The 70,220-nt window shown below is 49.2% G+C and overlaps 3 protein-coding genes and 1 long non-coding RNA gene across 15 annotated transcripts in view; all 4 read left to right on the top strand.

Annotated features, from left to right (window-relative positions):
• The first annotated feature begins 18,338 nt into the window (after positions 1-18,338).
• LOC120684040 (probable RNA-dependent RNA polymerase 3) lies at positions 18,339-55,793 on the top strand. 9 transcript variants are annotated; one of them, XM_039966134.1, is made up of 7 exons: positions 18,340-18,853; positions 19,725-20,250; positions 20,513-20,645; positions 21,395-21,478; positions 22,408-22,597; positions 37,522-37,738; positions 45,656-45,803. In XM_039966134.1, the coding sequence occupies exons 1-7, from the start codon at positions 18,547-18,549 to the stop codon at positions 45,681-45,683; spliced, it is 1,485 nt and encodes a 494-aa protein (XP_039822068.1). In that variant the 5' UTR covers positions 18,340-18,546; the 3' UTR covers positions 45,684-45,803. The 9 variants fall into 9 exon arrangements, 7 of the variants coding, with proteins under 7 accessions (XP_039822067.1, XP_039822070.1, XP_039822066.1 ...); XM_039966137.1 differs by lacking the exons at positions 37,522-37,738; positions 45,656-45,803 and adding exons at positions 55,575-55,600; positions 55,686-55,793 and having other exon boundaries at positions 18,341-18,853; positions 22,408-22,561; XM_039966133.1 differs by lacking the exon at positions 45,656-45,803 and having other exon boundaries at positions 18,339-18,853; positions 19,740-20,250; positions 37,522-37,888.
• On the top strand, positions 45,912-53,317 carry LOC120684039 (probable RNA-dependent RNA polymerase 3). Of its 4 annotated transcripts, none has more exons than XM_039966130.1 (11): positions 45,912-45,959; positions 46,056-46,126; positions 46,490-46,596; positions 47,001-47,078; positions 47,239-47,464; positions 49,357-49,582; positions 50,955-51,100; positions 51,815-51,971; positions 52,190-52,325; positions 52,428-52,597; positions 52,689-53,317. In XM_039966130.1, exons 5-11 carry the CDS (start codon positions 47,271-47,273, stop codon positions 52,938-52,940), a joined length of 1,281 nt encoding a protein of 426 aa, XP_039822064.1. In that variant the 5' UTR covers positions 45,912-45,959; positions 46,056-46,126; positions 46,490-46,596; positions 47,001-47,078; positions 47,239-47,270; the 3' UTR covers positions 52,941-53,317. The 4 variants fall into 4 exon arrangements, with proteins under 4 accessions (XP_039822064.1, XP_039822062.1, XP_039822063.1 ...); XM_039966128.1 differs by having other exon boundaries at positions 46,930-47,078; XM_039966129.1 differs by having other exon boundaries at positions 46,930-47,078; positions 52,679-52,939.
• Positions 55,794-57,763: 1,970 nt separating the features above from the next.
• Positions 57,764-59,404, top strand: LOC120682681. Its single transcript, XR_005678540.1, has 2 exons — positions 57,764-58,032; positions 58,126-59,404. It is a non-coding gene; the product is annotated as an uncharacterized LOC120682681 (long non-coding RNA).
• Positions 59,405-67,763: 8,359 nt separating this feature from the next.
• The window catches only part of LOC120680960 (dynamin-related protein 5A-like), a 2,512-nt gene continuing 55 nt past the window's right edge, over positions 67,764-70,220 (top strand). The window contains exons 1-4 of the mRNA XM_039962523.1: positions 67,764-67,778; positions 69,242-69,529; positions 69,620-69,847; positions 69,933-70,220. The exon at positions 69,933-70,220 is cut by the window's right edge and continues 55 nt beyond it. Of these exons, the coding sequence (XP_039818457.1) occupies positions 67,764-67,778; positions 69,242-69,529; positions 69,620-69,847; positions 69,933-70,178 (777 nt within the window). The 3' untranslated portion in view covers positions 70,179-70,220. The remainder of the gene's footprint in view (positions 67,779-69,241; positions 69,530-69,619; positions 69,848-69,932) is intronic.

Below are 70,220 nucleotides of genomic sequence, written 5' to 3'. Positions count from 1 at the left end.
GCAAAAGATGCCCTCGGTTATCGTGCGCGAGACATGACCGAACAAAATAAAGCCGAGTCCCTTGACGCTAAGCGGCACAGTATCGGCCCAGACCGACCGCCCTCGAACGGCACGTCGCAAGACGACCAGGGAAAGTGGGGCCGAGGCCCTGAGCGCGAGACAGCGCGACGAAAGCACCAGCTGCTGAGCAGCAGGCGCCATCGTCGCCCTGGCCCACTCAGCACGCGGATGCGTCTCGTCCCCGGAACAAACCAAAAAAGGCACGCACCTCGAAGTACTCACCCCGCAGGCGCACTACCCCGACCGACGAGTTGTCACATTCGCTGGGCTGGCACCCAGGTGCGCCTGGCGGGTGCACAGTATCAATCATGTCAAGGGGGGAAATCGCCGAAATACCCTTTGGCAGAATCCCTTGACTCGACCAAAGCCTCGGGGGCTACTGTCGGGTACCACGATTAGGGACACCCTAATCGGGGTACTAAGATCACTCTAAAATATGCAAACACATGTTAGGCGACTGAGCCCACGAAGGCCCACGGCCTCCTTCCAATCTGGAAGAAAGGAAAGGACTCAAAGAAGCCCAGCATGTGGCCCATTCACACCCCCCTCGGACCCGCGGGGCGATCTCCGCCTCACTCGAGAGCTCCAACGGGACCCTCGACTGCGCCCCGCATCTCCGCCTCGCTCGAGGGTAGCGAATCTACCCTCGAGCGGGCAAATCATCTCCGCCTCGCTCGAGGGTAGCGGACCTACCCTCCAGCAGGCAACTCACCTCCGCCTCACTCGAGGCCACCCCTCGGCGTAAGGGACAAACGGCCCTGCCGCTCACCCGCCCGTCGTACGAAGGCATTAAGTGCCAACCACTCCTCCACAGTGCCCAGGACAGACGGCGTTAGGCCGCCATTCCCCACAGTGGCTGTGACAGGAGTCCCATCTGCCAACTCTGGTCACTGCTCCGCCATCCCGGACGTTGTGGCAGCACTGTGGGACCTGCGACGCGGGACGAGATGGGCTCGGCATTGTTCCCATTACTATTCTGCCAACTCCGTTCATCCGGACTCCACCTCATCATATGTATCGTCCCAGACCCGCCCCCTGATCGGGAAGGGGTCCGGTGTCGCCACGAGCCCCTCGGAGAGGGACCCCCAACACTAGCAGCCGGAGGCCCGGACCTCCCCCCTCGAGGGGTCCGGGACCTCCACGCGACCTTCGGACCTCCTTAGTGCGCACGCCGGCACTTTGTCCAGGGGGTCCGGGATCGCCACGTGCCCCGTTACCGCTGGAGCACGCAAGACCCTAACCTGCAGGGCCCACGGAACGCCACCACGCCACATCTGGAGGACTGTACACCCTACAGTGATGAGCACGCCGCCTGCTGGGGTTGGCAGGACGCCGGCGCGATCTCCGCGAGGTCAAGGATGATGCCCAGGACGACCACCACGCCCGACGCCATACCCCACAGTGTACTTCCCACAGTACTCGACTGTTTATCCCCACAGCTCGGGGAGAAACGACGACTTCCGCGATCCCCTGTACATGTACCCGTCCCTCCTTGTGTCTATAAAAGGAGGAGCCGGGTTTCCCTTAAGGGGGTCGGTCGGCTCTCTAGGTATTACACCTCACACGGAACACATACTCACTTCTAGCCCCAACATCGCTACTCGCCACGCTCAACTCCTCTTCTAGCGGAGACTTGGGAGCCTCCCTCCCTCTCTCGCCTCGCTTGTACCCCCTACTACAAGCACTCCGGGTGCAAGATAATACAGTGCCCTCGCACCCAGGATAAACCCGTGCGTTACTGTGTTGCCTCTTGCATCAACATCTGGGACGAGGAAACACGCAGCATTTACTAGTTGGGATCCGGATCCCCGGGTCGGGACACCGACAGATAGTGTCTCCAAATCTTGAGTGCATGAATAACCGCTGCAATCTCAAGATCATGAGTTGGGTAATTAACTTCATGAGGTCTAAGAGCTCGGGAAGCATATGCAATAACCCGATTTTCTTGCATAAGAACACAGCCAAGACCAGTAACTGATGCATCACAATAAACATCGTACGGCTTACTGTTGTCTGGTTGAGCCAAGACAGGTGCTGTGGTCAAATTTCCTCTCAGAGTGCAGAAAGCTTTTTCACAATTCTCATCCCATCTTTAACAGTTCCGTCATTGGCTTAGCTATTCTGGAGAAATCCGGAATAAAACGACAATAATATCTGGCTAAGCCAAGGAAACTTCGTATTTGATGAACGGAAGTAGGAGGTTTCCAGTCCATCACTTCTTGAACTTTACTGGGATCTACTGATATGCCAGCACTAGAGATGGTGTGACCCAAAAATTTGACACTAGTCAGCCAGAATTCACATTTGGAGAATTTGGCATATAACTGATGATCTCTGAGACGTTGAAGCACCACACGCAAATGTTGCTCGTGGTCAGTCTCATCTTTGGAATAGATCAATATATCGTCGATGAAAACCATGACAAATTTGTCAAGTTCCGGCATGAATACTGAGTTCATCAAGTACATGAAGTAAGCAGGGGCATTTGTGAGACCGAAAGACATGACTAGATATTCGTATAGTCCATATCTTGTCGAGAAAGTAGTTTTCGGAATATCACATGGTCGGATCTTTATTTGGTGATACCCAGAACGAAGATCAATCTTTGAAAAGACTTTGGCTCCGGATAACTGATCAAAAAGTACGTCAATGCGGGGCAGTGGGTATTTATTCTTGATGGTAACTGCATTGAGGGGTCGATAGTCGACACATAGTCTCAAGCTGCCATCTTTCTTTTTTCACGAATAGGGTCGGGCAACCCCATGGTGAAGTGCTTGGGCGAATATAACCCTTGTCTAAGAGTTCTTGCAGCTGGATTTTCAATTCAGCCAACTCCTTGGGTGGCATTCGATACGGCCTTTTGGAGATAGGGGCGGTACCGGGTTGAAGTTCAATCGCAAACTCGACATCCCGATCTAGCGGCATTCTAGGCAAGTTATCCGAAAAAACATCCGCATACTCGCATACCACAAGAATATTTTTATGTTGAGGTCTTTCATGGCGAATGCACAAGAGTTTATGCAATCTCGGAATGGCAAGTAGAGAATAGTGGTTCCATATTTTGGCGAATTTATTTTCACAGTTCTTGATGAAATATCAAGTATGACCTGATGTTGAGTCATCCAATCTATTCCCAGAATAATATCCATGCCTTCAAGTGGTAAAATAATAAGGTCGGTTTTGATGATTATGTTACCCAATCTAATTGGTACAAGCCGTATGATTTGATTGGAAGCAATTTTACCACCCGGTGTTGATATCATATATGATCTTTTAGTGTGACTGAAATCCAATCCCAGTCTTGCACCAAATTTTGCACAAATAAAACTGTGTGATGCACCGGAATCAAATAGTATACCTGCAGATTTGTGATGAATCGAGAATATTCCCGTCATAACGGATGCACCCTCAGGGAGATCAGCAAGTGAAGTGGAGTTAACTTCCCCCTGCCTTACTTGAACAGTCGGCTTTTTGCCCTTGTTCCTTTTGTTCTGTCCAGAGCTTTGGTTCCGACTAGGATGCCTGACAGGAGGGCATTTACGAGTAAAATGGTTCGGATCCCCATAATTAGAGTCATTGTTGGTGCTATTCGGACAAATGGGGGATGAAGCACTCGGCCTTGGGCCATTTTGCTGAGGAATAGGGGGTATAATACGTTCCTGCTGCAGTGGAGGCTTGAAAACCCATCGCCCTTGTTGAGGGGCCTTCTGAGGAATTTGAGGTGTAGCAGTTTGCACTAAATGATACCTCTGTGGCGAAGCAATAGAGGGTATAGTGGGCACTTTCCTCTTTTTCTCAGCACGATGAGCCATGATACAATCTTCCTGAGTAATAGCCAAGTTCACCAGCTCATAATAAGTGTCTACCTTGATAGGGTTCAGACGTTCTTTGAGCTTGGTATTTAGGCCACGACGAAAGCAATCACGCTTCTTTCTGTTAGTGTCAACTTGATAACCTGCATACTGACATAAATTATTGAATTTCTGGGCATATTGGAGAACAGTGTCAGTCCCCTGAGTAAGATCCAGAAACTCGTTAAATTTTCTTTCCATAAGCCCTTGCGGAATATGATGAGCTCGGAATGCATTTTTTGAACTCGTCCTAGGTGACAATATGATCAGTTGGGAGCATAGCAGTGTACTGATTCCACCAAAGGCAAGCAGTACCACGAAGTTGTTGCGCGGCAAAACGTGCCTTGTTTGCATCAGAACATGGCACCACCAGTAGAGAAAATTTGGATTCGATGGTGCGAATCCAAGCGTCTACATCCAAGGGTTACTCCGTAACGTTGAACAGAGGGGGTTGAGTTCCCAAGAAATTGAAGTAACTCGCAGCTTGAGGCTGGGAAGCATTGTACCCATCTTGTTGCTGCTGGAACTGCCCTTGAACAATTTGGCGAAACAACACGGTTTGGGTTGCAATTATTTCCGCCAGATCGATTGGTGGCTGAGATCCACTATGGCTCGGTTGCCCAAAGTCATCAGGGTTACCACGGGTGGTTCCAACCATCTGAAATGTGGAATTTAGCATCAGCAATCGGATACATAACACCTTTGATGCTAATGGGGCAAGTACAAGGCAGTTTTATTCCAATGACTCGATAAAACAGTATACACAGAAAACCATTTAATACGGAAAAACGTATAACCGGAACTCTGTATATTCAATTGCCTTGAGATTTTTATAGGAGTTAGATAATTTCATGTGTGACAACTTTGGTAGTCAACACAGAGGCCAGTTTGATGATTAGGATGGTCGAAAAATTCCATCTCTGAGTTTTGGGTTCGGCTGATAAACAGATTCTGGATACAGGAAGAAAAATGTGTATCTTCTGGATTTGTGATCAAAAAAATTCTCAAAATTTTCCAGGATGTTCCTCAGATAATTGTGCACCACTTTCCTAGTCAAGCCCAAGTCTAAAACAGATTCTAAGGTGATCATAACCTTAAGTTTTTGGATACTGGTTGAAACAGGAAATAGATTATCCAGAGAGCTATTGTTTTGAACACCAGGAAAAATCTACTTGGCCAAAAATTCTGAAATTTTAACAGAAGATTCCTGGTTAAGTTGTCTACAACTTTCATGTTGAACTTTTCTTCAGAAGGTGCCCCTAAGTTGGTTGAAAATTTTAAATGGCCAGACTGCTACAACTAGGCAGAAACGCCAGTAGTTGAAAATTCCTTAGGTTCCTTACTGTGAATTGCTCTAAAAACTTTCAAATTTTCACAGCATGTAGTGAACTTATGTTGTGACATTTCCTCCCACAGATTTATCTCAAGATAAAGTTAATTACCAGCCCTAAAAATTTGAGTTATACAGTTTTAAGAAGAACTAGGTTTTCGTATCTAGAGAATTCTTATGATCTTTTCAATTTTAAATCTTTTGGCTTTCCGTTTATGATTTAATTTGAAATGAAATGCATGCACGTCTTATTCGTCCTTACAAAAGAAAAGAATTACCAAATAACTTTGGTCTTACATGGTTAGCTTCGGTGGCATACATAATACGTCTCTCGCTATATAACTAGCCGATTAACTAGTCGTCCTAGGTTTATCGGTTCGTGGTTAGCGTACCTGCAGAAGATTGACAATATAAAATGAATCTTTCGTGCCAGCACTCACGAAAGCATTCCCATTCATTACCGATCACTATAGAACCGGCATCCATACAATTCCCGCCGTATCGACAACGTTAAACATACGCTTTTGAGATAGCGTATTGACTGTGTACCGTTATGGATGGGGAATTGAATTCCAATTTCGAATTTTTACTCCCCAAATAATCAACTGATGGTTGGTATATGGGCAGCAGCTCAAGTAGGCCACTGCTTGAGCGCAGTGTTCGGCTCGCATCACCGACTGGAAGGTCAGGCTCTCTCAGCTGACTGAGCATCATACCTTCGCGGCGACGTGTCGATACAGTATTTAAATGCAAAATTTAAATACGGAAAAGTAATGTGCTGGAAAGTTAGTCATACTTTATAAGCCACCTTAATCATACCCTTATTTTCCCTAGGGCTTTACGTCCTATAATCTTTCCTTAGTCATCCAACGTGTTTTTGAAAACTTACTCATTTTGAAGTCATGTTTTAAGTCAAGTTTTAAGAGTTTCTTGTTAGAAAACCTTGGTGCACTCTCTGGATTGCTTTGCTTAGCTCTGATACCAGCTGTGGCGGAACCGCTCAAATTAACATGGGTCAAATGCGCTAATCATCGGTGCATGGCAACTTTGATTCAACTCGCATAAAACACCGCAGTCCCTCGAGTAAATTCTCGATTAAAGCCACGAACAACAGGATCTCGCAAGCAATTTCTCACAAGAAGGTGAGCTCTAGAGAATACATCAACACACATTTCATACATTCAGATCAGCAGCGGAAATTTAAATTATTACAAAACCATTAAGAAAATGAAACAAGTTACAGAAGTTCTTCAATTATTACAGTTCATTTTGTATTCATTGTTTAGCGGAAGCAGAAATACATAAACTAGCGATAACTAGACATCTCGATAAGCCCATACGAGACATCACTCTGGAGGAGCGGAGTCAGCACCAGCTGAAAGTCCATCCCACACCACGGACCAACTAGAAGGCAAAGAACACGGCCAAGCTCTACCAATGAACATAGCTTCAAAAGCCCCACCTGAAAACAATGCCACAAGCAAGGCTGAGTATACTAATACTCAGCATGGCTTACCCGTAAATGGATATACCTTAGTCCACTTTAACTAAACATGCAAGGCTTTTGGCTGAGGGGTTTGTTTTGCCGAAAAGCAGCTAATATTAAATCCTTACTTTCAGCTTTTAGCTTTCATAATTCTAGTTCAATTAATCATTCTACATGAGCATCTATCTCTAATCATCCATGTTGAAGAATTAATCAAACATCCATCAGTATTCATCATCATCATGTTCCACTTGTTACTCGATGTGGCAGACATGTTAAGCAGTCTCATTAACCGTGAGCGGCGGTTGCAAGGTAAACCTAACACACACGCATGGGGAGTGAAGTCACCCACGCACCAGTTCCCCTTTCTTCCCGTGTCAAGGGACAGGCCCACCGCCCTCGACTACAGAGTACCAAGACTCTGCACCCGCGCAATAGCTAGCTGGAACTGAAGTAAAGACGGTGGGAAGGTATGTCCCAGCCACGGTCCAATCAGATATTTAAGCTTACTGATTACCATATTTCACGGCATGAGGTTAGTACGTTCAAACGCTTAACAGATGTACCACACATTTCGACCTTAGCATCTTTTGCATTACACCGACGGGGTCTAAATCCACTATAACAGCCCATGACCCCGCCCGTCATCCTTATAGTTTGTAGTGGGTGGTAACCAAATCAATTCCTATATCGCGCGAGTAGCAGGAAACTACTCGACTTTTACCGGTCCTATTTAGCAGAGCATCTAGTCGAGTTTTACTCAAGGTAATCAACACGATGGGTACCTAGGATCATGCAACTATGGTGACAAACAACTCCTAGGAACGTAAATGCACACATAACTATATTACAACATAAATTGAATAGATATGCGAAAATAATAGGGATTAGATGCACCGGAGCTTGCCTTCTTGGGCACTGTTAGCCTTGGGCTCTTCCGAACTTTGGTTCGGGTCTTCGATCAGTTCACTTGAGTTCAGCTGCACTTCCGCGTACTCGTTCCCGCTTGTCGGCACTAGCTCGTCCGCTTGTCGGCAAGAGATGGTTGTTACTCAACTTGGAATTTTGAGTGATGAACTTCTTTAACTTAGGTTTATTGGGCAATCATTTATAGAGTACAGCTAATTCTGATTTAACTCACAAAAACAGTTGGGTTGGCCTTCTATAAATCCTTAATTATATATAAAGGTTATTATTCGATTTCCTATTGCACTAACATGGTTAATTTTATAAATAGAGTTCTGCACTTCCTCTAGTCATGAAAACTTTACACAAGGTGTAAAACTCAGATATAGATTTACAGTAAAATTTTCAGCATTTTTCATTAAGTGGATTAATTATTATAAATAAAACAAACTCTAGCCATTAAATGTATCCACAATTTATATAGAGAGCATTTCATCATCAATGGCTTTGGAAATTTTACTGGAGGTGTCAATTTACGTGATTAAGGTACTGTAAATTTCTTAGATGTAAAAGACATTCCTACTGGGCATGAAAAATAACACAAGTTACATAAGCATAAAGAGAAACTAAATACTACAGGTTGTTCTGTTGGGTTTCAGAGGCTCAAGTTTTTCTAACATGGATATAACATTATATAGAGGTTCCAAAAATAAATTCAGATTTTTCTAAGGTTAGAAACTATTTTCCTTGATTTTGTGTGATTGTCCAAGCACTAAATTAGTTTGGTCAGTTTTACTTAACCATAAATAGTCAAACTTTTTATGAAGCATCTATGAGATAAAGTAGGGTTTCCGTAAAATTTCTAGCCCTTAAAACATAAAATAGCTACTGGAATAAATAGTTCACCTATTTTAAGCATATTTGGAAATCTATTTATTAACCCATGCTATCAATCAGTTCTGGATCTATAAATTTTACATATGACTAATTATACTGGATGTAACACACTGGTGAAAAATGGTATGCCTAAGGTGAAAGAAACTTGAGATACATTTAAGGGTGTGTTTATCTTGTATTTTGAATAACTTAAAATCCAGTGTTCAAATAGAAAACTTCATGTAACAAAAAGTGTAGAGCTATTCTCAAGGAACTCAGATAATTTGGATTTGCATTTTAATGATTTTTATACGATTTTATTTTGATTTTACAAGTTCACTAATTTAATTCAAAAACTTGAATTAAAGATTTGCATATAGGTCCCTGCATTTTACACAAAACCCCCTGAAAAGAACTCAATCGATGCAATCGGGTCCTCGGGACAGGAACAGAGGAAGAGGGCTAGGGGGTGGAAGAGGATGAGGGAGTCGAGAGCAACCTCTAGGTGGTCTTGGATGAGCCTGAGACGACCGGAGGAGGTGGCGCCGCGGTGGAGCAGGGGCGGCGGCGGTGGCGCACGCCGGCGAGGATGCTCCGGCGAGCGAGGAGCGGTGAGGCCGGGCGTGGAAGCTTCACTGAGGGGTGGGGAAGCTCGTTGTGCGCTCGGATTGGGGAGGAAGCGGCCGTAGGGAGGGGATCCGCGGAGCAGTGCGGCGGCGATGGCGCGTTCCGGCGGCGTCGTGCTTGTTCCGGCGAGCTCAGTGGCGAATGTGCGTGGCAAGGGGGCGCTCAACTAACTAGGGGCTCTGAGCAACCGAATTGGGTTCTTGGGAGAGGAAGATGGGGGCCGGAGGGTGGTCGTCCACGGCGATGTGCTCGCGGCGGCAATGGCGGCCGCTGCGGGGCTCTGCACAGCGCGCGCGCAAGTCAGAGGTTCGGGCTAGCTTTATAGGCGCGAGGGAGGGCTTGCTTCGTGGCTAAGGTTCGCGTCTGGGGAAGGGTTGAGCGAGGGGAGGCACTGCCAGGGTGGCTCGACGGCGCGGCGGCCAGCGCGTGCAACGGCGTGTCGCACAGGGGAAATGGGGGCGCGTGGCGAGCTCAAATGGCGCCAGGGAGGAGTGGTTTGGCTCAGTCCGTGGGCGCACGGCGGTTTTGGACTGGGGACACGGCGCGTGGTGGTCCAGGTGGCCGGCGCCGGCGTACGGCTACGCCGGTAGGCACAGCACAGGGAGGCGGGAGGAGGAAGATGCAGGTAGGGGCATTTCTGTGATTAGAGAAATTTCCATGGACCTGAATGTAAATTAAAAAATTTCTCCTTGTTCCTGGCCTCAATTGAAAAACTTTTGAATACCAAACTTGTTCAAAATTTCGAGATCTACAAGTTTTGTTTCAGGCACTTTTTCATTTGAGTTACGGCTTGAAAGTTATTTGAAAACCCTGAGATGACTTAATGATTAAGGAACTCGTCATTTCATGTGTAAAATTTCAGAATCTCTCTTAGGCTTCAACTAGACTTTTGTTATTCATGTCATTATTGATATGCCTATAGGATTTCAGAGACATTTGTGGATCCATTTGAAAGTTATTTTAAAACCAGGACAAAATGGTTTGAATTAGTTATTGAGTCACGTGACAATGTTTGAAATTTAAATTCGATTGATATAGAAAGTTTATAAGGCAGTGTTACCTTTCAGGCCAACTCACGTTTTAAAATTTTCAAGGTATGGTATTTCAAGTATGATGCACCTAAACACATACACACAATTATGTACACCTAGATTTGCAAAAGCAAAAATATAAAGTTCTTAATTAAGTTTTTTGGGCTCAATTATGTATAATGTTATGCTAAGTGTCTTACTTAGGCTAATCTGACACCCGAGGTGTCACAGTGCTTGGCCATTGTTGCCTTGGTGGCGGGCCAACGTGGACTAGGGGTGGCTTTTGGCCTACCGATACCACGGGATAAATCCACGTGTCTTCTCGGTAGTTTGCATCCCTCTTGCCCTCACCTCTTTACTTACCGTATTTACGTTTCCGTATTGCTTGTGTGCCTTTACCTTTCCTAGTTAGTTTGGTTAGGATTGGAACTATGTTGCAAGCCTCCTTTTGGGTAAGTAGAGGATCACATAGATAAACCTTAGTGTGAACTAGCTTGTGTAGGACATGATAGGTTTATCTTATGCACTAGTTTGAGCCATAGTTTTTAGAAGGCGAGTAGTGACCCAATTCACCCCCTCCCCCTCTTGGGTCACTCGGACACACCCTCGATCCCTTACAATTGGTATCAGAGCCTCGTTGCTCATTGGATCAATAGGCTTCACCGCCTAGTGAGCTTGTGTGTCCGACAAAAGGGATGAATACCGATAGGGCTCCGTTTTTCGATGGCACGGGTTTTCCACGATGGAAAGTGCTTATGCAAGCACACCTTCAAGCCCGGGGGCTTGATGTTTGGCGTGTCACCGAGTTGGGCAAAAAGAATGAGACTAAGGCCTAGCGGCAATATGATGCAATTGCTAAATCTACTCTCTTGTCTGCTTTATGTGATAATGTTTTTAATCATGTTTTTTCTTGTGAAGATGCTCATAAGCTATGGACGCAAATCATCAAGAATCATGAGGGCACGAAGGATGTTGCCAATCAAAAATATCATATTCTCGGCGAGGAGCTTAGTAGCTTTAAGCAACTTCCCAATGAAAATGCTAATGACATGTACTCATGATTAAATATTCTTGTCAATGAAATTAATGCCTTAGGTCTCAATCAAGTTGAAGATAGGGAGATTAATCGGAAGATCCTCCGAAGCCTTCGTAAGCCCGACTACGACATCATCAACGCACTCTTGCAAAAGGAAGACTTGGTCAAGCATACACCAGACCAAGTCATTAATCAAATCATCGCCTATGAATATAGTATGGGGATGAAAAAGAAGAAGGAGCAAGAGTCCACCTCTTCTTCAAGCCGCAAGAGTCTTGCCACCAAGCACTCATGCAAGCACCAACCAAGGCGACAAAACTCATGAAGCTCAAGTGAACAAGAAGAAGAGAATGAAAGTGATGATGAATCAAGTTCAAGTGAGGATGAAGAATACCCAAGCGCCGTGTTATATCACCACCGCAAGATAGCCAAGCATGTACATGAGCTCTATGAGCTTGGGTACAAAACTCTCATTAGAAAGAATGCGGTAGGGATGGAGAAGACGGCAAAAAAAAAGAGCAAGTCAAGATCTCAAGCTCTCTCTGCCATCCACAAGCCCAAGAAAGGTGGTGAAAGCTCAAGTAGCAAGAACATCAAAGATTCCAAGAGCTCCACCACTCGTCGCCCTCGGAGATTATCACCACCTCCCATGTGTCTTATGGCACAAGGTAATAACTATGTAAGTGATGACTCCTCCTCAAATGATGAATCCGATGTTGAAACCGATGAAACTAGTGAGATGATGACACTCCCCCATAATCAACAAGAACATCTCACTAAACAAAATAAAGAAATCAAAGCCCTCAAAGCTAAAGAAAAGCTTCATGCCTCATTTGTCTCAAGATATGAGAACTTATTAAACAAATTCAATTTGTTAGACAATGAGTATGAAGAGCTTAAAAAGAAATATGAGAGCCTTGAATCTAGAAGTGAATTATCTTCGGATAAATCATTTTCTCGCAATATTCCTTGTGCAATACATATCATCAAGGTAGATGCGTCTACCTCTTGTGATCTAACCTCTTTCAATGAGAATGTGATCTTAGAAACAAATAATGATCTCATTGTCAAAGAGAATGAAAAGGTCAAGGAAGAAGTAGAAAAGCTTCGGCAAGACTTGAGACGGCTCAAAGGAAAGTACACTCAAGAGCAAGCCCAACCTTCTCAAGATAATCCCCTCAAGGGCATGAACAAGCTTGAGAAGGGAGAAACCGTGACTTGCTTCAAGTGTCACAAAGAAGGCCACAAGTCCTACCAATGCAAGAAGAAAGAAGGCCAAACAAAGGGCAAAGAAAACGGCAAACCCAAGAACTTGAACAAGAACAAGAAGGGCCACAAGAAGGCCAAGGAGATCAAGAAAAACACATCTCCATACTTGAAGGCTTCATTGGTGTACACCAAGCCCACCCACAAATTCAAGCAAAAGAGCAACCGCTACATTCTCAAGAAGAAGGAAAATGGCAAGGTGGTTGCTCATGCTATGGGGTGGAGACATCAAGGATGGAACCGACCTATTTGGGTGCCAAAGGAAGTGCTCACAACCATGGAAAGCACTCAAAAGGTTTGGATTCCAAAGACTTAGGATCCAAGAAGGCCTCGGGGAATTTGGAGACTTGGCAAGTTATACGATGCATAAAGTGGGATGCATCATGTTTTTTATTGGAGTCAAGTTGGGTATCATGGATCAATTACCCAAATTCCCCTTCACCCACTTACAAAGGTATGAGCAAGCTATTACAAAGTAACAATGCAATTGGTAAGGTGCATCAAACTTCTTTAGTACTTTTGGTGCTTCTTTCTATGCAACTAAATTTGCTCATATCTCACTAGGATTGCATGCTTATATGATTCTTTTTCATCATTATGTGCTTTCCTAGACTTTCATATGGTAGGTTGTCTTTTTCTCGCTAGTCTTTTTGCAACCTACATGAGCTAAAATGAGTGGAAACCTTCATGGCACATGTTTTATGTATATCATCTTTTGGTCCCATGTTCTTCAAGCTATAGAGCTAGGACCCCCAAGTTAGCTTTTATTACACACATTTACGGGGAGCTTGCTCTATATCTTGTCTTATTTGTGACTAACATGCTTTTAAAGTAATATTTGTTGTAGTCACACTCCCTTAGTCCAAATGGTAATACACTCAATCCTTCGATATCAAGATGATGCACATTGCAATTAGCCTTACAATTGGCATCAATTGATCAAGAAAAATTGGACAAAGGGAAGGAGACCAAGCCATAACTCCAAAGATATTGAAGAGATAAATATTATAGGGAGGCATGGCTAGGTAAAACACCTCTCACCAAGTCAATTCATTTTGCTACTAATGCTCTTTTCTTGTGAGTGGCCGTTGTAGACCGTTAGGTCGCTTTTTGGGTGTTTGATGACAAAGGGGGAGAGATATCTCAAAGCAAGCATACAATGGAGATACCCCACATCTTTAAGCATCGAAGAAGAAAAATTCTAGGATAACCTTTGGGTGACAAAGGGGGAGAGATCCTAGAAGGCCATCAATAAGGGGGAGAAGACCAAGAGGAAATGCAATGGCAAATGGAAGGCATGGTGATAGGGGGAGGTATCTATGGTTCACATATGGGGGAGAAGTGAAATATCAATGATCCTTTGAACCATAGTGTTATACCATAATGCCAATGCTTAAGATCAACTCAACACATTCTCTAAATAAGCCATTGGACATTGAATAGTCATCCAAGCAAGCTAAGTTTTTCTCAACTCAAGTGTCTAAATTCTTTCAATATCTACATATTTTGCTTGCTTTGGTTGTGTTGTCACCAATCACCAAAAAGGGGGAGATTGTAAGGAAAATGGCTCCTCTTAGGGAAATGGCCTCTCATGCCATGGCGGATGGGGAAACTGGACTCGCGCACGACACTGGTGGCCGGGGTTCTATTTATAGGGCAGGACTCTTAGTGGCGAAGCAAACGAGCGCCCGGGGGAGGTTGATTTGGCCCGCGCGCTTGACGGCGAGGTGGCGCCACTGCAGGGCTCCGCTGCGGTGGCGGGGCGGCGTGGCGCGCGTGGAAGTGGTCCGAGCCGCGTGTCGCGAGCGTGGATGGCCAGCTGGGTGAGATAGGGGCGAAACCGGGGGTGGGAATGGTGAGTCCGGGGCGGTTTGGCGCTGGTCCCACATGCCGGCGGCGTATGGCGCGGCCGAGAGCGAGCGGCGTGAGTGAGAGATAGAGATAGGGACTTTTCTGTGATTATGGAAAACTTCAGGGACCGTTCTGTAAACTAAAATTTTCTCCTTGTTCCTGGCCTCAAATAAAAAACTTTTGAATACCATTTTTTGTTTAGTTTTTCGAGATCTACAACTTTTGTTTCAATCACTTTTTCATTTGAGCTTTGGTTTGTAAACTAATTTTAAAATTTCAAACTTGCATAAAAGGACTTCAAATTTGAGGCTGATTTAAAAAGGAAAACTGCTGCAATGCAATTGAGCACATGTCACTTAAAGTGGCTATTTTTCAGTCTAGAATATTTTTGTGAAGTGTTTGTGACATGAAAAAGAATTTAAACCTTCTTCCTTGTATATTTCTGATTTAATTCCAGAATTTGAATTTAAATTAAATTCCTTATTCTTATTTCCCTTAAAGGATTACCCCTCACATTAGAAAAATAAATTATGGGTTTGGTTCCAAATTAATTATTTTTACTTCTTAAACACCTAGGGTGTCACAGCCTACCCCCTAAAAAGAATCTCGTCCCGAGATTAGATAATGAAGGTAGGTGGTTATATGGGTACCTGGGGGTAGATTTGAGAAAAATAGGATAATGTTGATTGAGGTAATCCTCAGTCTCCCAGGTGGCTTCTTCTTTAGTATGATGATTCCAATCAACCTTATACATTTTGACCACCTTTCGACGAGTACCTCTTTCTTTTTTATCAAGGATCTTGATAGGATATTCGTTGTATGAGAGATCTGGTTCCACGATTATCTCTGACTGGTCAATAATTTCCGTAGGAACTCTGACGCATTTCTTGAGTTGAGATACGTGAAACACATTGTGGATTGCGGCAAGTTGCGAGGGAAGTCACAGTTGATAAGCCACTGGTCCACATTCTTCGATGATCTCATAAGGTCCCTTTGATTCCAAAGCGTTGAATGCCTTTGGTTGGAGAAACTCGTATGTAGACATGATCACCCACATTAAATTGCAAAGGCTTTCTCCTTTTGTCAAAATAACTCTTCTGCTTTGACTGAGCTGCTCGTAAGTTCTCTTGTATTGCTTTGACTTGTTCCTCAGCCTCGGTCGCTAAATCAGGTCCAAAGATTTTATGTTCGCCAGTTTGTGACCAATTCAAAGGAGTTTTTTTATGGGACAAATTTTAAATTTAAGATGTGCAATTATTCTGAGACGAGTAAAAAAAATAGCTATAGACTTTTCGGTGCTAGCGTACAGTACTACTAGAAGGAATCGACGGTAAGACTGACTTCAACAAGGATATGCAAATGCATATATGCCTCCGCCGCGCTACTGTGCATCGACGAACGGTCCTCCAACAGCGCAGGCAAACGGCGAGCCATTTTGCTTCGCGAGGAGAGAGGAGAGCCATTTTTAGCTCTCCTCTCTCCTCCTATGCATTTCTCCGTTGCAGCTCGGCGGGCGCGGGACGGCGTGGGGGACAGCGACCGGAGGCCCTTGAGCGCGCACCTGGCGCCGGCGTGGGAGCGGTTGAGCTGCACCTACTCGCAAGCGGCGCTCGCGCGCCGCCATGGCGGCCTCCTGCTGCAGCTCGGCTCGCCCCCTCCCTTGCTTGATGGCCAGCCCTGCGGAGGAGCGGAGTGGAGCTCCGCGGCGCGGGCCAGCCCCGCAGCGGCCGGCGGGCGCGAGCTGGAGCTCCCCCGGCTCCACCGCCGAGCTTGAGGCCGCGCACAGGCCGAGCTCGAGGCCGAGCCCGAGGCTGCACGCCGGCCGAGCTCGAGGCAGGGCCCCCGCGCGCGCTCTGCTGGCCCGGCCGCCGCCACCGCGGAGCACGAGGGAGGAGGGCTGCCGCGCCGCACCGCCCACAACGGAGGAGGGAGCAGGGGCCCGGCCGCCGTCCTTCAGGGGCTCCGGCGCGATTGGAGAGAAGGGGGGGAGGGATGCGCCGGGGGGAGTGAGCTGCGGAGGGGGGTGGAGGCACGACGAGGAGGCCGAGGCCGGAGGAGGAGGTGGCCGGCGGCGCCGGAGCCCGAGTAGAGTGGCCATCCCTGCGGTGCTGCGGGGAAGAACAGGCGTACGCGAGGGCTATCCTGGCGCGTGCGCCCTGCTCAAGCAGCTTCGCCGCCGCCGCGTGCACGATCCGGGCCCGCCTCGGGCTCCGCGCCGGTAGGTCGGCGCCGTGGTGGCTCCTTGCCGTCGTCTGCGCGGGAGGGCACCGGCTCCGGCTAGTAGGCGTCGGCAGCACCAGCATCACCGCGGAGTCGTTGCCGTCCGAGCGCGACGCCTCCACCTTCCTCTGCTTCGGCGGCCTCGGGGGCGCCGCGGCGGCGGGCCAGGACTCGAGGGCCATGAGGCGCGCGACGACGCCTAGGGCGGCTCCATCGGCCGCGGCGGCCGGCGGGTGGAGCGCTGGGGGAGGCGGCGGGGCGGCCGGGGGCCCCGGGCACGGAAGCCTGCGCGGGGAGGAGCGGAGCGAGGAGGGGAGCAGCCGGCGCAGGGAGAAGAACCTGCGCTTGCGCGCGAGGCGGCGGTGCCAGTCGAGGAGGTGGAAGAGCACGCCGCCCGCGCAGCTCGCTGGATCCGGGGCGGAGCTCGAGCGGGCGGGCCTCACCCTCTCCCCGCGAGCTGGAATTTGCGTGGTCTCTGTTGGAGATCGATATTTTTGCCAACGCCGTTCTTCAACTATAGATGAGGCAAATTTGGGAATGCCTTCCCATTTTACACTACATTTGTTGGTGTCAGTCTAACCCAAAGCTGAGTGCAGTGCAGCGGCGCCGATGACTCGTCTAGTCGCCTCATCGATGCTGGCCCAGTCTCCCTCCCTCACTCCCTGGCCTACCCACTGGCAAGCTCCGAATCAGCCAAAACCTCCCGCCACGCGGCCTCCCTGCAGCTCGGCTCTGCTCTGTGCCTCTGCCGTGTCGCGCGCACTTGTACTTGTACCCAGGGTTTACCTTTCCGTCGGGAAGTGCTTTCCCGCCTGAGTCCGGGAACGGGAAACCGGCCGGTTCCCGGTGAAAACCGCCAGAAACCGGACGGGATGGCACTTCAAATTCAAAAATTGGGAAACCGGTTTTCCCGACCGGGAACCGGTGTTTTCTGACCGGGAAACCGATCACAACGACCGGGAATTCAAGAAAAACAGGTGCAGTGAAGCCAAATTTTACAAAGAAATGACTCCATTTGAACAATTGACATGTCGTAAGATATTTTGAAGACATATATAATGTTTTAATGTATATAATGGACATAGCATTGCATAGTTAGTACGAACAATGAAAATTTTGGCAGCATTTCAGTGCAAATTGAATACATGACATGGCACAAACATATATAAGATACATATATACATGTCACACACATATATACATCGAGCAATTGTATATCATTGACACAGAGATAATGTATATAAATAGAAGTTCATACACACTAGTTCATACAAATCATCAAATACATAACCAAAGTCCATGCTCCATAGTACACATTATTCCGCATGATACATACAAATAACATGATGTGTATTTGATGATTTGTATGGACTATGGATATGAAGTTTGGATGGACTATTGTTGTGATTTATGGACTACTCATGCGAACACAACATTTATATGTATATGAACTTCTATTTATATGTTTATCTCCCTGTCAATGATACATAAATGCTTGATATATACTTTGTGCAATGCTATTTACAAAATTACGGGGAAATGTTGCCAAAATTTTTAATTTTCTCCTCGCCCGACGGCATTTCCCGGTCAAAATCAACGGAAACCGGCCGGGAAACGACGATTCCCGCTCGGGATGCAGCGGTTACCGTTCATACAATTTTTTTAAAAAAAATTTAAATTTGGGCGAAATTTTTTGGGAAATTCTGGCGGTTTCCAATCCCGGATAGTTCCGGGAACGGGAAATTTTTTCGGTTTCCGGCGGATAGCGGACGGGAAGTGAAACCCTGCTTGTACCCCTCCTCGCGCGGTCGCGCCGCGCCCGTCGCGCTTGACCAAAGAAGCCACGCCGCGCCGCGCCCGCAGCCGCTCCCCGACAACAGGAGGCTTCCCTCGCGAGCCACCTCGCTCCTCCGTCTCCCGCTCTGCCGCGACACGGCCAGCCCCCGCCGCGAAAGCCGGCCGCCCTACCCTAAACCCTAAACCCTCCCGGCCCGCCCCGGCTCGGAATGCAGCCCTCGCCGGGTCCCCCGCCGCTCCCGGCGGCCGCGTCGGTGTCGGCGGAGCTCACGCGCCTCGAGGCGCAGCTGGACCAGTCCGCCGACCAGTGGGCGCGCGGCCAGCTCGCGGAGCTCGGCGACGCCGCGGCGGCCAGGGTGCTCCGGAAGGTCGCGGAGACCGGCGCCCGGGTGCGGAACCTGTCCGCCTTCATCAAGTGGCTCGCCAAGCAGGAGGCCATGCAGCGCAACGCCGAGGGGGTCCCCACCGCCGAGAGCGCCGCGTGCAGCTCCGGCCCCTTCCGCGCCTCCCCGCAGGGTGCTTTTCTAATTCCATTCTCCCTCCCTCGACACTGCCGGTGTTTTGTTTTCCCCACTGCGTTTGTTGGACGGTTTCGTTTTCCTTCTATTTTCGAATTTCTCTGGACATACACTTCTAATTTTAGACAAATCCCGTTGCTAGTTTTCTCTGCATTTTCCCCTGATAACTTCACAATGTTTTCGACATGTCTCCACTAGTTTGGGAAAGTCTCAATTTTTTTCTCTGTTCCCATAATATTCGAGTTCCCTTTCGGAATATCTGATAGCCTACATTATTCTGATGTTCGATCACTTGTAGAAATTGCATTTCTTCATATACCTAACCTTTCAGTATCTGAGTTCGTTGGATAGAATGGATTCGGAAAAAATCGTACTTTTCTTTTTTATAGGTTTAGTTCTTTCTTTTAGGTAAAGGAAATATAATGCTATAAGTAACAAATTACCTTAAGTTCACTTTCTTGAAAAAAAAATCTTTTTTTTGTTATTCAAATCTGACGTGAAGGAGAGAATTTCATAACTACCCCCAAAACTACCAATCTTTTCATTGGCATAGCTTATTTGGTTAAAGGTTAATTATTTTTGTTAGAATAAAAGATAATTAGTTAAATTAATTCAACTGGAGGTTGATAGTTTATTTTTTGGTCAGACTCAATCCTTCTCATTTCACGATTGATTATCTTGAGTTCTGTTGAGTATGGAAGTTCAGTAATAAAAAAAGTCTTAATCAAACTATTTTACTCATATTTTTCAAACTATGTTACATTCATATGATAGTATCTGATTGTGAGACATAATTTTGGTCGCGTTTGCTCTTGTTGCTTAACGGCACATTTTGCATCGTATTGCTGATCTTCTTCCTAACCATGAAGCCATTTATCAAACGGAGGATTCCATATCAGGACCATTCTACCAAGATGACATCCAAATGGAGGTTCAGAGCCCTGATGGTGTGATGGCCTTTGGTCTTTCGAACCAGGCAAGGATCGTGCCTATGAGCTCTGTCCGCCAGAGCCCCGCCAGGACAAATGCTTGTACTGTTCCAGAAATAGTCGAAATGGAGGTTGAGAGCCCACCGGGTTCGAACTCTCCTTGCTTGCAGAATCAGTACCCTTTTTCAGCAGTGGCTTCTCCAATAGCAAATCCTGGAGGAATGGGGGCTGGGTGTATTGAGTATCAGATGCCTGATAGTCCTTCCCGGGTTCTCACCCCAAGCCCTGTTTGGGATATTACAACGCGTATTCAGCAAATGGATGGCCTATCAGGAAGGATAGGGATCAGGACACCACCTTCTGTTGCCTCTTGGAATTCTTTGAGGGCAATAGCAAGCCCTCAAATGTTTGCACTGGGGGAGTTAGAGTTTGATCGATTTTTCCTCATACGCGTGTACCTAGCAGAGTAAGTCTTATTGGATTTATGTTTTTCCTCACCTGCATATTAGAACAAATAGCTTACTGGTTTTAACTTCAGGAAAAAAGGGTCCTATGACTAATCCGTTATCTAATGGAGTAATGGACCCCCAAAAGACCAATTGAGCATAATTGCTACCATAACTTACTTTTTTTTACAGAGTATCCGTTTCTTAACGGTGTCACCTTTTGCTCTATTATTTTACTATCTGTGTTTGTCTCTAATCAATGTTGCCTCCTTACTCTTATAGCAAGAAGATAGAAGAAGTACTAGAGGATGTAAATTATATAAGGTATTTGAAGTCACTGCCCATGGATTGCTTCGAATCAGAAATCTGGAACAAATTTGGAAAGAACTATGTACTAGCTTCAGATAGAAGAAAGGTCACATCACACTTGAACTTATTGTTGCATTAATCATTATTTTCGATCATGCTAGTTGATATTTTCAATCATGCTAGTTGATTGCTGCAACTGTACACATACATATCCATTTTTTCAATTTCTTAGAGATGCTCAAGTGCCGCGATCTTAATTATCTGTAAATGGATTGACATATGCAGCCATGCTGGACCTGTTTTCAACAAGAAACTGTTGCATGCACATTTTTTGCATAGTTATCCAATATTTTTAAATGAAAACAAAAGTTCTTTTATTTTTTTGTATTTAATTAATTAAATTAAATTAAATTCCAGTATACAAGAAAACATTAATATGACAGTTTGTACGATCATGCCACACTATTTCTGCCTATTAATCCTGCGGGTTCGAGAAAAAATTTTTCTGCCTATTAATTAAAAAAATGCTACCTTAGTATCTTCTAGAAAGTTTACATCACGTTTTTTGGCATTCATGGCTAACAAAAGAATTCAGTAATTGTTTATTTATTTTGAGTAGAATCAATAACGTTTTTGCAATATTAGTAGTGCCAAACTCGAAAGTAGTATGGCAGTTTGTAAGTCTCCAAGAATTCTTTAAAGACTCATGCAGTGTTAGCATTGATGCCTAGCAAAGAAAGCTAGTCTAGTCATCATTTGGATAAATTCAGTATATTTCTTATACTTGCTGTTAGTTTGTTATTCCCTTAACATGCTAGCAGATAACTCAAGAAACTTTTTCAACTGGTACTGCAGAATCTTGATTGGGACCCGAACAAGACAAGACTGTACCACTGTAATGTCGAGAAACGGGATGATACCATAGCTTATATCTTTAAGGTTTGTGAGTTTCTTATTCTTTTCTACTAATGCCTCCCTGTGGAAGTCCTTTATCCTGAATGTATTTCAGTTTTTCCCTCCTATCCTCAGTTTGTAGATTTCTTTTGGCTTCTATGCATGCCTTCCCTAAGCAAGGTTAAGACTGCAAAAATTTCCCTTCCCCTGACCGCATCTTGTATCATAGCTTTCAGCACTGCGCGTGCCCTTTTTAATGCATACCTGACCTGCAGCCCTGTTAGCAATCCTGTTTCTCTATCCAATACATGTTGTACTTCTAAAAAAAATGCCTAAATATCATCGACTTCATACATCTAACTTTGCAGGCACACAGAAAATTTCATTGTAGCATCGTTGACACCAAAAAAGAGTAGTAGTTTACATGGTCTATTCATGTGCTTGTCATGTATGCCTTTTCTTTTTGGCTTGTCATGCAGCTCATGAATTTGATAATGATTTTCTGCATGTTATTTTTCTAATTTTTTTTTTCTTGAACAATACACCATACACCTTTCACAAAAGGGAAACCTGGCTTGAAACTGCATCCATATCTCCCTATGGAGCTGTACACAATATTGACGTATGTGTGATTTGAGTTAGTGAGATAAATTTCTACTGTCATAACATCTCTTTGCTCATCCCAATAGTGCACTGTAAGGAACATTGGAGGGGTTACATTTGTGTATCCTATCTTGTCTGATGTCTGAATATTGTGGTATACTCCTGATCTAACATTTCTGTTGAAAAATGTCATAATGTCAAGTGCACTTTCTCTGCGTACTGTTTGGAAAAGGCTTAATCCTTGGTTATTGCAATCAGATACAACTGGCAATATCATTTTTCTTCTTTAGGTTTTCTTTCATGTTTTCTACAATGCATTGAGGAGATGTATCCAAATCTGCTTATAATTTACATTATTTTATTGGATTCAGGGTCCATATGTGGAGAATACAAGGACTCATCTGCAGAAAATTGTTGGTGATGACAATGTTCTTATTGTGAAGTTTGCAGATATACCTGATCTTGTAAATAAAATCGACAAGTTCGGTATCTACTGCACATTTTACAGCCAGCTCGCTAATGATGGTATCCTTTTGGGCTTGCGTCGATATCACTATTTCAGTTAGTTTTGTTTTTCTTGTACTGCAATACTGGTATAGAACTATAGATCAATTTACAAGGCAAAGATCAATTGCTACTGATAGTTTTAATCTCCACAATTGCGTGCACAGTGAAGTCAATTCACAGCTTTGCTAAATGAGCTATTCCAGAAACACACTATGCTTGAGGGAAAAATTAGCTAGAACTATTGCATTTAAAACTTGTCTAGACCACTGTTCACTGATTACATTTGTTGGGAATATCTAGATATCATGTTAGATGGTTTATGCTGGTGGGGAACTAGGGATTATAAATCCTGTCAGCATGTAGAAACTAGTCAACCTTGAGTCTGTTATAGCTCTTCCATTTAGTCTATACTGGAGCCTTGCCAGGTGTCGGTACCCTGTAACAGGGATACCCACTCTTACTGCAGCAAGGCAGGACCCGCGTAGTTACCCGTAGCTGCGCGGGAAAGATGGAGTAGCCAGGCCCCACAGGCCAGGTTTTTCCATCACCAGGCCAACGGCCCCGGACCGTTCCCCGCCTGAGGATGGGTCCGGTTACGCCACGTGTCTACACAAAAGGGAAGCTCCGAGCTGACCGCCGAGGCCTCGGACCCCCAGAGGGGTTCGGGACCTCCTGCGCCCGTCCGGACTCCCCTCACCGTGTAGGGGTCCGGAGCCGCCACGTGTCCCGGAGACGTGGGATTGTGCGCGAGTCTTCCGCAGGAAGACTCGCCCACCTACCGCATTTAATGCGATGGACAAGGCGTGCTCTGCCGCCGCGGTACACAAGACAGCCTTTTGTCAGGCCCCGCTGCGCGCCGCGTATTACCAAGGAGCACAGTGCAGCCGCCTGAGCCGCGCCCGCGCAGAGCCCGTCTGCCGCGTTAAATGGATACGACGGCCCGTCACTTTTCCATCATGCCACCTACGCCGCTCCCTACACAGCCGCTCAGCTACGTGACAGGCGATGCTACTAGCTGCGTCGGGCTCCGTCTCGACAAGACAGCGCCAAGACATGATGAACGGAGGGCTCCGGGAGCAGGCGAGGGAATCCAAGAGAGAGATCTCCTTTGCCTGCAACGCCATAATGTATGAACACTCCGTTATTTTATATTGCATCGTTGGACCCACCTGTCGGGGATCCAACAGCCGTGTACGCACCCCCTTGAGATATAAAAGGGAGGTGCCCGCTGTGCACAGGCGAATCTCCACAATCCAGACAGACTCAAGCTCTCGCACCTTCTCACTCTCGTGGGAAGGCAATACAACACACAGTGGACGTAGGGTATTACGCTCCGGCGGCCCGAACCACTCTAAATCTTGCTGTGTTCATCGTGTTCTTGAGTGAGATCGATCTAAGACTAGCTAACCCCCGAGTACACACCCTCTGGGCTAGGGCGGGTGCCTTCCGCCACCCGGCTGTGGTTTGCAGCACCACGACATTTGGCGCGCCAGGTAGGGGACACTAGCTGGTCGCATTTCATCATCTTCTTCGTCCCCATGGTTCGCGTAGACGACGTGGAGATGACGGAGGGGGTGGCGTCCTCCACGCCACATGCCTCTCGCGTTCCTGCTCCAGGGGCAACTGTGCCTGTGGAGCAGGCACCGTTGGCGGTGGCGCGCGCCGCCCGCCGGCAAGAGTCAGGGCGCCCGTCAAGGGTCCCCTCACAGGCTGCGAGCGGCGGAGCGCTGGCAGCGGCTAGGGAATTGCTTCGCAACCCCCCGGCTGAGGCAGCCTCGCCAGACGCCCTGAGGCAGTGGCGGGACGACGTCGATCGTCTCCTCCATCTGGCTCAGGCCTCCCCCAGTTTTGCAAAGACTGGGCAACGACCTCCGCCTGGCAACGCGGTGGTACCTTACCACCAGCGTCAGGGCGGTGCATCGGCATCTGTGCGCTCCCCTACCGTGAGGGGTGCACGAACAGAAGACTTGCGGGCGGAGCTCAACCGCCGGCGCGCGGGGGAGGATGCCCGCATCGCTGTCGAGAGGGCGCGAGAGCGCCGTCTCAACTTTGAGGGACGCAACCTCAATGCTGATCTGGACGCGGCGGCACCCAGGCCTCCGGTGAACGCCCGGATTCAGTCGGGCGCACCGGTGGCCGGGGTGGGCTGTGCTGCGCTTGCGGAGCAACTCCGCGCCGTGGCGTGGCCACCCAAGTTCCGCCCCCACCTGCCGGAAAAGTACGACGGTACTACTAACCCGTCGGAATTCCTGTAGGTGTACGTTACTGCCATCACAGCGGCTGGTGGCAACGGCGCCGTCATGGCAAGCTACTTTCATGTAGCCTTGTCTGGGCCAGCCCGGACCTGGCTCATGAATCTCACACCCGGGACGATCCAGTCCTGGGAAGAGCTCTGTGCGAGGTTCACAGCGAACTTCGCCAGCGCCTACCAGCAGCATGGTGTGGAGGCACACCTTCACGCCGTGAGGCAAAAACCCGGGGAAACGCTTCGGGCTTTCATCTCGCGCTTCACCAAGGTACGGGGTACCATTCCTCGTATCTCAGATGCATCTATTATTACTGCTTTCCGCCAGGGGTGCGTGATGAGAAGATGCTCGAGAAGCTGGCGACGCATGAGGTGGAAAGCGTCACTACGCTTTTCTCCCTGGCAGACAAGTGTGCCAGGGCCGCTGAGGGCCGTGCATGGCACTCAGCCCCCCAAGATGGAGACACCAAAGCTGGTGGCTCTAGTGCTACCGCTCAGGGCGGTGGCAAGAAGAAGAAGAAGAACCGGGGTCGCGGGGAGCCGCATTCCGGCGGACCAGTCGTTGCAGCAGCAGCGCCAGCAGCGGCGCCGGCTGCGGCTGCAGCGGCTGGGGGCCAGAATACACACGGCAAACGCCCTCGCCCGCAAGGTGGAAGCGGAGGTTCATGCCCAGTGCATCCCACCGCTCGCCACAACGCCGCTGACTGCCGCGAGATCCAAAAGCTCGCGAAACGGGTCAGTGGGCGGCGTGAGCAGTCCTCTAAGGATGGCTCACCCCCTCCTCGCCAGCGGGCCGGCAAGGAGAAGGCCTCTGACAGTGGGGCCGCGGCCGGGGAGAAGGAGCTGGGGTACCAATCCCCCGCCCGAGAGCTAAAGGGCGTCTATCACAACGACGACTCCGATTCCAACAACGGCGACCGCCGCAAGAAGCTGTACGTAATGTATGGCGGGAGCTGGGAGCTTGTCTCCCGGCGGGACGTGAAGACCCTTCGCCGGGAGGTCCTTTCGGTGAAGCCGGGGGTCCCGAGGGCGGCGCCGCACCAGAGGTGGATGAACACCACCATCTCTTTCGGGCCATCCGACTGCCCGGAGAATATGGCCGGAGCTGGTGTGCTACCTTTAGTCACCGCTCCTGTCATATCCAACGTGAGGCTCTACCACGTGCTGATTGACGGTGGGGCTGGTCTCAACGTCATCAGTTATGCAGCATTTAAGCAGCTGCAGATCTCAGAGTCCAAGCTGACTCCCTCTCGCCCATTCTCCGGAGTGGGCCCACACCCGGTGTTCCCCCTGGGGAGCATCACATTGCCGGTTACGTTCGGGACCGAGGAGAACTTCCGCACAGAGAGCGTCATGTTCGATGTTGCGGAGGTGAACCTCCCGTTTAACGCCATCATTGGCCGACCGGCACTCTACCGCTTCATGGCCATTGCCCACTACGGGTATTTGGTCCTGAAGATGCCTTCCCCTGCCGGAGTCCTCACCGTGCAGGGTGACCGCACCGCTGCCGTCGCTGCAGTTGAGAGACTGCATACTCTGGCGGCAGAGGCTGCACGCTCCGAGGAGGATCCGTCCACCTCGCAACCCAGGGCGCCTGCAAAGGCTCCCAAGGTCCAACCATCTGACCCGGACCAAGTTCCCGTGAAGTCGGTACAGATTGGAACAGACTCCACCAGGACCACCCGCATCGCGGGAAACCTGGAGGAGAAATAGGAAGACGCGCTCATCGCTTTCCTCCGGGCAAATGTCGACGTGTTCGCCTGGGAACCGTCACAGATGCCCGGGATCCCCAGGGAAGTGATCGAGCACAATCTGAGGATCTACCCTGACGCCACGCCGGTGCGCCAGAAGCCTCGGAAGCAGTCCGTGGAGTGGCAGAACTTCATCCGCGAAGAAGTCCACAAGCTCCTACACGCCGGCTTCATCGAGGAGGTCCACCATCCCGAGTGGTTGGCCAATCCGGTCGTCGTCCCAAAGGCCAACGGGAAGCTCCGGATGTGCATCGACTACACCAGCCTCAACAAGGCATGTCCAAGAGACCCCTATCCTCTTCCGCGTATCGATCAGATCGTGGACTCCACCTCCGGGTGTGAACTTTTGTCTTAACTAGATGCATACTCTGGTTTCCACCAGATTCAGATGTCTAGAGAGGATAGGAAGCATACTGTCTTTGTAACAGTAGATGGGCTTTATTGCTACATTGTCATGCCGTATGGTCTAAGGAATGCCTTACCCACGTTTGTACGAGCTATGAACAAAACCTTCTGTAATCTAATTAGAAATATTGTTGAGGTTTATGTCGATGACATTGTGGTCAAGACTAAGGTAGGGTCAACACTAGTGGAGGACCTGTCCCTCGTCTTCGACCGTCTTCGCGCCACGCGCACAAAGCTGAACCCAGAGAAGTGCATCTTCGGCGTCTCAGCAGGGAAGCTGCTGGGTTTCCTGGTCTCACATCGAGGCATTGAGGCAAACCCAGCCAAGATCAAGGCGATCGAAGCAATGAGGCCTCCTGGCCGTATCAAGGACGTCCAGAAGCTTACTGGATCTCTCGCTCCTCTTAGCCGCTTCATATCGAGGCTGGCTGAGAGGGCCCTTCCCTTCTTCAAGCTGTTGAGGAGGTCCGGTCCATTTTCATGGACCGAAGAGGCTGAACAAGCCTTCCAGGAGCTGAAGCAGCACCTCACCTCGCTGCCAGTACTGGTGGCTCCAGAACCCGGTGAGCCGTTGTTTCTGTATCTTGCTGCATCTGCGGAGGCGGTCAGCATGGTGCTGGTCGCCGAAAGGATGGAGCAAACTCCCCAGGGGAGCACCATGGACCCCTTGGCCAAGGATGGTGAGCCGGACCCCGGACACGGGGGCCCGTCAGCCTCACCCCAGCTTGAAGGTCCGGGCCCTGCACAGGCAGGTCCGGAGGAGCCTCATCCCAGTGGGAACCCAGAACCACTGGGGGCCCAAGGGACAGATGTGATGGACAAGGGCGAGCCGGACCCAGGAACTAGGGTCCGGACCGTCCAAAAGCCAGTCTACTACGTCAGTGAAGTCCTCCACGAGGCAAAGGCCAGGTATCTTGAGACGCATAAGCTTATCTATGCAATACTTATTGCGTCCAGGAAACTGCGCCACTACTTTCAAGCACACCGAGTTGTTGTAGTGACCTCTTACCCATTAAGAGCGATCCTACACAACTCCAACGCCACAGGCAATATCGCCAAGTGGGCAGCAGAGCTGGCGGAATTCCAACTGGATTTCCAGCCACGCCACGCGGTCAAGAGCCAGATCCTGGCTGATTTCATAGCGGAGTGGACTCCTTCCCCAAGCAACCCTGGGGGTCCGGTCATAAATGCTGGACCCCCGGAGCCGGAAATCAGGACACCAGTCTTCACCGAGCCTCACTGGACACTCTTCTTTGATGGGTCCGGCCGCGAGAAGTGGTCCGGGGCTGGTGTGGTCCTCATCGACCCAAACGGAGATCAGCTGAAGTACATGGTGCACCTTGAGTTCAAGGCCACTAACAACATGACGGAATACGAGGCTCTGATCTTCGGCCTGACGCAAGCCCTCTCATTGGGGGTCCGGCAGCTTCTGGTGAAGGGGGACTCCCAGCTGATCATCAAGCAGGTCCGAGGGGATTGCAACTGCAACAATCCCCAGCTCGCGGCATACCTCATTCACGTGAGGAAGCTCGAGAAGGACTTCGACGCCTTGGAACTGCAACACGTTCCCCGCGAGCACAACTCAGCAGCAGATGATCTCTCTGCGAGAGCATCTACCTGGGCATCTGTGCCCGAGGGTGTCTTTGAAAGACGGCTGCTGAAACCTACCGCCCAGCCTGCCGAGCCGGGTGAGGGGGATCAAGCTGGCACCTCGAAGCTAGCGGTCCCGGCAGCATTCCACCTATGGTGCCCAACCGGGCTGTGTGTTCTGATGAGGAACCTGGTGTCCTCACGGAGCCACTCCTACCTGCTTTGGGAGCTCCCGATGCATGGATCTCCGAGATCCGGGACTACCTGAAGGATAACATCCTCCCTGATGACGATGTGTCCGCTGAGCGCATAGTCCGATTGGCTAAACGCTACGCGGTGGTAGAAGGGGATCTCTACCGCCGTGGCGCCAACGGAATCCTCATGCGATGCATTTCCCAGGGAGAGGGCCGCGAACTGCTCGCGGAGATCCATGGAGGCGAGTGCGGAAGTCATTCCTCCTCTCGCACGCTTGTTGGCAAGGCCTTTCGGCATGGCTTCTACTGGCCAACAGCACTCCAGGATGCGGCTGAGCTGGTAAGGTCCTGCAAAGCATGCCAGTTCCATGCAAAGCAAATACACACCCCAGCTCAAGTCCTGCAGATGATTCCACCCTCATGGCCATTCGCTGTGTGGGGTGTGGATATCCTGGGGCCTTTCCCCCGGGCTGTCGGCGGGTACCGGTTCCTCTATGTCGCCATCGACAAGTTCACCAAGTGGCCGGAAGTTACTCCTGTGGTGAATATTACTAAGAAATCAGCAGTCGCATTCCTCAGGTCCATTGTGTGCAGATTTGGCGTCCCAAACCGCATCATCGCGGACAACGGGACCCAATTCAAAAGCAGACTCTTCCAAGAGTACTGTGAGGACATCGGCATCCAGCTATGCTTTGCGTCCGTGGCACATCCCCGCAGCAATGGACAGGTTGAGAGAGCGAATGCAGAGATCCTTAGGGGACTCAAGACCCGCACCTACAACTGCTTGAAAAAGCATGGTGCCAAATGGGTTGACGAGCTTCCGAGTGTACTATGGGGCAACCGGACCACACCCAGCCGAGCTACCGGGGAGACTCCGTTCTTCCTGGTCTACGGGGCCGAAGCATGCCTTCCCCCAGAAATTCACCTGGGCTCCCCACGGGTCCAGGCCTTTGACGAATCCATGCAGGAGCAGCTGCGGTGCGATGACGTGGACTTCGTTGACGAGCGAAGGTGGCGAGCAGCAATCCGAAATGCACGTTACAACCAGGCGCTCCGGCGCTATCATCAACGGTTCGTGCACAGTAGGGAGCTCCGGGCTGGCGACCTCGTCCTCAGGCGGATCCTGAATCGAGCGGGGCTCCACAAACTCTCCCCCAGCTGGGAGGGGCCTTTCAAGGTTACGGAGGTATGCCGGCCCGGATGCGTTCGCCTCGCCACAGAAGACGGAGTGCCGCTGCCCAACCCGTGGAACATAGAGCATCTGCGTAAGTTTTACACCTAGGCAGAGCAGGGAAATAACTTTTCCTTTGTAATAAGATAGAGTCAGCGTGCGGCCCAGAGCGGTTGAGGGCCACCCTCGTAAACCCGACCTCTGGCATCCATCGCACCGTCGGCTAACGCGCGGCTCAGAGCGGTAGAGGTCCGACCTCATAAACCCGGCCTCTGACATCCATCGTGCAAGCCATGTACATCAAGATTGCAAAGGAAAGAATTTCTCCTAGTTCTATCTTTGTGTCAAAGTTAAATTACGCATTTCGATTCTCGGAATTTTCGCTTTTTTCTAACCCCCGCGGGACCTCCACTCTTGTTGCTGCAACTAAGATCTGCATTGAGCTGCAGGACTACCGTACAGGTCCGGACTCTCTTGCTGCTGGAGAGGGGTCCGGACCCCTAGAGACCTACTCTGGGGAGCGGGTACTTGTTTCCTGGGGTGGTTCGGAGCCCAGTGTAGCCGCTTAGCTGGTTCCGTACCCAAAAGCCTGCACTCTCCACCACCCTGTAACGAGTGCTCTAGTACCTGGAGCCGGGTAATTGGGGGCCCGGACCTCGCCCCAGCTCAAGAGCTGGCTTCCTAAGTCCAACACGGCATGTCCAGCACTATATCTCAAAGGATCGAGCACAGCAAAGTGACCTCACCCACTGCTGCGAAGGGTCTGGGACGGTGAAGCCAGGTCCGGAAAGATCGTGCTGTTTCCTGGAATGGTCCGGAGCCCTGCGTAGCGCCTTAGCTTGGTTCCGACCCTAAGCCTACGCACTCCACCACTCTGTAACAAGCACTGACCAACCTGGACCTGTGCATCTTGAGCCCCGGACCCTGTACCAGCCTGGCACTGGTCAGGGATGAGTCCCGCGGGCCTGCTACTAAGCTGTGAATTTGAAGTGGTATACAGGTTCAGCCTCCTCTAGGGTGGTAGCCAGCCTCAAACCATTGAGCCTACCTACCAGGGGGTCCTGGCATCCGCTTCAAAGCCTTCATGCAGACCAAGGTCCGGTTTCAATGGTAGACAGACTCAAAACAACTGAGTCTATCTCCCAGGGGGCCCGAGCATCCACCTTGTCCCAGACACCATGAATGGATTCTGCATGCGCCAAACAGCTAGGTTGCAGTATCATTGCTACCATTTAAGCAAATTTGATTCTTCTCTCTGTAGTTCTGTATGCTACGCAGGGAACAAGACGCTTGCTCGTCTTACAAACTATGTGACACCTATGCCCAAGGAGGTCCGGAGTATCTTCTACGGCTCACGTGGCAGACAGGTCCAAACAACTGAACCTATCCGCCAGGGGGCCAGGGCGCCGGGGTGCTGCATATCGCAAATCAACAACCGACAAACAGCTAAGTTGAAGTTTCTTCTATTTCAAAAACTTTCAACTAATACAATGTTTGTTACATAATGCAAAAGGAAAAAAGATACAATCCCCAGCCTAAGGGTCCGCAGGCTCTCGCTTGAAGTAGGCGGCGACGAAGTCAACGACCTCCCGCACGCTGTCCCGAGCGACGGCCTCCGTCTCTGCTACAGGGCCATCGACCACGGGCGCCAGCGAGATGGCCGGGTCGTGGCTCCGGAGGCAGGTCAGGATGTGCTCCGCCACCATCCGGATCAGCTCGCGGCCCTCGGTTTCAAGCTGTCCAGTAAGGACCGGCCCCAGGCGCTGGAGCCTATCCGAAGCAGAGCTCAACACTGGGAGGGCGTCAGCTATCGAAGCTGGCGGCTCCGCCACCTGGATCGGGCTCATTCCAAATGGCACCAGTGCGAGGCTCGCTTCGGCCGCCCAGTCAGCGATCCGCTGGCCTCCAGCGCGCTGGTCTTCCTGGTGCTTCTGGACCGCCTCCCGGACAGCCTCCTGCACCCGGGTGTCCAAGGCCGCCTTGGCCACCTCCACCTCGCGGGACCTCTCCTCGAGCTCGCGGGATCTCTCCTCGAGCTCGCGGGACCGCTCCTCCAGCTTGGCCTCCTTCTGCTCCGCATATGCCTTCAGCTTCTTGAGCGACTCTCGCTGGCGCCCGAGCTCTTTCTCTATGCCGGTGGCGTGGGCCTCCCGCTTGGCGAGGGACTTCCGGCCCTCCTCCAGATCCGCCTCGTCGGCAGCCAGCTGGCTGGCTCTCTCCTGCAGTTGCTCGCGCCATCCCTGCAGACTCGCAGAGAAGACGTCGAGCTCCTGCCTCCGGAACTCGAGGTCCTCGCTGCGAGTCTCCAGCTCGGACTGTTGAACTGCGAGGTGAGCCTCGAGGTCGGACCGTTGAGCAGCGAAGCCAACAACCTCCAGGGTGAAGTCCTGCTCCCGCTGCGCCAAGGATTTCTCCCGGTTCGACACTGCGAGCTCTCGGTCAAACACCTTCTTAAGGCTGCCTCGGTAGGCCTCTTGGTCCGACTTGAGCTTCGAACGAGCTTCCGCAGCGCGGGAGGCTTCTGCCTTCGTGTGCGCTTCTAGGCGGGTGTGCCAGTCGGAGAGACGCTGGCGCTCGCTCTCCAGTGCAGACCACTCCCGCCGGAAGGCCGCCTCGGCAGAGGAGGTTGCCTCCTCGATCGACCGCCGAACTCGCAACAGCACCTGAGGAAGCGGAGTCGCATCCTCCTCCGGGGATTGGAGCTGCAGGAGCCGTCTGCCAAACACCACCTCCAACTCTTCCTCCGCAACAGGACCGGAGCTGGAGGTAGGGGCTTCCGCTGCGGCACTTGTCTCCGGCGCCTCCGCCGCCGCCGAGTCGGGCGCGGCCGGACCCAGCTCCGGCGCCCCCGCTGTTGCCGAGTCGGGAGCGCCCGAGCTCAGCTCCGGCGCCCCCGATGCCGCCGAGTCGGGAGCGGCCGAGCCCAGCTCCGGCGCCCCCGCTGCTGCCGAGTCGGGCGCGGCCGGACCCAGCTCCGGCGCCCCCGCTGCTGCCGAGTCGGGCGCGGCCGGACCCAGCTCCGGCGCCCCCGCTGCCGCCGAGTCGGGTGCAGCCGGACCCAGCTCTGGCGCCCCCGCTGCCGCCGAGTCGGGCACGGCAGGGCCCAGCTCCGGCGCCCCCGCTGCCGCCGAGTCGGGCGCAGCCGAGCCTAACTCCGGCACTCCCGCTGCCGCCGTGGCGGACGCGGCCGCATCGGGTGCCCCCTCCACCGATGCGTCAGGAGCGGCTGCGCCCTGCACTGGCACCTCCACCACCGTGTCGGGTGCGGCTGCACCCAGCACCGGCGCCACCGCCGCCGCCGCTGCTGCACTGAGCACTGCAGAGTCTGGAAATGGCATGACAGTCAGCATCGCATCATGTGCCACGGAGTTAGCAGCAGGACGCCGTACCTGAGGGTCCCGCACCTGCTGCCACCGTCGCTGTCGATGCCGTGGTCGCCGCCGCCCGGGCACCTGCTGATGTGCCAACGGTGGTAGAAGAACCGCTGGGGCGGGAAGCCCTGGTAGCAAAGCAGAAAAGCCACCAACAAAAAACAAACAAACAGAACACCGGCGCAGGCAAGGAGAGCAGGATGACACTAACCCAGCAGTACCGGGTACCCAGCGTCCCCGGAGCCCGGGCCTCTTCTCTTGTGGCTGCTGCTGTTGCTATTGCTGTTGTTGCCCGTGCAGCTGCGATGCAGGCGCAACCCGGGCCTGCACCCATTGCTGCTGTTCCTGCGGCTGCGGCATGGGCGCAACCCGGGGTCGCACCTGTTGTTGCTGCTGCCGTCCGCGTGCCTGCTGCCGCTGCTCTTGCGGCTGCTCCTGCTGCTGCTGCTCTTGCTGCCGGCGCGATGAATTCCTCGGCGGCGATGGTGGTGGTCCAGTTGCGCCAGAGGACCCGTGGGGGCCGGCAGCCCGGGAGCTACCTTTGCCTGCGCCCTCAGAAGACCTCTGGCGCTTCGCGGCGGGCTCCGAGACCAGGGTCCCGTCGCCCCGGAGTAGCCTCCGCCGGCCTGCGTCCCCCGACGACGCACCGGAGCTGCTCTGAGCCCGGCTGGAGCCGGCCGCGGCCGCGCTGCTAGCCGCGGCCTGTTTCCCCTTCGTTGTGACGCCGGACCCCGCAGCGCCCAGCGTAGCCTGGTCCCCGGACGTGCCAGGGATCCGGAGCCCGCGGTTCGCGTCGCCTCCGGTCTGGCGTGGGGCCAGTCCCCCGTCGTCCAGAGTCGGCAGGGTTGCCAGCACCGCCACCCTCGCGGAGTCCTCGCAGAGGGGGACTATGCCCTGCGGGAGGATCAGGTTCTCCGGGATGAAGGTGTCTCCCGTCACGTTCCGCACCAGGACCTCCAAGGCCTCCTGGGTCAGATCGCTTCCCTCCCCGCGGTGGGTCCTGCTGCAATCGTTGAGGCCGGTGAAGCTCCACGCCGGTCGTGGCCGCTGATTCAGGGGGGCGATCCGCCGCTTCACGAAGTCGCCGAGCACGTGCCATGAGGTGAGGCCGCTCTCCGCCAGCGACCTGATCTTGTCCAGCACGGAGTTGAACTCCGGCTGCAGCGACGGCTTGGCCCTCCAGGATGCTTTGTCGGAGGCGGGCCCCGCGATCGGCAGGGCAAGGCGCTCGTTGGCTTCGGTGGTGGCGATCACCCAATCCCTGCGCCACTCCTCCCACCTTCCGCCAGCAAGGCCGGGAATGTAAGGAGTCGGTAGGTCGCTCCTTATCTGGAAGTAGTACCCTCCCACTTCGTCCCTGCTCCTTCCGGACCTCACCAGAATGAAGAAGTAGCGGAAGAGGATGACGCAGGGCCGAACTCCTACGAACATCTCGCATAGGTGCACGAAGATGGACGTCAGGAGGAGGGAGTGCGGCGTCAGATGCTGAAGTTGGAGGCCGAAGTCTTCCAGCAGCAGCAGCAAGAATGAAGAAATCGGCAGTCCCACGCCGGCGGAGACATGCGAGGTGAATAGCACGAACTCCCCGGCGCGGAGGTTGCCAAGGGGAACCGAGCCTGCTCGCACCCCCCAGCCGGTCTCCTGAGCACTCCACCCAAGCAGGCGGCGCACTGTGTTCAGCTCTCCCTCGGTTTGGAAGCGACGGGGATGAACAAGGGATGCCATCTCTTGGTGGGTGAGGAAGGAGCCTGTGTAAGGGGGAGAGAAGGGCGAGGAAAGCTCGGAGGCAAAGGGGCGCAAAGGCTGGAGGAAGAAGACGAATGCGGGAAAGCAACCGTGGAATGCGGTATGCCCCGTTATAAAGCCTGACTCAACCGGCGCGCCCCGGAACCGTCGCCGGAACTCAAGCGACGCCCGCACCCGGAGTTAGCCGCCCAGTCCATGACGTGGGGGCCCAGGCCCACATGTCAGGGAGGGTGGGTAATCAACGAGGGTGCGAGAAGGCGGGATCCGAACCGTCGCCCGCGCGCGTGAAGCAAGGCGAAAGCCGAGCTGACGTGCGCGCATTAATCGCAGGCGTGGCCGAGCTTTTCGGGAGCTGCGCCGGTGGTAAATGATCCGTTTACTCCGGCCGCAGCAATGCCGAACGTCGCGCGTGTGACTAGGTGAGCCACTGATCGTGGGGCCCATAGTCAGTAATCCGTTGCGACGTGATGAAGCAGCAACCAACCCAATGGGTGGTCAAAGCCGGTCAAGACCCCTGCGGAAAGGAGCTTCAAGCTATACAGAGCCAAATCGCAGAAGTGGCCCCACCTGTGGGTTCGTACCTCTCCCAAGGTGGGCCCGGGGGCCACTGTCGGTACCCTGTAACAGGGATACCCACTCTTACTGCAGCAAGGCAGGACCCGCGTAGTTACCCGTAGCTGCGCGGGAAAGATGGAGTAGCCAGGCCCCACAGGCCAGGTTTTTCCCTCACCAGGCCAACGGCCCCGGACCGTTCCCCGCCTGAGGATGGGTCCGGTTACGCCACGTGTCTACACAAAAGGGAAGCTCCGAGCTGACCGCCGAGGCCTCGGACCCCCAGAGGGGTTCGGGACCTCCTGCGCCCGTCCGGACTCCCCTCACCGTGTAGGGGTCCGGAGCCGCCACGTGTCCCGGAGACGTGGGATTGTGCGCGAGTCTTCCGCAGGAAGACTCGCCCACCTACCGCATTTAATGCGATGGACAAGGCGTGCTCTGCCGCCGCGGTACACAAGACAGCCTTTTGTCAGGCCCCGCTGCGCGCCGCGTATTACCAAGGAGCACAGTGCAGCCGCCTGAGCCGCGCCCGCGCAGAGCCCGTCTGCCGCGTTAAATGGATACGACGGCCCGTCACTTTTCCATCATGCCACCTACGCCGCTCCCTACACAGCCGCTCAGCTACGTGACAGGCGATGCTACTAGCTGCGTCGGGCTCCGTCTCGACAAGACAGCGCCAAGACATGATGGACGGAGGGCTCCGGGAGCAGGCGAGGGAATCCAAGAGAGAGATCTCCTTTGCCTGCAACGCCATAATGTATGAACACTCCGTTATTTTATATTGCATCGTTGGACCCACCTGTCGGGGATCCAACAGCCGTGTACGCACCCCCTTGAGATATAAAAGGGAGGTGCCCGCTGTGCACAGGCGAATCTCCACAATCCAGACAGACTCAAGCTCTCGCACCTTCTCACTCTCGTGGGAAGGCAATACAACACACAGTGGACGTAGGGTATTACGCTCCGGCGGCCCGAACCACTCTAAATCTTGCTGTGTTCATCGTGTTCTTGAGTGAGATCGATCTAAGACTAGCTAACCCCCGAGTACACACCCTCTGGGCTAGGGCGGGTGCCTTCCGCCACCCGGCTGTGGTTTGCAGCACCACGACACCAGGAGTTATATTTTGATCTGCTAATAAAGACCTAGGAACACAGAGGATTCAATATAGCTATATGCACTAAGCTACTAATGGTAAACAAAATCATATCATGTAACATCCATTCTTCTCATGGCGAGGTTCTTTTTCTATGACTTCGATCATGTCACCTAAATTGCAGCCTTCTGATATACTCCCTCTGATCCTGATTATAAGTCCATTTGGCTTTGTCCTCAGTCAAACTTTCTTAGCTTTGATTATTAGTTGCTAAAATGTATAGATTTATAACATGAGGATAATATTAGTAGATTCATTATGGAACATACTTTCATAACATGTACGCCGTATCTGTTTCTATTTAAAATAATATATTCTTATAGACATTTGTTGGTCAAAGTACAATATTGAAGACTGTGTCGTTGTCCTAATGGACTTAAATTTGGGATCAGAGGGAGTATACATTATCCTCATCTTCTTTGGAATTCTCACCTGACCTAGGTGTTTTGATGTGTTTCTCACCTGACCTTAACTGAAACAAGATTAAAGTGTGGCTTAGCCTGTGTAGCCTATCCATTTTCGTGTGCAGGATAGTAAGGAAATAGAATTACAAGTTTTATTTTAAAAAGATATTGTACTGTTTTCAAGGAATAAGTATTTCTCGGTGATGGTCCTTAGTTTTGGATAAACTCTTGGCTGTTAGATAACAAGATGACAATGCACTAGTTTGCTAGCATTGACTGCTTTGTGTACGTGAGCGCTAAGCATTTTCCCATCTTCTAAAAGGGGCGTCTCATGTTACGTACCCACATGTTGACTTATGGTTTGTCTTGACTGAGCTGATCTGCCATTTTACCAGTTCACAAAGATGGAGGGAAGGAGGAGAAGCTAAAAGAGGAAAAGAAGAAAGAGAAGAACAAAAAGTGCAGCTCTTCTGTTAGGTGCTATTTTGTTCGGATGGAGTCTGGGTGGGAAAGGGATCAGCCATACCATCTCTCTGGCCACACAATGGAGCAGGCCCGCAGACTCTTTATGCACATACACAATGCTCCTACTGTGGCGAAATATGTATCAAGGTCAACCATCTTATGTACTTTTATTGCATGGTATTTAAGTAATCAATGAATACCTTTAGGCATCTATTCCAATTTATAGCTGATGCCTTGTTGGTACTTGATTTTTTTACATAAAGTTGGCGCATGATATTAAATCTGCTAGTTTTGCTATATCCATAGGGAGAGATTTCAGAATTTGGGTCTCAATTCGTGAGCCTTTCAGAATTTGACACCCCTATCACAATGACGTGGGTTCAATCTGAGAGGTGATATGTTATGAGAACACAAAGTTTGATTAGACTTGGTGATGCTTATAAAATTTGTGCACATTGATGACCTTTTCTGTTTCCATATTTCTCTAATGTGTAGTCTCATGTGCAAACCAAACCAAATCTTTTTCTGTCATGGGTGTTGGGCCCAGGATGGCCCAGCCGGGGCTGGTGTGAACAGTACCCGCAGTACTGTAGCGCACATCTAGTTTAGGAAAGATTAGATTAGATTGGTTTGTTATTTAGAGATTGGTTTCTTAAGGGTCAAGTCAGCCCATCTATATAAGGATGGGATTGTATCTATTTTAACCAAGCAATGAGAATATCAGTTATCCTCTATCTAGGGTTAAGTCTTGCCTCTTGAGGCGCGGCACCGCCACCACGGCGTCGAAGCCGCGCCCTAGAGGTCTAGGGCCATCCTGATCTAGATCCATAACAATTGGTATCAGCTAGCTTCAGTTTCGATCATGGATTCTGCTGCTGGTGATCCATCATCATTGGTGGAAGATTTGTGCGCCAACATGCTGGAAGACTGCACAAAGATCAAAGCCTTGCTCCTGAAGTTGAAGGAGAACTTGCGGCGAGACATGGCGGCATTGCGGCTTCAAGCAGCAGCACGCGGACTCTTGGCCAGGCGACAGGCACGGGCAGCACTGGCATTGCCACTTTCCGCGGCGGCGGCACAGCAGCAGCTTCAAGGCAGCGTCTCCGTGGATCAGCTTGCTTGTCACGAGGCCCTAGTTGTTGCTAATCCAGCCCCTGCTCGACTCTGTAGCCGGTTGAGAACCGCGCTGCCGCAGTTGCCGGTTCGTACCCCACATGGCGTCTCCATGAACTGGTTTGGCCGCAACGTCATCATCCCCACTGCTTCCGCTATGGCCTCGATGCAAGTTGTGCCATGTGCAGCGATGTTAGTAGATGGCTGTCATGCAAGCACGTGTTTGTGGAAAGGGATCTACAGGCCCGTGTGTTTCCCTTGGGAACTTGGAGGGGTGGTTGCTGCATCCAAGAGTATGCTTCAGCTCGAGGACGAGCTGCTAAAAAAAGGAGGGAGTAATGTCATGGGTGTTGGGCCCAGGATGGCCCAGCCGGGGCTGGTGTGAACAGTACCCGCGGTACTGTAGCACACATCTAGTTTAGGAAAGATTAGATTAGATTGGTTTGTTATTTAGAGATTGGTTTCTTAAGGGTCAAGTCAGCCCATCTATATAAGGATGGGATTGTATCTATTTTAACCAAGCAATGAGAATATCAGTTATCCTCTATCTAGGGTTAAGTCTTGCCTCTTGAGGCGCGGCACTGCCACCACGGCGTCGAAGCCGCGCCCTAGAGGTCTAGGGCCATCCTGATCTAGATCCATAACATTTTCCCCCTGTTAGGAGGGTAGAGAATGTCGTAGGACCTTGACACCTGGCACCCTCATCATTTTTTTCGACACAAGGCAACCCCCATTTCCATTACTTAGAATGGAAATTCTGAGAGTTTGGCATACACCCAGAAAGAGAAAAAGGGGAGAGCCTAAGGTAGATCTAACCTGATACAAGCTAGACCACCTAAGTAGGAATACCCAGGTTCCTGAGCATACAGCAGAACTGAGTTCAAAAGTCTCAAGCATCCACAACAAAAGTATTGGAGAGAATAATTGCCTTGTATTACTTCAAACCCTAGATGGGTGGGTATATATAGACCTATACATGGGCCTCTTAATGGGCCACTATACATGGGCCTCTTAATGGGCCACTATACATGGGCCTCTTAATGGGCCACTATACATGGGCTCAATATACTCCAACACCCCCCCGCAGTCTGAACTACCGGCGCAGCGGTGTTCAAGACTGGACAACAAGAAAGCCAACACCCTCCCGCAGTCTGAACTACCTACGTAGCGGTGTTCAAGACTGGACAAGAAGAGAGTACAAATAGAGTACAAAGGGCAAATACCCCCCGCAGCCACAACTAGCCACCGGCTACGTTGAGGCTGGAGCGGAACTCCGAGAAGGTCGAGGAGGGCAGTCCTTTGGTGAAGATGTCAGCAAACTGGGAGGTAGTCGGTACATAGAGTACCCGAACATCGCCGATGGCGACTCTGTCGCGCACGAAGTGTAGGTCGATCTCCACATGCTTCGTCTGCTGATGCTGGACGGGGTTGGTGGAGAGATACACAGCGCTGACGTTGTTGCAGTAGACGAGTGTGCTCTTGGCGAGCGGGCTGTGGAGCTCTGCCAAGAGCTGTCGTAGCCAGGACGCCTCCGCCACTCCGTTAGCGACAGCCCGGTACTCCGCCTCGGCACTGGAGCGGGAGACAACCGGCTGCCGCTTGGACGACCAGGAGACTAGGTTGCCGCCCAGGAAGACGGCGTAGCCGGAAGTGGAGCGACGAGTGTCCGGGCAGCCAGCCCAGTTAGCGTCGGTGTAGACCACCAGCTCAGCAGAGGACGAGCGGTGAAGTACCAGGCCGAGGTCCACAGTGCCACGGACGTATCGGAGGAGACGCTTCAGCGCAGCAAGGTGTGACTCCCGAGGATCATGCATATGGAGGCAGACCTGCTGAACAGCGTAGGTGAGGTCCGGCCTAGTGAAGGTGAGGTACTGCAAAGCGCCGGCCAGACTTCGGTAGGCAGTAGGATCAGCCACCGGATCACCCAAATCAGCAGACAGCTTCGCCTGAGTGTCGACAGGAGTGGAGCAGGGCTTGCAATCAGTCATCCCAGCCCGCTCCAGGATATCGAGGGCGTACTGCCGCTGGTGAAGGAGAAGACCACGGGTGAGGCTCAACAGTGACGCCCAAGAAGTGGTGGAGCTGACCAAGATCCTTCATAGCGAACTCTTGCTGTAGAGAGGAGATGACACTCTGAAGTACCTGCTGACTGGAGGCTGTGAGCACAATGTCGTCGACGTATAGCAGCAGATAGGCAGTCTCATCCCCACGGCGGTAGACAAAGAGAGACGTGTCAAACTTGGCCTCGGTGAGCCCCAATGTCATCAAGAACGTGGCGAACCGAGAGTATCAAGTCCGAGGAGCCTGCTTCAGTCCATAGAGAGATTTGTTGAGCCGGCAGACCATATCCGGACGACTCGAGTCCACAAATCCCGCTGGCTGAGAGCAGTATACAGTCTCTGACAAGGTGCCGTTAAGAAACGCATTCTTCACGTCCAGCTGGTGCACAGGCCAAGTGCGCGAGATCGCAAGCGAGAGGACCGTGCGCACCGTAGCGGGCTTCACGACCGGGCTGAAGGTCTCATCATAGTCCACACCAGGCCGCTGAGTGAACCCCCGGAGAACCCACCGAGCCTTGTAGCGCTCCAGTGTGCCATCAGCTCGACGCTTATGCGTCCAGATCCACTTGCCAGTCACCACATTGCAACCAGACGGACGCGGCACGATGTCCCACGTCTGGTTGGCAAGAAGAGTCGCGTACTCCTCTTCCATCGCGCGACGCCAGTGAGGATCCTCCAATGCGTCGCGGACAGAGGAGGGTACCGGAGAGACCCGCGGCTCTCCCTCGGGGGCGGAGAGAGTCGCGGCCTGGGACGCCATCCGCCGAGTCACCATGGGATGGATATGCCGAGAATCCCGATGGATGACCGGCGGTTGGTACACCTCCAGCTCGTCTCGAGAGGGAGCCGGAGGAGGAGCCTCCGGAGCAGGAGGCGGCGCAGGAGCCTCCAGAGCAGGAGGCGGCGCCAGTGTCGACGCCGGTACACCTCTACCGGCTCAGCGTACCGCTGCGGCGCCGGGTTCGGCGCCGAGCGACGCCGGTACACCTGCACCGGCTGAGCGTACCGCTCAGGTGCAGGTGAAGGCACCGGGGCCGCGCATGGCGCAGCGGGAAACACCGGGTCCGTGCGCGGCACGACCGGAGGGCCGGGGGCCGCACTCGGCGCATCGGGGATCACCGAAAATGGTGCCGGCGTCCCGGGAAAACCTGCAGGAAAAGGACAGACAGGTAACGGTGGCTGAACCACCGGGTCAGTCGGAAACAGAGACGCTAGCTCGTGGTCAGGAGAAGGTGTAGAGGAGGTAGAGTAGGGGAAATCCGACTCGTCAAAGACGACGTGTCGGGAGATCAGACCGCGGCGAGAGGTGAGGTCAAAGCATCGGTACCCCTTGTGGTCAGGGGAATACCCGAGGAACACACAACGAGTTGAGCGGGGCGCCAACTTGTGAGAAGCGGTGGCGGAGGTGTTAGGGTAACACGCACACCCGAAGACACAAAGGTGGTCGTAGCGAGGAGGGGTACCGAAGAGAGCGTGGTGTGGAGTGGGAGCAGGAGAAGTGGAAGGAAGGCGGTTGAGCAGGTAGGTGGCGGTGTGGAGGCTCTCAGCCCAGAAGCGCGGGGGCAGAGAATCCTGGATCAGAAGGGTGCGCACAACGTTGTTTGTCGTGCGAATCATCCGCTCAGCCTTGCCGTTCTGAGGAGAGGTATACGGACAAGACATACGTAGCTGAACATCCCGAGACAGGAAGAAGGAACGGGAGGTGGAGTTATCGAACTCCCGCCCGTTGTCACACTGGACGGCCTTAACGGTGAGGCCGAACTGAGTGGACACCCAGGCAAAGAAGTGGAGGAGGGTGGTGAAGGTCTCAGACTTGGCGCGCAAAGGAATCGTCCAGGAGTAGTGCGAGAAGTCGTCGACCACCACCAGATAGTACTTATAACCAAAAAGGCTAAGCACAGGAGAGGTCCACAGGTCACAGTGAACAAGGTCAAAGGCATGCGTGCGAAGAAGAAGAGGAAAAAGGGAGCCGAACATGACGACCGAGCTGGCACGCATGGCAGAGGGGCTCAGCAGGAGCCCTAGTACCAGGAACATCGGTACTACGACTGAGCTTGGCCAGAACGTCGCGGCCAGGGTGACCAAGACGGCGGTGCCAGGTGGTGGGAGACGGCGTCGTGGCAAAAGCAGCAGATCAAGACGGCCAGGGCGAAGAAGAAGACGAGAGTGGTGCAGCGGAAGAAGGAAGACGAAGGGTGTAAAGGGGCTCCGTGCTGTCACACCGGAGTAGCGGACGCTGGGAGGCCGAATCCTTTACAGTGAGGCCAGAAGAATCAAACTCGATGGAACAAGAATTGTCAGCTGTAAACTGACGAATGGAAAGAAGGTTATGAACCATCTGAGGAGCAACAAGAATATTGGGAAGATGAAAAGAGCCAGGAGCAGAACCCACGGCGGTGACAGGAAGGCAAGACCCGTCACCAACCATGATGGAAGAAGGACAAGAGGGGAGTGGGGGTCGGACAGAAGAGAGGATACCGGAATGTGGGGTGGTGTGGAAGGAGGCACCCGAGTCGGCGATCCACTCGGTGCTGACTGGCGGCGATCGCCCCATGGCGCTGAAGGACTGCACGAACAGGGGAGCAGCAGCGGCGAGCATGGCCGCCGGCTGCTGCTGACCCTGAAACGGCCACATTGGGCCAGGAGCAGGAGTGGGTGCCGGAGTCGGGGTCAGAGTGCCCCGACGGCCTCCACCAGTACCACTAGAGGTAGCAGCGCCAGCACCACCACCACGTCCGCACTGACGACGACGCTCGCGGCCTCCCCCACTCCTGGTCTGGCCGGTGAGAGGAGCACCAAGGAGGGGGTCGGTCCGGGATCCAGATCCAGAGGGCGGAGTCTGGTGGGTCTTGGCGGCGAGTAGGGCCGCGGCGAGAGCAGCTTCGGCCGTAGGAGCGCCGGCGTTGTTCGGCTGCCCGCTGAAGGCGGCGGCGGCGAACGGCGCGTCCGCGGGGGGCATCCCGAACGTAGACCACGCAGTGGCGAGGGAGACAGCGGGTCGCGCGGGGTCCCTGGGCGCGACGGCGTGCGCGGCGTGCGCGATGGCAGCCGGCGCGGCGTGCTCGGCGGCTTGGGCGGCCGCGAGGCGGGCGTCGCCGGCGGCTGGCACGCCCGCGCCCGCAGCCTCCACGTCGTAGGCGGCGGCGGTGGCGCTGGGTGCGCCCAAGGCCGCGGCGCCCGCACCCAGGGCGGCGGCGGTGGCTGCAGCCGAGTCGGCGGCGATGGCAGCGGTGCCCGCGGCGTGTGCGGCGGCACCCGCGGCGCACACGGCGTGCTCGGCGCGCCCGGCGCCCGCGGTGGCCATAGCGCCCGCGGCGGCTAAGGCGTGTGCGGCAGTAGCACCCGGAGCGGCGCCGTGGAAGGCCAATCCGGCCAGAAGAGCGGCGGAGGGGGCCTGGGGCTCGGGCGCGGGCGCGGGCAGAGGCGCCGTGGGCGCGCTGGACACCCGATCCGACGGCGCCGTGGCGACAGGAGCTAGCGGCGTCGGCACAGCAGTGGCTCGTGCAGACATGAAGTAGGCAGGGGAGGCGGGACCTGCGCCGAGAGGAAGCACGCCCGTGGCTGGAGCCAGCACGCACGGTGCTCCCAGAGCAGAGGCTGCCGGGATCCACGCAGAGGCAGGGACGGCAGCGGCCAGCGCGAGGGCCTGCGGAGGTCGAGCAACACCGTCGCCCAGACTACCCAGAGCAGGGGAGGCGGCGGCCGTTGCACCCGCGAGCAGAGGGGAAGGAGGAGAGGGGAGGGCCGCGGGATCCGCGCGGCTGCCCGTCCCAGGCCGCGGATCCGCGCCAGGGTCCCGGGCGGCGGCGCGCGGGCCCTCCACCGGCGGCGGCGCGTCGCAGGCCGCGGGATCCGGGCCCGCGCGCGGGCCAGCCGCGCCGGCGGCGTAGGGGGTGGCGGCGCCCATGTTGGAGGGCACGGCGGCTGCCGCGGTGGAGGCCTGGGCGACGGCGGCGCGGCGCGGCCAAGCAGAGGAGGCGGCGGCGTCCACGGCCTGGATCCAGGCACCCGCGCTGGCAGGAGCAGAGGAGTGGACCGGCGCCGGCTGACTGGAAGGGGAAGGGAGGGAGGAGAGGGGAGGGAGGGAGGAGAACGGCAGCGGCAGCACCAGTGGCCGGCCGGCCATGGCGCCGGCGGCGGCGGTGGCGCCGGCGGCGACTGGTGGTGCCTGCGGCTAGAGGGAGGGAGGGAGAGGTAGGCTCTGATACCATATTGGAGAGAATAATTGCCTTGTATTACTCCAAACCCTAGATGGGTGGGTATATATAGACCTATACATGCTCCTCTTAATGGGCCACTATACATGGGCTCAATATACTCCAACAAAAAGGATTACAAAAGCAGATTTCCCTCAATGTTTGCCATGTGGGATCCAGCCTCCATCATGACGGCCACCTCCACCTCCTAGTCACTCTCTCAACCTTGTCCGTGTCAGTCTGATCGTTGCCCGGTGCTAGCAGCGCCCTCGCCCTGGGGTCTGGTTGTTGGACCATCAGCTTACAAGAGATCCATCATCACCTTGATCCCTTCCAGCAGCTTTCTTGGAATCCTGACCAGTAAGACACAAACCCAATCAGCTGGCACCTTCATCATGTAGCTTAGTCTTATTTTGCTTGTTTCACATCCATTACAATGCGGTACCTTCTCGTGAGTTGTGACCTTGTTACTATCATGTGCCTCCTTTTGTTCTAGTTTAAGGCTGCAACTACCACCGAACTGTCCCATTCTTTTGAGTAAAATTTTACTTATCGTTCTAGAGGGTATATTGCATGTTTGGTTTGGTATTATCCTAAACTATCAAATTGGACGTGAACTTATCAGAAGTTCATGTTCAAATAATCGACGACGAACCTTGCAGGGTAAATATTCTTTCTTCTCATGTTTTTGCCAGATACTGGATGCCATTTATATTTGGTTGAATGTTTCAGTATGAATCTGGAGAAATCGCTGTTCTAGATGGGGAAAGTTTGATTCATACTGACGGGACTGGCTTAATATCAGTAGATTTAGCTAGAGAATGCCCCACCAGCATCTTCAAGGGAAACTTCCTTAAGGCATGTGACCTGTAGCTGACACTAGTCTTTTCAGTTAACCATTATAATTCCTTAAATACTCTTTGCTTAATGTTTTATCTTTTATGCCTTGCACAGGACGCTGTGGATTCAAAGGGATACCAATATCTCACCTCTGAACATGTATTCCCTGGACTATATGATACTATAGTCTGCTCTATTATTTCTCAGATGCTCTTTGGCTTATCTAATCAACCCGTACTTCTTTTTGTATTCTAGCCTCTTCTAATGCAGTTCCATATGTTCCATAATGATATGCTGTGACGGGAACCCTTCTAGTTGATAAAAGGGTATGTGTTTGTCACTTTGCATGACTTGAACTCTAATTTAGTAGGCTTCTTGTTGTTTAGTGAATTCATCTTGATTAGTTGCTCTGAACTCTAATTTAGTAGGCTTGTTGTTAAGTGAATTCATCATGATTAGTTGCTCTGGACATTACCTTTTATCTTAAATCTTGCTCGTACGTAAAGCCTATTTTTCATATCTGTTAGTAACTTGAAGAATGCAATGCTTCTGTCTCTATAATATATCATGGCAACGTGTTATTGACCATATTTGGAAATTAAATATCCCAACTAAAATAATTTTCAGTTTTCTAGCATACTTCTGTGTTACTGCCAATTTTCTCAATTTTCCTTTGCTCACCTATACAGCTTCCCCCTCAGACAATTCATATAAGACCATCAATGATAAAAATATATGGTGATGAAAATTCATTTGGCGATAAGTCATTTAACTCTTTGGAAATAATTACTACAAGGTAACCCGCGTAACTTATACATCCATTTTCTTGCGATTCATTTTCCTTATCTTGTTACTTGTTTTGTATTATGATATACTTATATCTGAGTCCAAAATTGAACTAAAATGCAAAATGCCCTCTTGCAAACTCACCTTTATAGTTTTTTTTCCTTTATTGTTATTTGTTTGTACATTTGGTATTGTTTGGTATTATGATATACTTATATCGAGTCCAAATTTGAAATAAATTCAAAATGCCTGCAAACTCACCTTTATTGTTTTCTATAGCTGTTGGAGTCCTTTCCTTTTGGTTAACATTTCACCGTCAGTTTGTTTTGTTGCATCGTTTCAGCAATCGGCCTAAAAGGGCCTTGACATCAAGGTTCTTAATTTCACTACTTAACTATTGCCGGGTTCCAACAGAGTATTTTGTGGAGCTTCTAAGGAAGGCACTGGAAGATGTCAATAAAGCTCGTCATAAACCTAGAGATTCGCTGGAAGGTAGATTCATAACCACGTGCTTATACTACAAAGATAGAAGTTATACTGTTTGAGTGTCTGGTCAAATGGTCACGTTCCAACTATTCTGCCATTGAATAATTTAACTAGTAATACTTGGGCCTTGGTTATTGCTTTCTACTTACATGGTCCCTTTTTACAGTTGCATTTAACCATGCGGACCTGGATGATTCAATGTCAGCACGAATGATTCTTTCTGGAATTCAATCAGAAGATGAAGCGCATTTGCAATACCAGCTAGCTCTAATGACCAAGGAGGAAAGAAAAGGACTCAAACAAGGAAGGATCCCTATAGATGAATGCTATTATCTGATGGGCACAACAGACCCGACGGGGACTTTGAAACGGGACCAAGTTTGCGTTATACTGTATGCCAGCAATATCCACCACATGCTTTGAATTGAGTGGTCCTCCATTCATATCTTTCTAATGCCCCCTTGATTTTGTTTAGGCATTCGAATTCTAGAGATAAAATCTTTATGTGACAATCCTTTCTTACTTTATTTGGAGCTGCTTGCACGTTTCACAATTTGTTTTAGTAGGAACATGACAATGTGAAAAATCCTTAACTTTTTTGACCCAAAATGGAACTATGATACTAACTTTGGAATATATTTTCTAGTTTGGAGATTTTAAGGCTTAAGGAATAGGGAATCAGGGTGAGTTGTATGTACTGTGCATACACGCTCTCTGTATTAGCAAGTTCCCTAGTAGGTCCATGCAACACATGCACAAACAATAAGCAATGCACTATTTTGCTTTAGATATTTTTCTTACATTCCTGATTTTTAGCGGTGTGATATTCCTCTGCCTTGAAACTTGAAAGAGGATAGCATATGTTCAAGAGAAAAAAAAGGAAATGGCCAAGATCCAGTAACCCCATAAACTATTTTGTGGGTTCAATTTACTCCCACAACTATATCAATTGGTCCAATTTACCGCTTAATAATATTTGCCATTTTTGTTTCTCCATGCACAAGTTGAGTTTAAAGCTAAAATTTTGTATGGTGATAGTGGACACGATAACTTATGCTAAAAAAATATATTATGTATTTTTCGTCAAAATGTTTCATACAATTATATCCCCAAGGGTTAATATATTATTAGATGTCCTAACTCTACTTGTGCGTGGAGAAATAAAAAGGACAGCTATGTGAGTAACTTAAACTGAAAAATTTGTTAGGTGGTTATACGGAGTTTTTTCAATACTTGAGGGAAGTAATTTGGACTTTTCCCAGAAAAAAAAAGAGAGGATGACATCTGACAAGAGAAGCAGATGCTTTGTAAATATAATATGTTTTTATTAGATTGATCTGAAGTTATTTAATATGGGCTCATGATGATTTGCTATACCAGGCTAACATCTGCAACTAACTTGGTTAACAAAATATGATTTCGTGTGTGGTTTCATCCTGTTTTTGTAATAGTTTTTTTTTCTCGAACACGCAGGAGAGCTGCGTATCTTTGTATTAAGAAGAAGAAATAGTCCAATTACAGGAAACCAAAACCACCTTGGACCAGAATGGGATTGGTAAAACTAAGTTAACATCACGAACTATTACAAAAAGAGAATCCGAAGGGCCTGACCAACAAACATAAAGGGCTGCACATTACTGAAGCCCTCGGCCAACACCGAGTTCAGCAAGGCCCTTCGCACCTGCAGCCTGCCATAGATGTAATTCATCGTTAAAGGCTTGTAGTGCAGACTGTAGGTTGGGAGCAGAATCATCAAATACGCAAGCATTTCTGTGCTTCCAGAGAATCCATGTTTTTGTAATAGTGGCATAGTGCTACTAGGTTTTCTGCAGCCCTCACTCTGGTCCAAGGTGAGGTGCTGCTCTTTGTAATTGGATCAACCCCTTTCTTCTCTTAATACAAAGATACGCAGCTCTCCTGCGTGTTCGAGAGAAAAAAAAAATGATTTCGTGTGACTTATGTTGTGATAGGATAATGGTAACATAAAAACATATGGTTCTTCTAGGCGTCTACTATTGCTATATGCCTATATCTAATACCTTCTTTACATTTCATCCTTTATTTTTGTCTCATTATGGGTTTACAGCCTACCCAAACTTGTTTGGGACTAAACAGCTTTGTTGTTAGTCTTTCATAAATATTTGGAGCTTCTTGATCCCTAGTGTTTCATAGAATATGTGGGTAACTTTTCTGAACTTTAGTTGAGTTTCCTTCCAACATTTTGACTCAGTCTTGAAGGCTAATTGTGACCTCTTTTTATTAATCATTTTGTCTCATTAAACAGTGACAACGGCCAGCTTTCTGGAAATGTTCTTGTCTATAAACATCCTGGATTACTTTTTGGCGATATACACGAATTGACTGCAACATATATTGATGGTTTAGAGAATATCGTGGGAAATTCCAAATATGCCATATTTTTCCCCACTTGTGGACCACGATCTTTGGCTGATGAAATGGCAAATAGCGATTTTGATGGCGACATGTACTGGGTCTCAAGAAACCCACTGGTTGGTTATTTTTTCTCTAACATTTGAATTGTTCATGCATAGTTACCTTGCTTGTCATTAGAAACCACAGAGCACATTGCTTTCTACTATATTATATTTTATTCTGATCCTTGGTCATGAAAGATTCTCCTTATTCGTTATTGAAGTCACAGTACTATTTACCACTGATTGTTTATTTTGCAGCAGAGTTTACTTTAGGCTTGATTTTTTTTACTGTGCTTTTGGAAACCGCATGCCTGATGAGTAGCCTAATACGATACCAATTAAAGAAAATCATATAACTGATGGTTGTGATTAGTCTCTCACATAGGACCTTGCAAAATCTAATGAAACCTTGACTTGGACACTATGCTTCAGTGTAACAATCAAAGCCCACGTCACTTTCCTTAATTTTCCTTTCACCAAACAATTCACAATTTCATGATGGATTTCCAAATCACAATGATGTTCACTAGATTTTTGTCTAAATGTTGCACGGGTATATAAATATAAAGTCAACTTTAAATGCTACCGAGTTTTAGAGGGTTGTTGCGCCCTTTATTCTGATATTGTATTTATATAAGATTCAGGAAAACATCTCTTAGACACAAGGGGCCCACCAACGCAAAGAGAGTTTTCTCCGGTTTATTGTTAGGAGCCTTGCGATCCTGATATTTTGTTTGTGATAGATTTATATTTTTTTCTCTGCTGAAATTATTTTATTTATTATTTTTCTCTAGTTTTGTTACAATAGTGCTGGTTCATAAAAACTCATTGTTGTTTTGAATTTTTGTAATGCTATCTGGATGAACTCAATATGGAAAAATTGAGGGGCTCGATATTGCCGAAACTAATTTGGTCACTGACGTGGCAAAACCAATAGCCACAGCCCACAGATTCAACTCTTAGGAGCGTGGTTTTCTTCAACAAGTTTTTCTTAAACTTAAGGTTTGAAGGAACATATTATATTTGTGTGCTTGGCACTACATCGGTGTTTCCTTTTGGAAAGAATCACATCATTTTGGAGTTAGCTTGTATAACCTTTAATTCTTTTCTAACCGTTTGTATAATGATTATTTTAAGAAAGGAATTTTCTATAATGATTTAACTTTGTAACCAAATATGCATCTGCTGCATATGTTGTGTCACTTTAACACACTACAAATAGTGAGTGGGGTTAGCCTTGTTGGGGAGTACTCATGTTTCATTTTCTTCTACTTTTTGGTTGGGTTTGCCATTGTTTTAATTGGACTAAAACTGTAGAGTATTTTCTTGGATTATTTGATAGTGCTCATTTAGCACCGATGTAGAAGAACAGCACAAAATATTCTGCTCTTCCTTTTTGTTTCCTCTGAGAAGAACTGTCACTTCAATTGCAAATTGACCTTTTCAGTTATTGGAGTGCTTCAAACCACGTAAACCATGGGTTCGAAGAATATCACCGAGAAAGACTGATCAGAAGAAGCCTCAGGATTATCTTGGATCCAAGTTGGAATGCATGTTATTCCGCGAATATTTGAGAGCTAGATTTACACCCAGGTACTAACTAGCGAGGCTGGATTTCTCTTTATCCCTATAGTTCCATTGATGTGCTTATTTGCTGCTAAGAAGGCTGGAGAATGTATTGACCCTAAAAATAGTACCATGCATCATAATATGCAAGAAATAAGAAGTCATGATTTAAAAAAAAAACTTGGCCTGCTGGGGGAAGAAACCACCGATCATTGAATAAGAGAAGACCTCTCACGCAGGCCAAGAAAACCCCTGAATCCCTGCCCCATCCTTACACAGGGCACCATTACCCGTGTGAATGCGGGCCAGGACACTGGACAGGAATAATCTCTGTGCTTTGGCGTGGCGGCAGGCGAGGGGATTTTTTTAACCCCAGCCATCCACTGGACAGGAATAATCTCTGTATTAGTCAAAAAATGTTGATGACCGCGAGGTTTGGTAGGATTAACACATTGGGTGCGAATTTTATTCTCATCTTGGTGAGGAAATCATGCACAAATTGCTGTGAAGTGCTCTAAGCTTATGTTGGGTTTATATTTGAGTGTACCATGTTTTTTCTTACTTTTTTTTGTGGTAATTCCCTTCACTAAAAATTTGAGGACATTTGGGAAATTTAACTCAATGTCCTGCTGACATGTGGATCCTTACCTCCTTGGACCACATGCTAATGAGAATGAAGTGGTAATCATTAGTTAGCATCACTGTAGAAGTCATGCAATTAAATTAATGTATTCCCTTCAGTTATGTCCTGGGTGCAGCTGCAAATTGTTGGCTGGCATATATGGATCGGCTCTTGACAGGCGGCATTCCTAAGAGCGAGCGGAAAGAAATAAAGAAGATGCTTGACTTGGTTGACATTTACTATTTGGCTTTGGATGCAGCGAAGTCAGGGAACAAGGTTATTTCCAATCCTCGGCTCATATGTTTTGTTTTGATGTGAGAATTATTTGACTGAAGAATGAGAGATATGTACGAGTCTGGCGGAGATGAAATAATACAGGAACACATAGAAGAAACAGATGAACATTAAGTCTGAATATGTTTAAATATTTCCTATGTCACACTTTTAACCTTAAGATTTTTTTAATCTTCTTTTGCCCATCTGGCTTAAAATAGATCACTGTTCCTGAAGAGCTGATGGTCAAGCAGTACCCACACTTCATGGAACGATATCCTGACTACCATTCGGCATCTGTGCTGGGCAAAATCTATGAAGTAAAATCACAAGAGTCTGAAGCTGATCCTTCAATCAGTAAGTGGCTGATAAGTCTCATATTCCTCTTTCCCTTGACAACAGAGATGGTAACTAATTTTCTCCTTTTTTCTACATTGTTCTTTTTTTTATTATTATCAGAGATAGTGCCCCTGCAATGCTTCACCGAGGTAGCAGTATCTGAAGATTACAAGCGCCGTTGGACATCTCTTTATCAGGAGTACTTGAGGGAGAGCTCTAAACTTTGTAAGCTGGAGGACAAAGCGGAGAGGAACATCAATTTCCACGAACTCTACCAAGAGTACAAGTGGGTAAGTATCCTTTTGCCGAATGGAAGACATTTAAAGTTCAAAGGCTGCCCTAAGAGCAGGCAGGTTTTTTTTTTCTTGCGGGATTCTGCAGATGCTGTACAAGGCCGAGGAGTTTGAGTACAGCCCGAGGGAGCGCTTCGATCTCTTCAACGAGGCCTGCGCGGTGTACCAGGTGGTGTACGAGCACGCGACGTCCTGCAACCAGGTCAGCAAGTGCGGCTTCGCGTGGAAGGTGGCCGGCCGCGCGCTGTGCCAGCTGTACACGCTGAAGCACAGCGGTGACACCGTGCTCTGCTCCTTCTCCGTTCTTGAGGGTGCTTTCAAGAAGAACCTCCGCACGTAGCGCCTAGCGCTTTGCGTAGTTGGAATGCCTTTTGTGTGTCAATCTGATGGTGGAGCAGCACTTTATAGTGATGCTATTAGGCGATGCACAAGGTTGCGAAGAAGCAAACCTTTTGGCTACAATTCACCTGCATCTGATACAGAGGACTGTGTGCATTGTATGTATCGCTCCTGGAAGATCTTAATGGTGTACGTATGTGCTAGTATACGGTATGTGCATCGACTGGGTTCATTCAGAACTAGAATCTGGAACATGTCCAAGTCCTCTGTTCTTGGTCGTCCCGGAATTAACCGAGTAAAGTTGTAGCCTCACCTTCTGTAATCTGAATGAAATGGAGCCCTTTGACACTTAATAACGGCATGCATCTTTAAACTTTTATATGTGCCACTTGGACATCTCACTGGTGTGATAGCCCAGGTTTTTAAAACACTAATTAAGACTAAATCCTTCAAATTAGCAAATTGAATTGGGTTTACTTTGGTCACCTACACGTGTGAATACGCGGGGCAACAAAATTTATACCTTAATTCAGAAACAATCCGTAACTTTCAAACCAATAAGAGAACACGCACAAATTTTAATGACAACTCACCCATGATATGATGAATAAAAACCTAGTTAAAACTAAGGGAGAAAATAAAGTTTCACACATGAAATGACAAGTCGCTCGAATTTCAAATTCGAACTCCTCTTTTATTCACTAAAAGAAAAAGCCTCAAAAAGGAAATTTCAAACCATAGCTTAAATGAATTTTTGCCCAAAACAAAAGTTGTAGAGTTTAATATGACAAATAATGTTCGTGTTCAAAATTTAAAGTTGCCACACAAAATTTTGAGAAAAATTTGGATTTTGAAACGTATAGGGTGAATTCAAACTATACGCGAATTTAAATTTTTAACTTTCAAACGGAGCCTCAAATGAAAAAGTGCCTGAAACGAAAGTTGTAGAGTTTTGAATTTTAAACAACTTTTGTATTCAAAAATTTTCGAGTTTGAATACAAAATTTGGAGAAAAATTGAGTCAAACGTCGGTTGACCACTTTACCCTTCTCTCTTCTCTCTCCTCCCCCATACAAATCATGCTTCCTCATTACCCACGTGTATTACACAAATCATCACCGTCATTAGATAACCATCATTAGATTTCTGGTTTCAATTTTGATGCACAATGGTTTTTCTTGCCCGGATGCACGTCGGTGTATGGATTGAAACGTTCGTTCTCGCATTCTGTGGTCCTTCGGCTGCCGTCGTCACAGGTAGACTCGCCGTGCATAGCGCAGTGGGATGCTTTGGATGGCTTGATCGTTGCGCTTCGTTGGTGCATGAGATGTGATGGACATGTGACTATCAGAAGGCCCCCGCTCTAGTGTGGCCAACTCTTGGCGCCAGTATCCCTTCAGTTTGTGCGGGCCTCGAGCTCGCGCTTTTGACGAGTGCTTGCATGGTTCTACCTGTGCATTGGGAAGCTGCTTTCGTTACATGTTGGCTACGTTGTGTACACCTCCCAGGTGTGACACATCGGCTCTAGAGCACATGCGGCATCGCCTCGTGGTAAGACCAATACGCCATCCACCATCGAGGCCACCTCGCTTCTGCTCTTGGTCTCGGATGGAGCTCACGCTATAGGATGAGGCTGCCTCGGCGCCCCATTCCTCTCAAAGACGGAACCTTCGGAACAAAGACAGACTGACAAATTTATGGACTATTATAATCTCTGGGCTTGTCTTCATACGAATATGTTCGCCTCGATCCTGAATACGTGGTCGTATCGGGAGAAACCTGACACACTGACAATTGACCCGATTTAGGTGTGTGATCGCTTCAGAGGTGAGGGATTGTCGTGCCGAAGTCGGATTAATTGGACAGTTCTACCACATGATAGTGGGATTGTTGCATAATATTTAATCACCTAAAGATTTTGTCCACCCTAGCACTTACTGTCTGAACATGGATCTGCCCCTAACATTGATTTTATTTATTTTTCTTTGAGTGAAAAATGATACAATATAAAAATTGCTCAGAAAAATCTATAAAAACAATGGTGGCAAGGTTATGGAAAGAACACCTTAGATAGAAAATTTCATGCACAGTAATTACTTTTTCTTGGTGTTTTGAAAATGACAATTGTAAAAAATATATAAAATAGATAATAGAAAAGTGGTATGAATCTTGCTCCAAAAATTCCATCAATTTGCTTGTGGTAATATTACTGTCTAAATGGACTTGTAGAATTTTTCCATGATTTTTTGTCGCTGTTTCAATGGAGAGCCAAAAATGGAATAAATGGTTAAATAATAATGAGGCAAAATAAGGGATGGATGAAATGTGTTTTATATTGGTCAATAAGATCTGTCAAAATTCCAGGGAGCAAGTAATGCTCTAAGCAGGCTCCAGTAAAACTTTTAACCGCAGAAGTGCCATATATTTCTTGTAGTGAAAATGACAAGTATGCCACTTTAAATATTGTTATTTTCATAACTACCATAAATTAGTTCCTCTGCATGTGAAATTTTTACAGTAAGTTCATGTTGATGGAATGAGACCTTGGTAAAAGTTTCGACCGTAAAAGTGTTGGTTATCTTCGGTAACAAAAAGATGAATTTTGATGCTTTGGAAATTTGTTTGGGTCATGCAGGTATTAAATGTCTTTGCAGCGCAATGGTAAGCAGGTGGAAGCATCCTCGTCACCTCGCAGTGAGTATCTTATTGAGCAATATAAAACACATTTCATCGCAATGGTAAGCAGGTGGAAGCATCCTCGTCAGAAGGTATTAAATGTCATAAGGACTCTATGAAAAAAGAATTATATGTGGAATCAGGTATTGACATTTAGCAACTACAAATTGCTAGACATCGACGCTCCCAAGCAGGAAACAATGTCAGTGCCTATTCCTTTTCTATTTTATAATCATATTTGCTATCTTAAGTGGTTTACAAGTTTATTGTTCGGTTTCCTCTATTTCCATTTTGGTGCAGTGATGACCGTGGGTTCTTCGTGTTTGCACTGACTGGGTTTACAAGTACATCGAATATTGGGATGATAGAGTACTACTTTTGTTGGATTAATCTGATATACCAAACATTAGGCTGGTTCCAACGGCACACCGTAAAACTCCCTGTAAAGCATATAGGGATAGTTCTAGTACCTTACGCTGTCCTCCAATGTCCAATGGCTCCCTAATCCCCGTATATATAAGAGGTGTAAAATATGCTCCCTACACTTTAATCATGTTGTTTCTTTACGATACTAATCATGCTTGAGTCTCGTAACATGACAATAATACCGCATGATTTTTTTTAAATTTTGGAAAATGATAAACAAATGATAAATAAATAAGTTAAAGTATATACAGGAAATTGGATAAGAGAAATGGTTGGAGAGAAGAGTGGACAGAGGGAGGAATCTTTTAGAGAGAAATAGTAAAATATATTAGAAAATATATATAAAGGGAGATGTACAGAGGGAATGACTATATTTGAAGAGAATGATCGAAGATAGTCTTAGGATAAATTACTCCATTTTAGCTTTAACGATGGGGAGAGGCTTGCAATGTAAACTTCCGAACTTACAGCGGCTTGCAACGTAAGCTAGTTCTTTGCATATACTAGATCAGTTCCGATGGGCGATGGACTGCGAACCCCGGCAGCCATTCGGACCCAGCACCTCATGGCAGCTAATCGCCTTGCAATGCCGGCGGCGTGGAGGACGCCGGACCCGTTGGAGTCGCTGCCCTCATCCACCAGGCAAGCCGCGTCGGCGGCGGACTGGAACTGGAATGCGCGGTTCGAGGCGTACAACCGGCTGCAGGGAGCGGCGGCGGATCTCGGGGAGAAGCTCCCGATCCCGGAGATCGTGGCGGTGGGAGGCCAGTCGGACGGGAAGAGCTCACTCCTGGAGGCACTCCTCGGCTTCCGGTTCAATTTCCGTGAGGTTGAGATGGGCACCCGCCGCCCCCTGGTCCTCCAGATGGTTCATGACCCCACCGCCCACGATCCCCGGTGCCGCTTCAAGGTGAAAGTTCCTTAGCTTCCTCTCCTAGTTCCCCCCTTCTTTCTCTCTCAGATAGAGGTTAATCAGCTGACCGATGTGGGTTGCCGCCTCCGCGCACGCAGTCATATCTCCAGAAGATCCAGGCCGCCGTCGCGTCCCAGCCCATCGTCATGATGGCCGAGTACGCCCACTGCCCCAACCTCACCATCATTGACACCCCAGGTTTGGTTCTTAAGGTGGGTATGCACGTGAGCTTGGAGCTTCTCGTATCTCAATTCGAAAGGAGTGGGTTTCTACCTTTTTAGCTAGTTTTTCAGCTGTTTGATGTAATCCAGTGTCTGCTGTAGCCAATGAAGGGTGAGCCAGACGCCACGCCGGAGGAGATCCTGTCGATGGTGAAGTCAATAGCGAGCCCGCCCCACCGTCTCCTCTTGTTTCTCCAGCAGAGCAGCGTCGAATGGAGATCTTCGCTATGGCTGGATACTATCAGAGAGATTGATCCCTCGTTCAGGCGCACGACGATCGTCGTCTCTAAGTTTGACAACCGCCTCAAGGTATGCCTCGCTGCACAACAATCAATCATCAATTTGGTACACAAGTTCCATTAATGTGTTCACTAGGAATCACGATATGGACTTGGCATTGTGCCTTACAAAGTTGTTCCTGGTTTTGATCATTTGAAGGAATTCAGGGAAAGGTGGGAAATTGATAGTTACTTGAGTGCCAGCGGTTACCTTGGGGATAACATCCACCCATTCTTTGTGGCTCTTCCAAACAACCGTGGAACGACCACGAATGTCACAGCCCTGGAAAAAAAAAAAGGAAAAAGAAAATAAAATCCTCCGCCGGGCCCCACCTGTCAGCCCCTTCCCTCTCCTTCTCTGTTTTCTCCCGCGCGCCGCGGCACGCGTCGCCGCCGCCGGCCATCCTCGTGAGCCGCGCCACGTGCCGGCCATCTTCGCGTCCCGTGCCACGGTCGTCCTCCCCCACGCCCTTATCCGCGCCCGGTCGACCCCGTTCCCTTCCAACCCAAACCCTAGCCCCCTCCTCCATTGACGCCGCCGCCCCGAGCTCCCTCCTCGCCGCCGATTCGCCGCTCACAGTGAGTCCCTAGTCGATTCTTCGCGGGTGGAGCGTCTCCTCGCTTCCCTCGACCCGTTCCACCCCTAACCCGGCCCCTTCCCCTCCCCTGCAGGGCCGGCGACGAGCGCCTCCGCCCGCCGCCGCCTCTGCTCGTCGCGCCACCGGTCCGCCGCCGCTCCTCGCCCGCATCGCCGCCGGTGAGCTTCGCCGTCACCTAGGGCACGCCATGCGCCCTCGCCCCGAGCTCCTCCAGCCTCGCCCCGCCGCGCCGCCGTCCGCCGGCGCCACCGCGCCGCGCACGCGCGCGCGTGGGCGCGCCCAGGCGCGGGGTCAAGGCAGGCTTCGGCCTTGACCCGGCCTGGTGGTGCCGCCCGGCTCCCTGGGCCCACCTGTCGGTGGCCGGGGTGGCTACCTCGGGTGTACCTAGCGTTTTAGCTAGGGTTTCTTAGGTTCCATATTTCTGCAATCTTCCAAAATTCATAGAAATTCATGTATAGCTCCAAAAATTGTGAAACTTGTTTTGTTGAGTTCCTCTAGCTGAGATATACCTAGGAAAAATATTGTTTTGCATGTTACTTTGTTGTAGATTTATCTATAGATTTATCTTGCAAAAGTGAGTTTATTGCTTGGTTATTTGTGTACTGCTAGAAAAATGTCAAACCAAATTTTGTTAGACTCCTTGTGAGGTGTAGTTTCCAGTGGTGCAGGTTGTTCACATGATTACTTGCTGATGGTTAGGGTTTTATTTCGATTTCGTGCTTGCTGTCCAAAAGGTGGTTTAGTATAGAACTTTTTGCTGGAAAGTGATAAAATAGCAAAACCAGTTTTGTTAGCTTTGTGTTGATGCCTAGTTTCCAAGATAATTTTCTTGGATTTGTTTAGTTTAGTTTGCATTCCTTTTCTGTTTTATTTTGCTTAGAGTAGCTGAAAACGGTTTTATTTATGGTTAAGTCTAGGAAAATGTTTTTGCTGCAAAACCAATTTTCTTGAGTTCTTTGCTTTGTTCTCTACATGTTCAAATTGTTTCATGATTTATGCGTGTTGTTAAGATCATTTCTTAATTCTTGCATCGCATTCATGCATTTTAGTGACCGGATCGTCGGAGAACGAACCCGTGGAACCCGCCGAGTCCGTGGAGCCCGAACCCGGAGTCCCGTTCGTGGTCGAGTCTGAAGTTAACCCAGGCAAGCAGCTAAGCATTTTCCTTGCACCTATTTAATCTGATTTAGTTAGCTATCTCATCGGGTACTGTTGGGTTATATATTATCTATGTATTGCATCCTTGTACCTACTTTGATGCACTAGCCATCCTTGAATTGTTTAACCATGTCCTTGCCACGTGTTAGTCAGCTAATAACTTAATTTGACTAGATGCTTAGTTTTGCTTTGAATACTTGTATAACTTGCAAGAAAGGATTGGGTTAGAGTATCACATTTACCATCCATCCTTGATCGCACTTGGGAAGCTGGGATAAGTGGAGCGTAGTAGCGAGGTTCGAGCGGAATGGTAGGGCCTAGAGAATGAAGTCACATGGGCATAGTCCGCTTGGATCGATTAAGGACCGAGTGGATGCCATCGGCCTTGAGCACCTTTCCGTGCTACCACATATCCAATATAATGGAACGGATGAGCCAATTACCTTCTTTGACTTGATCATTGATGTGCAGTCCTAGCTACGTGGCTACAGGCTATGCAGAGAGGCTTAGTGTGTCCCCAGGTGGACTTATGTGTAGGAAAGTTTAGAGATGTCCCTGGTGGAACTAAGTCTCTACTCGTAAGCTAGGTGTGAGGTTCAATGATCGAGCCTTGTTGGGAACGGTTGACGTGAGTACCCCCTTGCCCGGCGTGATCGATTGGGTGAGTCGCATGGTCCTCGCGTCGTGTGGGTAAAGTAGTACACCCTTGCAAGGTTAAATCAATTCGAATTGCCGCGCTCTCGGATATGAGCAAGCTCTTGGTTCGCCGAATTCCTCTTAGAGAGTTTCGGTATTGTTGGTTTTGGAATCATGTCTTGTTAATGATCTATTGTTTAGTATTTTACTCTCTTAATCAACTAAAATTGTTTGGGGTTGGGCAAGATTAATTAATTCTGCTAGGTGGTAGTGTAAAGAGCTCATGCTTATGCAATAATTACTTAACTTAAAGCTTTTCTTTGAGCCTTTGCATGATCCTTGTTTATTTAATCGCGTAAGTCTTGCGGAGTACCTTTTGTACTCAGGGTGCTTTCTAAACCTAGTTGCAGGTGAGCCAGAAGTGGTGTTCGGCCATTTCTACCCCGCTGATCCTAATGCGGGGGAAGAGTAGGCTGTTGCTGCTGTGGTGATGTCCTTGAGCAAGGCATCATCATCTTAAGTAGGTTTTATCGTAGCTGAGCTTCGGGAGAGCATGTATTTTCAATAAGCTCTAAATCTCTGTTTAATATGACTCGCGTGAGCCCAAGGCTTGTAAAGTGAAGCTTTAAACCCACCTATGTTGAACTTGTAATATTAAGTCTCGAACTCTGGTTTTTATATAACTGCTCTTTGTGGATTGTTGGCTATGTATTCGATTGTATACGGTATGTGCATATGCTGATCCTGGGCGTATGTTGGAGCACATACCGGGACTACCGGATTTGGTATTATTTTGAATGAATGACGTGTCGGTTATTCGTGTCTCTAGATGTGGGATAACACGTGGCTCGCTCTACGGCAAGCACGTGTTAACTCTCATCTGGGTGATAATGACCGGCGGTTCATTTAAAATAGTATCAAATTGGGCGGTTCTCACAACGGGTATCAGAGCTAAGGTTTCCATGAAGTGAACTTAAAATTGGCTTAGTGGGTTGAGAGTCAAATAAAATTTGACTACTTGCACTAATGTTTACTTTTGCTAAAACTTTGAACTTAAGGCTAGTTGCTACCTTTCTTCCTTGGTCTTAGAGCTATTTCTTCCTTAATGCTTCACTTGTTTAATTAAGATATGCTTAACCTCTCTTGTCTGCATGAGTAGCGGTAGCGTAGGAAAACCCTTTCACCTGCTGGAAACCTTTTGAGCCTTTTTACCGGAGTTGAGAAGGTGGGAATCACCCATTGTCCTGAGCGCTAGTAGGTGGGTTGTAGCGCTGTTGGACAATGCGGTTGTTGCGGATCGTAAGTGAGTGTTAGAACGTTAAGGCGTGCTCACGCTGTGAGGAGACGTCATGTTGCATTCATACCTCTCATGCATGCATATTTTCTTGTGGTTTTCAAACCTGCATCTAACTAATCTAGTGTGTCGTGGTCTAGTTTTCGCTGATCTCGTTCTTGCTAATCTTAGTGGACCAAATCTGCTCTATCTCTTAGAGTTGCTATTCCGGTGTTGATCATGTGTTAGATTTTTATCTACACATTGTCTTTCCACCCTGCCTTTGTGTATCATCCTCTATCTTTCATTCCTGACCGCTAACCGTTTTGTTTATTAGCAGGATGGTGTTGCGTTCGGGAAATGAAAGGGATGGTGCCAGTGGTTCGGGTGGTAATAACCACCGCAACAACGAGGATCCCCTTCCTAATCCTCCAGTTCACCCAAACCTCGCGGACGTCCTGGCCCGACAAACTGAACTCATGGCACACCTAGTCAATCAGTTGGGCAATTCCGGCAATAATGGTCCAAGAGCTGAGCCTCAAGTGAACAGGTTCGGAGATTTCTTCCGCACCAACCCGCCTATCTTCCGTGGCTCCAAAGATCCTCTGGATGCCGATTTCTGGCTCAATGTGATTGAAGAGAAGCTTGATCTTATTGAGTGTGAGCCCCATGAGAAGGTTCTCTTTGCTGCTCATCAACTTCATGATGCCCCTGGGGCTTGGTGGCGGAACTTCAAGGCATCTCACCCTGCCAACTACCGCTTCACATGGGAGGAGTTCCGCACAGCTTTTCGCTCCTTCCATATTCCCAAGGGTATCATGGACATCAAGAAGAAGGAGTTTCTGAATCTTACTCAAGGAGGTCGTGATGTGATGGCCTATGTCAATGCCTTCAACACTCTCTCCCAATATGCACCTGAAGAAGTGGCCACCGATGCCAAGAAGCAAGAACGCCTGTACGATGGGCTCTCTGCAGAGTTGCAAGACAAGCTCTCTACTACCAAGTTTGAAGACTTCAATGACTTGGTGAATATTGCCATTAGAGCCGAGCACAAGATGAAGAATCTGGAAGCAAAGAACAAGCGTCCTGCTCCTACCTCAGCAGGCGGTAGCTCCTCGCGTCCACGTCTGGGGCCTTCTCCTTTTCCACCTCGGGCGCCGGGTGCTCAAGCTCCACGTCCTATGTGGATTGTGCGTCACCCTCAACCTCCTCAAGGACAAGCTCCTAGGCCGGTCAGTGCTTATTGGAACAACCCAGGTGTGACCGCAAAGGGTCCGTGCTTCAATTGTGGTGGCTTAGGCCACATCTCTAGGGACTGCCCCTCTCCGAGGCGTGGTGGTGCCTTCAATGCACCTAGGCCCAATACTCCTCTGCCTCAAGCACAGCGTCAAGAAGCTAAGCCACAACAAGCTCCTAAACGTGGCCGTCTTAACTACACCACCGCTGAAGAAATTCCGGAGAATGCTGAAGTACTCATGGGTACGCTCCTAACCAATTCCCACCCTGCTATGGTTCTTTTTGATTCTGGAGCAACTTTTTCTTTCATCAGCAAGAAATTTATGCTGCATAACAAGCTTGAGATGCAAAACCTACAAGTGCCATACCATATAGAATCACCGGGTGGGAAAATCATTGCCAAACACTTTGCTAGTGAGGTTCCAATTCTCATTGGGGGAGTTACCTTTCGAGCCAATTTTCTCATTCTAGACAAGCTAGAGTTAGATGTGATTCTTGGGATGAATTGGTTGAGTAAGCATGACGGAGTTATTAAATGTGGGCCCCGCACCGTTGATCTTTTGCACCCTTCTGGGAGTAGAGTTGTACTGTCCCTTGCCAAGGTGGAATCTTGTTTATATGCCTTGGCGGGTACCAAAACCACGACGTTGGAAGATATTCCCGTGGTTTGTGAGTATCCGGATGTCTTCCCAGAAGAATTACCGGGTATGCCTCCTGATCGTGAGGTGGAGTTCGTCATAGAGCTCAAGCCCGGAACTGCTCCTATCTCTAGACAGCCTTACCGAATGCCTCCCCATGAGTTGAAAGAATTGAAGAAACAACTCAAGACTTTATTGGACAAGGGTTTCATTCGTCCGAGCTCCTCTCCTTGGGGATGCCCGGCTCTTTTTGTGAAGAAGAAAGATGATAGTTTACGGTTGTGTGTTGATTACCGTCCGTTAAACGAAGTCACTGTCAAGAACAAATATCCTCTTCCACGGATTGATATCTTGTTTGATCAACTCTTTGGAGCTCGTTATTTTTCTAAGATTGATTTAAGGTTGGGTTATCATCAAATCAAAATTCGAATTGAAGACATTCCGAAAACGGCTTTCTCTACTAGATACGGTCTCTATGAATTCACTGTCATGTCTTTCGGCCTCACCAATGCACCGGCTTATTTCATGTATCTGATGAATAGCATCTTCATGGAGGAACTTGATGTCTTTGTGATCATCTTCATTGATGATATACTCATTTATTCTAAGACCAAAGAAGATCATGCTCGTCATATTCATATCGTTCTCCAAAAGCTTAGAGAGCATCATCTTTATGCCAAGTTTAGCAAATGTGAGTTTTGGCTTGAGGAAGTATCTTTTCTTGGTCACGTCCTCTCCAAGGATGGTATTGCTGTAGATCCTAGTAAGGTGCAAGATGTTCTGGATTGGAAGCAGCCACAGAATGTCCATGAGGTTCGGAGTTTTCTGGGACTTGCGGGATATTACCGCCGGTTCATAGAGAACTTCTCTAAAATTGCGAAGCCTATGACCGAGTTATTGAAAAATGGGGTCAAGTTTGAGTGGTCCCCAGCCTGTGAAGAAGCCTTTCAAACCTTTAAGGATCGCCTCACTACTGCTCCAGTTCTTGCTCAGCCAGATATTTCCAAGAGTTTCGATGTTTATTGCGATGCTTCTCGCATCGGTCTTGGTTGTGTTCTTATGCAAGAAGGCCGAGTAGTGGCCTATGCTTCTCGTCAACTCAAGCGGCATGAAGAAAATTATCCTACCCATGATTTAGAGCTTGCGGCTGTTGTCCATGCTCTAAAGATATGGCGTCATTATCTGCTTGGTAATCATTGCAACATCTATACTGATCACAAAAGTCTCAAGTACATTTTCACTCAATCTGATCTAAACATGAGGCAACGTCGATGGCTTGAACTGATCAAGGATTATGATATGGAAGTGCACTATCATCCTGGTAAGGCAAATGTCGTCGCTGATGCACTAAGTCGGAAGGCTCAATGCAACTGCTTGACCATAGCTTCTCCTGTGCATACTCTCTGTGATGATCTTCGGAAACTCGGAATTTCTATGGTCAAAGAAGGTTATCTTGCTACTCTTACAGTCCGATCTGATCTTTATGATCAAATTAAGGAAGTCCAAAAGAAGAATAAAGGTATGGCTCGAATTCAGGAATTAATGAGGGAGGGCAAAGCTCGGTGTTTCTCTACTGATGATCAAGGAGTTATATTCTTTGGGAAGCGAATTGTGGTGCCAAAGGATTATAAGCTCAGGCGAATTATCCTTGATGAAGCCCACAGTTCTCAATTTTCCATTCACCCAGGTAGTACAAAAATGTATCAAGATCTCAAGCAAAGATTTTGGTGGACTCGCATGAAGCGAGAAATCGCTCGGTACGTCTCTGAGTGTGATGTTTGTCAAAGAGTTAAAGCCGAGCATCTTAAACCAGCTGGTACTCTTCAGCCCTTACCTATCCCATCATGGAAATGGGAAGAAATTGGAATGGATTTCATCACTGGATTACCTAGGTCTTCTCAAGGATATGATTCTATATGGGTAATTGTGGATCGATTGACAAAGTCTGCTCATTTTCTTCCAGTGAAGACTACTTATCATGCCAAGCAATATGCAGAGTTATATCTCACTCGCATTGTCTGTCTTCATGGTGTTCCTAAGAAAATTGTCTCTGACCGCGGTCCTCAGTTTGTTGCTCACTTTTGGAGAAGTCTTCATGAAGCGATGGGAACCGATCTCACTTATAGTACTGCTTATCATCCTCAAACCGACGGTCAAGCCGAGAGAGTGAATCAAGTCTTAGAAGACATGCTTCGAGCCTGTGCTCTAATCTATGAGAAGAAATGGGTTACATGCTTACCATTCGCAGAGTTTTCTTATAACAATAGTTATCAAGCAAGTATCAAGATGTCTCCTTTTGAAGCCCTTTATGGAAGACGGTGCAGAACTCCGATCAACTGGTCCGAATCGGGAGAAAGGCCTTTCTATGGTCCAGACTTGGTAAAAGATGCTGAGGATCAAGTCAGAATTATCCGTGAGAATCTTCGCATTGCTCAATCTCGTCAGAAAACTTATGCTGATCGTCGTCGCCGAGAACTCCATCTCAAGATTGGTGATTATGTCTATCTCAAGGTTTCTCCATTTAAGGGCACTCGCCGTTTCCAAGTCAGAGGAAAATTAGCGCCACGCTATGTCGGACCTTTTCGAATTATCAAGAAAGTTGGAGCAGTGGCTTATCAATTGGAACTTCCTCAATCACTCTCCGCAGTGCACAATGTCTTTCATATCTCTCAGTTGAAGCAGTGCCATCGTGTTCCAGCTGACGCCGTCGACCTTGAGTCACTTGATCTTCAACCAGGTCTTACCTACGAAGAACATCCAATTGCCATTCTTGATCGAGATGAAAGAAAGGTGAAGCGTAGCATGGTGAAGTTTGTAAAGGTTCAATGGAGCAATCATTCCGAAGATGAAGCCACTTGGGAGCGTGAGGATCGATTACGTCAAGAATACCCGGAATTCTTTTCCGATGAGTAAGTTTTCTCCCTACCACCCCCACTTTCTTGATGAAGCTCAGTTTCCCAGATATTGTTATATGTGTACACAGTCACCATCAAGAAAACCCTAGGAATGTCTCACATCACATCATCCCTGCCCTTGTGCATCATCTCTTAGATGTTTATCTTGTCTAGGTAAATATGGCCTCAACCTAGTCCGAGTTTTATCCTTCCCCTCTTGTCTACCTAAATCTCGGGACGAGATTTTCTTAAGGGGGGGAGAGTTGTCACAGCCCTGGAAAAAAAAAAGGAAAAAGAAAATAAAATCCTCCGCCGGGCCCCACCTGTCAGCCCCTTCCCTCTCCTTCTCTGTTTTCTCCCGCGCGCCGCGGCACGCGTCGCCGCCGCCGGCCATCCTCGTGAGCCGCGCCACGTGCCGGCCATCTTCGCGTCCCGTGCCACGGTCGTCCTCCCCCACGCCCTTATCCGCGCCCGGTCGACCCCGTTCCCTTCCAACCCAAACCCTAGCCCCCTCCTCCATTGACGCCGCCGCCCCGAGCTCCCTCCTCGCCGCCGATTCGCCGCTCACAGTGAGTCCCTAGTCGATTCTTCGCGGGTGGAGCGTCTCCTCGCTTCCCTCGACCCGTTCCACCCCTAACCCGGCCCCTTCCCCTCCCCTGCAGGGCCGGCGACGAGCGCCTCCGCCCGCCGCCGCCTCTGCTCGTCGCGCCACCGGTCCGCCGCCGCTCCTCGCCCGCATCGCCGCCGGTGAGCTTCGCCGTCACCTAGGGCACGCCATGCGCCCTCGCCCCGAGCTCCTCCAGCCTCGCCCCGCCGCGCCGCCGTCCGCCGGCGCCACCGCGCCGCGCACGCGCGCGCGTGGGCGCGCCCAGGCGCGGGGTCAAGGCAGGCTTCGGCCTTGACCCGGCCTGGTGGTGCCGCCCGGCTCCCTGGGCCCACCTGTCGGTGGCCGGGGTGGCTACCTCGGGTGTACCTAGCGTTTTAGCTAGGGTTTCTTAGGTTCCATATTTCTGCAATCTTCCAAAATTCATAGAAATTCATGTATAGCTCCAAAAATTGTGAAACTTGTTTTGTTGAGTTCCTCTAGCTGAGATCTACCTAGGAAAAATATTGTTTTGCATGTTACTTTGTTGTAGATTTATCTATAGATTTATCTTGCAAAAGTGAGTTTATTGCTTGGTTATTTGTGTACTGCTAGAAAAATGTCAAACCAAATTTTGTTAGACTCCTTGTGAGGTGTAGTTTCCAGTGGTGCAGGTTGTTCACATGATTACTTGCTGATGGTTAGGGTTTTATTTCGATTTCGTGCTTGCTGTCCAAAAGGTGGTTTAGTATAGAACTTTTTGCTGGAAAGTGATAAAATAGCAAAACCAGTTTTGTTAGCTTTGTGTTGATGCCTAGTTTCCAAGATAATTTTCTTGGATTTGTTTAGTTTAGTTTGCATTCCTTTTCTGTTTTATTTTGCTTAGAGTAGCTGAAAACGGTTTTATTTATGGTTAAGTCTAGGAAAATGTTTTTGCTGCAAAACCAATTTTCTTGAGTTCTTTGCTTTGTTCTCTACATGTTCAAATTGTTTCATGATTTATGCGTGTTGTTAAGATCATTTCTTAATTCTTGCATCGCATTCATGCATTTTAGTGACCGGATCGTCGGAGAACGAACCCGTGGAACCCGCCGAGTCCGTGGAGCCCGAACCCGGAGTCCCGTTCGTGGTCGAGTCTGAAGTTAACCCAGGCAAGCAGCTAAGCATTTTCCTTGCACCTATTTAATCTGATTTAGTTAGCTATCTCATCGGGTACTGTTGGGTTATATATTATCTATGTATTGCATCCTTGTACCTACTTTGATGCACTAGCCATCCTTGAATTGTTTAACCATGTCCTTGCCACGTGTTAGTCAGCTAATAACTTAATTTGACTAGATGCTTAGTTTTGCTTTGAATACTTGTATAACTTGCAAGAAAGGATTGGGTTAGAGTATCACATTTACCATCCATCCTTGATCGCACTTGGGAAGCTGGGATAAGTGGAGCGTAGTAGCGAGGTTCGAGCGGAATGGTAGGGCCTAGAGAATGAAGTCACATGGGCATAGTCCGCTTGGATCGATTAAGGACCGAGTGGATGCCATCGGCCTTGAGCACCTTTCCGTGCTACCACATATCCAATATAATGGAACGGATGAGCCAATTACCTTCTTTGACTTGATCATTGATGTGCAGTCCTAGCTACGTGGCTACAGGCTATGCAGAGAGGCTTAGTGTGTCCCCAGGTGGACTTATGTGTAGGAAAGTTTAGAGATGTCCCTGGTGGAACTAAGTCTCTACTCGTAAGCTAGGTGTGAGGTTCAATGATCGAGCCTTGTTGGGAACGGTTGACGTGAGTACCCCCTTGCCCGGCGTGATCGATTGGGTGAGTCGCATGGTCCTCGCGTCGTGTGGGTAAAGTAGTACACCCTTGCAAGGTTAAATCAATTCGAATTGCCGCGCTCTCGGATATGAGCAAGCTCTTGGTTCGCCGAATTCCTCTTAGAGAGTTTCGGTATTGTTGGTTTTGGAATCATGTCTTGTTAATGATCTATTGTTTAGTATTTTACTCTCTTAATCAACTAAAATTGTTTGGGGTTGGGCAAGATTAATTAATTCTGCTAGATGGTAGTGTAAAGAGCTCATGCTTATGCAATAATTACTTAACTTAAAGCTTTTCTTTGAGCCTTTGCATGATCCTTGTTTATTTAATCGCGTAAGTCTTGCGGAGTACCTTTTGTACTCAGGGTGCTTTCTAAACCTAGTTGCAGGTGAGCCAGAAGTGGTGTTCGGCCATTTCTACCCCGCTGATCCTAATGCGGGGGAAGAGTAGGCTGTTGCTGCTGTGGTGATGTCCTTGAGCAAGGCATCATCATCTTAAGTAGGTTTTATCGTAGCTGAGCTTCGGGAGAGCATGTATTTTCAATAAGCTCTAAATCTCTGTTTAATATGACTCGCGTGAGCCCAAGGCTTGTAAAGTGAAGCTTTAAACCCACCTATGTTGAACTTGTAATATTAAGTCTCGAACTCTGGTTTTTATATAACTGCTCTTTGTGGATTGTTGGCTATGTATTCGATTGTATACGGTATGTGCATATGCTGATCCTGGGCGTATGTTGGAGCACATACCGGGACTACCGGATTTGGTATTATTTTGAATGAATGACGTGTCGGTTATTCGTGTCTCTAGATGTGGGATAACACGTGGCTCGCTCTACGGCAAGCACGTGTTAACTCTCATCTGGGTGATAATGACCGGCGGTTCATTTAAAATAGTATCAAATTGGGCGGTTCTCACAACGAATGAGGAGTTTCGGAGCCAAATCTGCCAGGTTGATATTGACGTGTTGCACCAGTTGCAGGAAAAGGTGAAAGGTGGTTTTAACGAAGAGAAATATGCACCATACATTGGGTTTACGTGCCTCAGAAAGCACATGGAATCTAAACTTCAAAAGAGGTACAAAGAAGCAGTTCCAGCCACCCTAGCACTGTTAGAGGAGAGATGCATGGGGGTTTCAGCGGACCTATCCAGACTGGAATCCAAACTGCAAGCAACTGCTGATGTCGCTCATCTGAGGAGATCGGCAATGTTTCACGCTGCTTCTATTTGCACGCATTTGGTATGCATATGCACACAATTCCGTTTGTGTTCCAATACTTTTGCTAATTGGTGTACTAGAACTAATCAAACACTATTTTTGGTACAAAAGCATCACCTGCTTGATGGAGCAGCTGATCTAGACCCCGAGCTATGGGGTTTAACTACTGAAGAGGAACAAAAGCATAGTGGTATTGTCAGATGGCCTGGCATTACCATAGCACTAGAACCTTCCAACTTCAGTCTCAAGTTGTATGGCGGTGCTGCTTTTGAAAGAGTATTGCATGAGTTCCATTGTGCGGCGTACTCAATGAAGTGCCCACCATTGTCAAGGGAGAAGGTACATTTCAGATTATTAGTTGAAGATTATATAGGTAAAAAATTTTAGAAAATGTTAGCTGAAAATGTGGTATCGATGTCATCAGGTTGCAAACATACTACTTGCTCGTGCTGAGAGAGGCGGGAGCAGTGGATTGACTGAGGCAGCAGCTGACATAGCACGCGCAGCTGCACGATCATTTCTTGCTCCTCTTATCGATACTGCGTGTGATAGGCTTGCCTTTGTCCTACAAAATCTATTTGAACTTGCAATGGAGTGTAGTCGGAATCATGATTCGAGATGTAAGATTTTCATTTTGATATACTGGGGTCCATCTTGCTTCTTATGTTAACAAGGGTACCATCTTACTGAAGTTGATTGTAGCCATCTTTAG

This window comes from Panicum virgatum, chromosome 7N (assembly GCF_016808335.1).
Source record: "Panicum virgatum strain AP13 chromosome 7N, P.virgatum_v5, whole genome shotgun sequence".
Classification (NCBI taxonomy): Eukaryota; Viridiplantae; Streptophyta; class Magnoliopsida; order Poales; family Poaceae; genus Panicum; species Panicum virgatum.
Note: the sequence above shows the minus strand (reverse complement) of the source record. Positions and strands in the feature narration are given on the sequence as shown.

Coding starts and splice junctions, on each gene's coding strand:
- LOC120684040 (XM_039966132.1), top strand. CDS start 18,547: ATGCAGCCCTCGCCGGGTCCCCCGCCGCTCCCGGCGGCCGCGTCGGTG. Junction 20,251..20,512: donor ATACGCGTGTACCTAGCAGA/GTAAGTCTTATT, acceptor TTACTCTTATAG/CAAGAAGATAGAAGAAGTAC. Junction 20,646..21,394: donor TAGCTTCAGATAGAAGAAAG/GTCACATCACAC, acceptor CTGGTACTGCAG/AATCTTGATTGGGACCCGAA.
- LOC120684039 (XM_039966128.1), top strand. CDS start 46,523: ATGATAAAAATATATGGTGATGAAAATTCATTTGGCGATAAGTCATTT. Junction 46,597..46,929: donor TTGGAAATAATTACTACAAG/GTAACCCGCGTA, acceptor GCATCGTTTCAG/CAATCGGCCTAAAAGGGCCT. Junction 47,465..49,356: donor GACCAAGTTTGCGTTATACT/GTATGCCAGCAA, acceptor CTCATTAAACAG/TGACAACGGCCAGCTTTCTG.